The following is a 69,569-nucleotide window of genomic DNA, read 5'->3' on the forward strand; positions in this document are numbered from 1 at the left end:
AGCCAACCGTCGTTACCTTCCACATTAAAAAGTAAAATAAAGGAAACCAAGGGCTTGTAACCACCACGCGCGCCTGACTGATAAGTATCACCTCTTGCCCGGGCATGCGCAGATGTTTTAGGGACGAAGCTTCTTAAGATGTGGTCGTGCGTCCGCGATGTATGTAGTAATCGTCGTCGTCGTAGTAGTACTACTACTACTATATGTAACCACCTCCACGGCCAGACTAGAGGAGCGGCACGCGCACACCCTTTTGAATTGAGGAGGAAACCCGCGCACGTAAATCATAAATAAAAAGTTTGTTGTTTCCGATGAAAAAACCTACAGAGACGGGTATCGGTGAATTAATATCTAATAAAATTTGCCCTGAATTCGATCCTTACAAAAAAAACTTGTAACAGGATGACGCACTTTGAGCACTATGTGACCAGAAAATGTTGCCACCTCAACCACGCTGGGCGTAGCCTCCTTGATTTTAGCAAGCTTAGCGAGGGGCGTCTTTCCGTTTACCAGCACATCTTTTTTTAAACACAGGTTTAGCGAAGGTTGGGCCGCAGTGCCATAAACAATCGGCGTTGAAATGTGGGAACTAAACACGAAGCGCAGGCCGCAAGAGTGCGCGTGAGCCGCTCCTCCAGTGCGGCCGTGCCCCCTCTCGTTTAGTCCGTGTAATGTCCGCTGAATAGCGGTACTTCTATGTGATGAATATACGATGAAAAGATGCGAGATGGCGGTACTTGGAGTGTTCACTAGATGAATTGACGGAGGCATGGACAATCCGACAGATGCACGAACGGACGGGTGGACGCGCGGATGGACAGACTGACGAACGCTTCGCGCCACTCATCATCATGAACTCCGTAGATATGCTGTGATTTTTAAGTGTGAATACACTTTATAAGCGACCCCAAACCATCCACCGCCGTCGGCGGCGTCCGCAGTCTTCTCTCTATCTTTAAAAGAAAGAGGACTTGGCGGGCCGCAGCGCGACGCTCTACCGAATAAGCCACGGACGCGACGCTGATATCGGTGTCAGTAACGCGCCTTATACCCCCTCCCCCTTCGCCCGCTCCTCCGCTCTCCTCGCTCGCTGCAGCTGCGCGCGCACCCCTCTCTCTCGCGCGCCCGTCTTCTCTCTCAGACTCCCGTCGAGAGCGGGTCGTGAGGGGGAGTAAAGTCAAAATCCGTTGGGATTCGCCAGTGAGTTAACGTAAACTCCCCCGTGTGATCAAATTGCGATTCCCAGGAACCATTACACCATAAAGGCACCATAGTGTGATTAATAAATATAATAGTGCGAATTAATAAATACCCCTCATAGCATCACCCCGTGCATTCGCACTTAACCATGTTCACCCTCGGGGAAATGCTTGGGAATTTTTTGTGTCTACCCTCTTTTCCGCCGCTGTGCGTCCTTTTTCTATGTTTCAACCAGCGTTTGTTGCGACTTTTTTCTTGTGCCTGCGTTTGCACGTCCTGTGTCTTTAACGTGTTATATTACGTCGGTGCTCACCCCCGGCATAGCCAAGGGGGAGGGGCGGTTCAGTCGCCCTCCCTCGAAAACTTTAAATTTTGTATCTTTATATAGTATATATGTATACGCACGTAGGTGCACGAACACACACGAATATATGTAATGTGTTCTTGAGCATCTCATACTCGTGAATAATGAATTTTTAGGGGCGAAGCTCCTTGAACCGTGGGTCGTGCGTCCGCGATGTATGTAGTAGTAGTGGTAGTAGTAGTAGTAGTAGTAGAAGTAGTAGTAGTAGTAGTAGTAGTAGTCGCAGTAGTAGGTAGCCACTTCTCGTTTATTTCTTGAAATGCACGCGGCGGTATTTATGTGATGAATATGATGAAAAGATGCGATACGGCAGTACTTGGAGTGTTCACTATATATATATATATATATATATATATATATGGACGGGCGGACACATGCACGGACGGATGCACGGACGTACTGACGAATGCTTCGCCACACTCATCATCATTAAGTCTGTGAATATGCTGTGGTTCTTTCAGCAAGTTACGGATATACGGTAAGCACATACTGTAGAGCAGTACGGTAGCGCTCCTCTTTTCCCGCTCGCTGTGTATAGCCGCCCCCGTTCCAGTGACAGTGCATCCACCAAACGACACCATGCGCAGGCTGACAGGCAAAAATGAGGCATGACAATTCTACACTAATTGTTAGAAAAAAACTTGTGGTGTTGGGGCACGTTCACAGGCAAAAGCACGAGCGGGAAAGGAGCGCTACCGCAATGCGCAATGCACATTGCATACCGTATTTCCATAACTTGCTAGAAAGCTCAATGTCTAGTGCCTTCCGCTTCTGGCGTTTACTACAGTCTTTGCACAAAACGGCAGTTGAGACACTAAACGTAAAACCATAAATTCGTTACGTTTTGGAAAAAGTCATTTTCCTTCAGGTCTAACCACACGTGCGCGTTCCAGCGCGTCGACGTCACGAGCGCACTGCTAAGAGGGTGTGAGCTACTTGGCACTTCTCCAACACCTGCGGCGAGGCCAGCGGTGCGGATGGAGGGACATCATTACACAGGCTAGTGTAACGATGTCCCTCCATCCCTCCGATCATTACACAGGCTAGTCAAAGAGCTGCTTCGCATCTGATAAATCAGGGCGTCAGTGCATGGTTTTAGATGCGAAGCATTTCTTAGCGAACTTCGGCGACTTTGCGCGTATCTGGCCGCCTACGACATTTAGCTCTCCTGGCCGTTTCGATAATGACATCGATACCAAACTAGGTATGGCATAACATGACTGTATGAAGAACATATTTAACTAGTCATAACACAAAAATCTAGAAAAGAAAGCACTCCAGCGCGCGGATTTGAACGAGGGACCTCTGCGTCGTGAAAGCGAGGCGTTAACCACTGAGCCCACCCCGGAGAACGTGCGGTGGTCTCGTTCACATGGCATGTTGCAAAACTGGTATGATATGCCATACCCGTATGGCGAACACACGCGAGTTCAGCGACCACATTCCAGTGCTGTTCACCTTGAAGGCCCAGCTGGGAAGGCATTGCTCCAAGTTGTGGCGGATGGATTCATCAATTTTAAAATGATGAAGTTTCGGTATCTGAAATGCGCATGAATATCTATGCGTCTTTGGAAGACACGCCGTAAATTTCGCCGACAGCAGGGGATCTCTTGAAGGCCAGATGGCGTGTGATTGCGCAGGAGGCAGAGAAAATGCGCCATTCACGTCTAACATCACAAATGAATGAAACCTTGAGGCATATTCGAATCGTTGAGCGCACAGGTAATCTAATTGGCGCAATGCAAGAGTACATTGGGGTCAAAAGGCTAAATATGACATCTTGTTGAAGGCAAGGTCCGGGGCTTTTAAATTCGCAGAGGAACTGCACCTACCTGCGGATGAACTAGGTAGCTCGGCATACGCACAGCGAGTAGGGGTAAGGAAACACCAGCCCAGTATTATCGGTGCAGCACGGAAAGAGTGTGGGAGCATCGTGACAGATATCAAATGAATCCAGGAGGTCTTTAGGGCGCATTTTGAAAGGCTCTACTCTGCAGACCATCGCTCCGAAGAAAACAACAAGCATCAAAGAATCGCAGACTTTTGTGAAGGCTTGCCCATGCTGTGTCCTGAGGCGTCTGATTTGCTCTGCGCTGAGGCAACGAAAGATGTTTGGCAAGCTCTGAGGAAAATGAACACTACCACAGCTCGAGGTCGAGACGGAATACTGACGGGGTTTTATATAACTTTCTTCGACGTCCTAGGCGACGCACTTACTGACATGGTTAACGGGTTCATTGTTGATGGGCAAAAGCCGAAGTCTTTCAGTAAGAGCCATGTAGTCTTGCTGCCAAAGGAGGGCATGGATCCTGACGATCCACGGTCGTGGAGGCCGATTACCCTCCTTAACACGGACTACACACTTGTAGCCACGATCTTTGGCTTCAGGCTCAAACCTTTTCTGCCCGATATAGTGTCACCCACGCAAACGTGTGCAATGCCGGGTAGGTCAATTTTTCAAACACTTACTCTGAAAAGAGATTTGTTCTACTATGCCAACGCCAAAGAAGTTACCGGTGCTTTCGTGTCGCTGGATCGAGCTAAGGCCTTCGACAGGGTCGAACATAACTACCTATATTGTGTACTTAGAATGTTTGGTTTGCCTGAGCAGTACGTCCGCTATATAAAGCTTCTATGCACCAACATGACCAGCCGACTCCTCATCAACGGCGTAGGGACAACAAGCTTTCAAGTATTAAGAGGTGTTCGCCAGGGATGCCCAATCTCACCGGCGCTTTTTGTTCTTTCTATAGATCCTCTCCTTAGGAAAGTGGCAAAGTGCCCTAATATTCAGGGCTTTCCAATGACAGGTCTGGGGTCAGCATCACCGCTTATGCGGATGACATATCTGTGTTCGTGCGAAACCAAGCCAGTTACCGCGCATTCTTGGAGCTGTTCGAAGAGTATGCCAGTTCATCGGGTGCTTTCCTGAATGCGTAGAAAAGCAAAGCCCTTCGTTTCGGTGGCTTCCACGGCTCTTTGCCCGGTGGTATTCAATACTTGGATGCCGTAAAAGTTCTCGGTGTATACTTTCAAGACGGGGAAGTAGCCAAAAGAAACTGGGAGGACGCCGTATACATAGAGCCACGCAGGTCTTCGCGTTTGCCACTGACTTCAGTTTGTCACTTGACGCCAAAGTGACGGTGGTGAAAACCAAAGCATGCGCATATGCTTTTTATATCGGGCACATCGCACTCATACCCAAACTTTTTGCGAGCCGCCTTGCATCATTGGTTGGAGCCTTCTTATGGGATGGGAAGACACCGAAAGCTCAACAAAAGTTCCTGAAGCTCCCAAAAAGTTGTGGAGGACTCAGTCTGCCAAATGTTGCGACATTCACAAAGGCACTTGCAGCTAAAACACTTCACAAATTGTTTCAGGACAATGACTATCCTGGTCGTAGCTTATTGCTACATTGGACCGGAACTCTTGGAGCCGCATTCACGTCGGAAAGGTACCGGGGACCTCAAGCAGAACACCCACATGCCTTTTATAAAGCAGCAGAGGGCCTCAAGTGTTCGGTTGACGGCGACGCCGTCGAAGAATATTTTGCAAAGCTCGCACCCACACGCATTAGCGAAATGTTAATGAGTCGCTTGATTACTGACGAAGAAAAACAGCTGGAGGCCCAGCAAGTGGAAGAAATGGCGGAACAACCACGTACCGGATATAGTTAGAGAATTTGATTGGCTGCGGCGATGGGACGCGTTGCCCACACGTCAGAGACTGTCAAAGTGGGGCGTCGTTCCCAATGACCACTGCCCCAACTGCGGGAAAAGAGAAACGATCCGCCCCACGATGTTTGAACGCGTAGCGGCCAAAGGCGTGAGGCACGTCGTGCATCGTCAATTCGGAGTGTCGATTCCTTCGGGCCAACAGCGCAGAAAAGCTTATTTGAACAACTCGTACTGTGCGTCACAATGTTCGTCTTGTGGCGTCGCCACTGTATGGCCGAAGCACGGCGACGACCCCAACGAGCTGCATACCCAGCGTTACAGAAGATTAGAATGATCATAGTTCGGTACCTTACCGAACAGATTGGAACTCAGGGTAAAGAAGCATGCATCAGAAGGTGGCATACACGTTTTTTTGGAGTTCGGAATGGGAATACTGAATTTCCTTTACTGCCGTTTTAACTCGGGAAAAGGGAAAAAATTGCTTCTTGTCCCACGTAACGTGTGAATCTGTTTCAAATTTGTGCTTTTTGCGTTTCTTTTTCTCTTTGTTTTTTTTTAGTGACTCGTGATTCGTAAGAATATTGAAGTGCTGTGTGTTACATCCTGTCTATGTCCTCTTGTTTGTACAAGCCACTGAAGTGATTTTAGTGACTGGTGCAAACATGATAATCATGAGATGCATGTCATGTAATAATATGACTACATGCCACGCTCAGATGCGCTGGCGGCCGCTTCACTAGCTTCACTTATACTAAATTTGGTATTACGGGACGTGAATGGATGACGAAGGCGTGATACTTGTGCAAACGTGATAAACATGAGATGCGTGTCATGTAACAACATGACTACATGTCACACTGATGATGCGCTCGCGGCTGTTTTGCTAGCTTTACATATGCCCAATTTGCTATGACGCGACTTCAATGGATCACGAAGGTATGTGACTGGTGCAAACATAATAATCATGAGATGCGTGTGATGTGAGAACATTACTACATGCCACAGACAAGGCGCCAATACATTCCGAAGTGACGCGGTGCACGTGCTCACCGGCATTCATTTCGTCGGGTCACGCGTTGACACGCCACGCACCGGTCCTGCCATATATTCGCAGGCGCGCGCCGCGCTGCGTTGCTTTGACGCATGCGCGTTTCAGCGCGTCCGGCGTCCCTCCGTCATGAAAAGAAAGAGACGCAGTGTTGTCTGGGTAACACATCGGCGCGAAATGCAGCATGTCGCATATCGCGCCGGTTGCCGTCGGGCCGCGCCGGTCGCGCCTGGCGTCAGGCTATGGAGTAATCGCATTTTGCTAACGTAGTGTCGCTGTGCCGAGCGTGTGCGCGCGTCAACGCTACGTTGGAGTATATTGAGCCCTTCATAATGTGCTCGCGGCCGTTTTGCTAGCGTCACATATACCAACAAACCAGTGGCACTGGCCCAGCGCCATACCTGATTATTGGACCAATGTCCCGTGTGGCGCTGACACTGGGACAGTGCCACGCTGCACGAGGCACGCTGGCGCTGCACACTGGGACACCCATTATCGGACAAAATCTGGCTTTTAAATTGTGTTTAGAATATGTGGTCATGCGCACATCGTGATTAAGGCTGAAACACGCACGCAGTGAAAAAAGAAAAAAAAAAACTGAGAAAGCCACTGTCGAACTCTTCATCTTAAAAGTAATTCAGGTATCCAATATTTTGAACTTGTCGTTTACATACCAGATTTTCGTCTCTTCGTGCTCGCACCAAACTTGCGATTGTTAGCTCATTCTTTGCGGGTTGCCTTGAATCACATCCATCTGGCACGTTTTGCCGCAAAGCTTGTTAGCGCAGCTGCAGATGTGTTACGGCAATCGTAGTGATTCGCTATGCAGTTAGTCATATCTGTGTATAAAACATCGTTCATCTGAACTGCTCACTGAACACTGTAGATTTCACGCCTCGATAGTTTGGAAGTATTTTCTGTACTCCTCGTTTACGTTCCACGAACGGCAGCCGCAGCAGTTCAATCTAGCCGAAACGACCACTAGGCTTAGGGCCGTAATTCTTGTGCCACGATTGCTGTGAAGATCGTAGATATTCAGTTAGTAAGAGTCTAGTATTTGTTACAATGTAGTTTTGATCATAACTGGCCCATTAATGGTCATATTTTCACCTTCGATTACACAAATCGGAAGCTAAAAACACCAAGATCGGGCATTGCAGTGGATAAATGCTGCCGGGGACATACGGCTTTCTACGGTACAAGCCGCAACGACTTGAGTAGGTTGGTCTTGATTTTCAGGCCGATACTACTGTCATTTTGTGTGGCGAATTCTCAGTTCTGTCGATGCCGTTTACGAAATACATTTACGAATCTCAATCAAACTTCAAAGAAAGCGCACCCGCGCCAAGGGGGACATCCACGGGTGGGCTAGAACCTTTATCCCCGAAATTCTTGCATGCCCTCCCTTTGCCCCCCACCTCTAGGAGCAAGCATAGGTAAAATAAGACGCATAAGTTCTGTGCTCCCTGCCCCCCTGCAGGAACAAAGTTGTCGTTTGTCCCCCCCAAGAAATATCCTGACAGCGCCTCTGACCCGCGCGATCAACATATGAATGCTATGCCCCGCCGCGGTGGTCTAGTGGCTAAGGTACTCGGCTGCTGACCCGCAGGTCGCGGGTTCAAATCCCGGCTGCGGCGGCTGCATTTCCGATGGAGACGGAAATGTTGTAGGCCCGTGTGCTCAGATTTGGGTGCACGTTAAAGAACCCCTGCAGGTGGTCGAAATTCCGGAGCCTCCACTACGGCGTCTCTTATAATCATATGGTGGTTTTGGTACGTTAAACCACACATGTCAATCAAACATATGAATGCTTTAGCGTACTCGCATGCATTGCCTAAGAAAACTGAAGTATGTGTAGCACATAGATGGGAATACCATCATATTCGGTAAACTTGACGCTCGACATGTCGCGATTCAATATGAAGTCTTACAGAAAGTGCGCCGATCACGCCTAGTTTCTGCCAACGTGCCGCAAAGATTATCAGTGTTCAGTAGAGACTGTACAGCGTGACCAGTGCCTCCCAGGGCGCTTTAAGACACTGGCCTACGCTGTACAGTGCGGCCCAGTGCGTTTCAGCGCACTGGGCGTCACTGGCCACGCTGTACAGTGTGTCCCAGAGCCTCCCAGCGCGCTTTAAGACACTGGCCACGCTGTACAGTGTGTCCCAGTGCCTCGCAGCGCGCTGTAGTACACTGGGACACACTGTACAGCGTTTCCAGCGTCACTCAGCACGTTGAAACGCAGTGGGCGATACTGGAAACGCTGTTTTTTTTTTTCGATAGGGTGATGTCAACGAACGACCAAAGTATATGGCTGGTGCAAACATGATAATCCTAATACGCGCGTCATGCAAGAACATGACCACATACCGCGCTCATAGCATGCTCGCGGTCGTTTCGCTAGCTCCACATATACTAAATTAGGTATCCCATGACGTGAATAGATGAAGGAGGTAAATAACACAATAAAACATGATAATCATGACACGGAAGCAGTGCACGGCATCATTTACCTCCACCTCGTTGATTTGATTGATAGGTGGGGTTTAATGTCCCCAAAGCACCATATGATTATGAGAGACGCCGTAATGGTGGCTCCGGAAATTTCGACCCACTGAGATTCTTCAACGTGCACCCAAATCTGAGCACACGGGCCAACAGCATTTCCGCTTCCATCGGAAATGCAGCCGCCGCAGGCGGGATTCGATCCCGCAACCTACGGGTAAGCACCCAAGTACCTTAGCCACTAGACCACCGCGGCGGGCCTACCTCGTAACATTGTGCTCATTTAAAGTAGTATATCGACCTTTCTCATTCGTGCTTCACATATGATCGATGCCCACTGAATGTGAGATCTGTCAATTTTTTTTTCTAATTTAATGTAACTTACACTCATGTATATTAATTGAGTTAAAAGGATCGTCGTTACTACCTAAAGCGTTGCAAAAGGCTGATCACCAATGTCAGAATAAACGGCATAATATACCAGGATGCTTAATTTCCTGACCCAATACCAGCGACACAAGCGTGTATCTGTATAGAGAAATTAAGTATTGAACGCTTGTGGCAGCTGTGGTACAAATTTAACCATCATGCATATGTGTCATTTGAAGCTTTTCTACAGTAGAGTACGAAGTGCTTTAAATTGTTAACCACTTCTTCTAGACACACATTGAGGCCCACGGCAGTCCACGGGACGGCTTTAAGCTCTGCCATAGCAGAGTACCCTGTACTCAAAATCGTTACCCACTTTTTCTACCCCCCTCCCCTCCTAGGTTCTAGCGGGACGGCTCAGGGCTCCCCCATAGTCGAGTATGAAGTACTTTAAATCGTTAAACACTTTTTTATAAACACACTAATTCACCTATGGATAGACAGCGTGCCAATATCACCGCGGCACGGCTTTAAGCTCTCTCATAGTAGAGTAGCTATAGTACTTTAAAGCGTTACTTCCTTTTAGATGCAGAGCATCTAATACTCGAGGCTTGTAGTGCGGCGCCGTCCGCAAGCTTCCTCCTCCTTCTTCCACCATCTGTGCATCCCTTCCTCCTCTACACACCGCGCGCGCTTCACTCCTCCACCATCTGTGCACCCTTCCTCCTCTACACACCGCGTGCGCTTCTCCTCTTCACGAACATTCGCTAGCTGTATAATGTAGCGCGCATGCGCCGTCACGCTTCGAGAACATCGGCAGCTGACGCGCGCGCATGCGCCGTCGCGCTTCGAGAACATCGGCAGCTGACGCGCGCGCATGCGCCGTTGCGCTTCTCCCCCTTCTCGAACATTCGACAGCTGACAGTGCATGCGCCGTCGCGCTGTATATATACTCAAGGTCGGCACTCGCTCGCTCAGTTGCCGCTCGTCGGTTGGTTTGTACGGCGCGTCGACGTCCAAGGTCGCGGTGAAATGAATTCCAACGAATCCACAAACACAATGATCGACGTCCCTTCGACCAGCGCCGCCCTTTCGCATACGTGTGTACGTGTTCACTCATTTAACACCCCCTCCTACAACCACGTTAACCAATTCAGCCATCGACCCAAGTAAGTCGCAATTTAACACCCCATTTCACAACCACGTTAACCAATTTAGCCATCGACCCAAGTAAGTCGCACTTTAACACCCCGTTAAACAATTATATGCTCCGCATCCTCCTCAGTGTTCCCCCGAGGGAAGCTGCGGGCAATTTTTTTAAATGCGAAGCATTTCGTTCACATGGCATGTCTGAAAACTATGCATAATGGCATGATTGCATGGCGAACAGAAGCGACAGACCCTAACATGAAAATCATGACATGCATGTCATGTAACAACATGACTACATGCCTAGCTTATGATGCGCTCGCGGCCGTTTTGCTAGCGTCACATATACCGAATTTGGTATTACAGTATGTGAATAGATGACGAAGGTATGCGACTGGCACAAACATGAGACGCGTTTCGTGTAACATGACTACATGCTACGCTCATGATGCGCTCGCGGCCGTTTAGCTATAACTTCAGATTTACCAAACTCGGTATTACCCTACGCGAACGGAAGACATAGGTAAATGACACATCGAAACATGATAATCACTACATGCATGTGATGTAACATGACTCCATGCCACAATGATGATGCGCTCGCTGCCATATACTCACAGGCGTGCGCCGCACTGCATTGCTTTGGCGCATGCACGTTTCAGGGCATCCGGCGTCCCCCCGACACGACAAGAGGGAGACTCAGTGTTTGGGTAACGCAGCGGTGTGAAATGCAGCATGTTGCATTTCGCGCTGGTTGCCGTCGGGTCACGCCGACGGACACTGGTCGCGCCTGGCGTCAGACTATAGAGTGCTCGCGTTTCGCTAACGTAGCGTCGCTGTGGCCAGCGTGCGCGCACGTCAACGCTACGTTGGGGTGTACTGGGCCCTTCATGATGCACTCGCGGCTGTTTTGCTAGCTCCACATATACCAAATTTGGTGTTACGTGACGCCAATGGATGGCGAAATATATGACTGGAGCAAACATGATAATCCTGACACGTGTCATGTAAGAACATGACACCATACCACACTTATAGCGTGCTCACGGCTGTTTCGCTAGCTCCACATATACTAAGTTTGGTATCACGTGACGTGAATGGATGACGAAGGTAAACGACACATCCAAACATGATAATCATGACACGAAAGTGATGTACGACATCATTTACCTCCACCTCGTAACGTTGTGCCGATTTTAAAGTGACATATCAACATTTCTCATTTGTGCTTCGCATATCATAGATTCCCACTGTACGTGGATTCTGCCTATTTTAAGCGTACGACACCTCCGATACGAAAACTTGTAGCTTATAACAAGGTCCGCTTCAAACTGCATTGTTGGAAATCAAGCCTTATTTTTCTCCTCTTTGGTGCAACATGACCATTGGTCCTCTCTACAGTACCAAGAAAGTCGCATATTTTCGCACTGCTCCGGGGTACAGATGGACCGAAGGATTGGTGAGAGGCGAGAGAAGTAGGCAGCGGTATAGTGAGCCGGGTATATTTTAAGATTGAATCGCGGGGTTTAACGTCGCAAAAACACCATATGATTGTGAGATACGCCGTAGTGGGGGGCTTCGGAAATTCGGACCCACTGAGATTCTTCAACGTGCACCCAAATCTGAGCACACGGGCCAACAGCATTTCCCCCTCCATAGAAAATGCAGCCGCCGCAGCCGAAATTCGATACCGCGACCTGCGGGTCAGCAGCTGAGTATCTTAGCCACTAGACCACCGCGGATCTGCAGTTGAACTGAGACAGTCTCCTCTCTTACGAAGGGCACTCGTCACTGCAGTTAACTACAGTCGGATACAACTCTGGTAGAACTCTGAGGCAGTTTCTCGTCAAAGGCGGATGCACACAAGTCTGTACCAATAGGCGCGCACTCTAGGGTGACTTCAAAAGCTGCATTGCCGGTGGCCCTGCCTTTGCAGAACATCGCTCAGTGCATGAGCGGGACTATTCATAGTCGCGGAGGCGATCAGATGCCGCACTTCGGTGTTCTGGGCGAAGCCTTTTCAGATTTCTTAAAAAGATAACATATTTTATTATTCTCAGCATAGAAGTCGATGTTCTTGCAGACCAGGTAACAGCAGCTCCCTTCACACATTTTTTTCTTTTCCTTTATCTTGTTATTGTTAGGTAAAATTTTCTTTTATTATCTGTGAATGCCTGAAAAGGGGTACTGACACAAGATTTCTCAGAAGATATGGTGAATATGTGTATATGATCGGCAAAACATTGACATTGGTAGCAAAGATACAAGGACACCCGAGTACTCGGACATAGATGCATGGTAAATAGGCCCGAGTGATAAGTGAAAAACAAGCCAGAGATTTAACGCAGGGTGCAGTTACGTTTGTACTCCCAACCGCACTCTAGTACAATGCAAAGGAACGCAAGGGCATGTGTACGCAAGAAGCTTAGGGCCCGGGTACTAAAGCTTTATACCCACATTTTGACACATACAACACCACTTAAAGAAGAAAATAAATCTTTGTTTCATATGCCCTGATAATCCGCTTCACTTTAAAGGGGTGGTGCCACCAAATTTGTGGCATGTGTGTTTTTTGCTGTAAGCATTTCCTTCGGTTCCAAGAATCATGACACATGCACCAAAATTCGAGTATTTTCGCTAAATAATTTAATATTGCTCTACTTATGTGGACGATTTTCAGTTTCAGTTTTGCGGCGACGACTTGGGGAGCGACGTCGATGCATAGGTGGCTCGGTCACATGACCACACAAGGCTGTGACGCACATCGTGCTGAGTTTCGTCTGCTCTCACACACACGTGCCACACAAGTGCAGGCCAAACAGACGTGCTGACTGTCGCCATGGGTAGCTGCAGCAGCATCCAGGCAGTGGCAAAGCAAAAAGCAGCCAGAAGGAAACAAAGCGTTTATATTTACAATATATGTACAGAAGGTAGACCAAGAAGCCGCCCCACACTATATGCGCCAGCCTTTTATAGGCGCCAAGACGCTGAAAAAGAAGGGGCAGCCCCGCTGTTGGACGCACATAGCGTCTCTGAATGCCTTTGTTGTCTGTGAATGACGCGGTGAGTGTCTCTTTGAAAGCACCTAGTGTCCTTGACGGATGCACACAGTGTCTCTGCAAGGGACGCTAGCGCACTCGTAACAGCAGGCATGAGAGTTCCCTCCTTGTTCACATGTGTACCCATCCGTTTACAACACAGCTCTTCAACAAAAGGATCATAGCAAAGTATTTGGCAAAGAACAAAGTCTGTCCAGGTGTTTCTTTGTTGTTCGTCTTGGGGAAACTTGTGAAAACTCACTGGATCACAGAATCTGCTCGGGCAGAAATCTAACACACAAAAAATGCTCGCAACTCCCATAACAGCGTTTTGCACGTGAAAACCCAGCGTTAGAAGAATTTTTTTTTTTCTTACACCATGCAGCCAATAGCGCCGTTTAAGGTTGCTAGGGACGCGCATGCCCATGGCTGCTCCTATGGGAGAGGGTGGTGGACAGATCCCGAGGGACGCCTGACATAGCCCGACCAAGAAATGCATTCGCATTTAACAGTACACAGGCATGGTCACTATGCGGGCAACCCACCGGATGCCTTCGGCACTTCAGCACGCTGAATGCCTTTGCAGGTTATCAAGAAAAAGGTACACAAACTTCACCTAAAATACATGGCGGGTATAGGGCTTACCCCGTTTCCTCAAGTTATCATACTGGTTACATATAACATCGGTTTACTCAAATGATAAGGGCAAGTCAACTGTTAGCTTAATTACTGAAAGTTAGTTCAATCAGTTCAATGAAATAACAGGTGGTTTTCTCCTGAGCATCTGGGATGATCGTGGCACCTGGCGGAACAGATCTCAATCATGTGCTTTTTATACGTGGCCTCAGAGATGATCCTCTTTGGCAGCGCAACAAGACACAAAGTCAACACTAGGAATACACCAACGCACGTCAACGCAATGATACGAAAAAGGTGGGATTGCCACTATCAGACCCCTAAGTCAGGAAATAAAATCAACTCCCTTCCCTTTTTTTTTTATCAGTCGAGTTATTTCTTAGCATAGACTTGAAGGAATAGGAAGCTGTGCAAAACCTAAAATTAAAACAGATTCGTGGTTTCCAGTTCAAAACCTTCATCGTGAACACTTTTTTTATTAAGCAAATGAAGGCATTTATAAAGCTTATAAGAAATAGCAATGCACAAGATGGAAAACAGCATCAACTGGAGCTCAATATCCAACTGCACAACCAAACACAGAGCAGTGGGGCACTTACTGCAGTTTCAAGATTAGTGGAGACAAACCAATACGAATATATTTAGCACAGAGGTCTTGATGCCCCCTATAATCTGCAAACTGAACCTTGATGTGTACTTGATATGCCGCTTCCAGTGTTCAACAGTTCTGCTTAGTTCACGAATGTGAAATCAAATTGCCTGTATGACCACAAGGTATAAAAATGAAGCAGTATTGCAGAATTACCTATAGCATAGATAATATGAGTTTTTAAAGAGCTGTGTCAAGTGTAATGAAAGGCCAAGTGCAATGAGATTTCTGGATTAAAACTGCAAACGTCAGCACCTGTAGTAACATTCATTATAAGTTTTTAGCCATTCCCCTGACCTCCTAGCAGTCCCATCTATATTTGCAAGTATTACTAAATGTGTGTGTTGAGCATTGGCATGTCGACTTTAAAAAAAAACTATATTTGCAAGACGCTGGCATCCCCGAAAAGTGTGCAAAAAAGATGAGCGGTAACAAACCTTCAGCTCTGGTTAAACCTGCTAAGATAGTGCTTGATGCACAAGTTCTCAAGCTGAGGAGCTCGTCCTCACGCATGCTATAATGACTAAAGAAATTCTGCGTCTGACCCGGAGGTCGCTGGATCGAGTCTCGGCCATAGTAGCCACATTGATGGAGACAAAATGCTAAAGACTCATGCACTTAAATTTAAGAGAACGTAAAAGAACCCCACATGGTCACAATTTACAGGGCCCTCATATATAGCACATCTCATCAGCATATTGTGGTAAAACCCCATTCACTCAGTAAAACCCCAATAACTATCACGAAATGCAGTGCCCTCGCCAATAGTGGGCCAATCCAATAGAAATAGCTCGACATCTACTCAAAACAAATTGATCTGTATAAAATGAAACACCATTACAAAATGGCTTCAAGTTTAGTCTGGCACAATGACCTTCCAGTTTGTGCAAACTTGTGCACACACACGCACACACAAAAAAAAATATGCGGTGAGTGAACTTCCTAGACTGCACTTAATAGTCACATGCATTTGTGGTTCAAGCTTTGCTTCATCCTTCACAAATAGATAGCAGTGGACGTTTCATTATGTAACATGTCCATGAGATACAGTGTGCTTCGGTGAATTCTCAGCCTAATCAATTTCACCTTAATTAAGCATTACGAACGCCTTGGCTGGAGAACTGTACTAGTAGAAACCTACGTTTCAAATTCGAATACTCCTTACTCATCAGAGTACTCCTTACTCCTTCTAAAGGTTACGAGTGTGTTATTACTAAATTATGAACCAGTTTGATAAGCAGTTTTCTGCACAACAAAATTAGGAATATAAACACAAGGCCTTCTGCAACAGCAGTGCAAGTACTTTGTCCCCACAGAAAATGGTGTGCTGCATTTCAAGGCTGTAGTCAAAATAACTATAGTATTAGGTACATACCTGGCTAAAACAACAACCTCATCATGCTAACTTCATACTGTTTCAGTTTATTCTGTGCAAACTGACAAGCCCTTTCTGCTTTATCGGTGCAGAGAACAAGAAAGAGAAAGTAAGAGATTTTTCACAGTTTCATAGCCCAATGACCACAAACAACAGTTTAAAAATTCTCATAGGTTATCCAGAATAGTATGCGAACATAGACACTTGGCCGAACACAAAAATCCCTCAACGTAGCAAAGTGAAAATACATCTAGCAATTCATGGCAAACTTGTCAGGACAGATATGTCCAGCCCATTTTCTAGCTTACAATCTAAATACCTTCAAACACATCAGTATATACCATGTCTATGCTTCTGTCTGGCCAGTTTCCATGGAGCTCCAAACTTGCCTATGCTCATCTGCATATATCTGCATAACAGAGCAGCTGCATATTATTTCTAACTGTGTTATGCTGATCTGCATGTATAAGAATCTGCATAACAGAGCAGCTGGATATGATTTATTTTGCTGGTTTCAAACACTTTGACGGCACCATTTCACATATTCAGCTGTGGTGCATTGCTTTATCAAGCTATGTGAATCGTCCAGGGCAAAGTTATGTAACGAGTTAAACGTTAAAAATGTCAAGTTGAAAGACATGTTCAACCAAGTTTCTGAACCACAATACTATGGATTAAATTTAGTACTCCAACATCACTTTTCATTATTGTGTTTCCTGCACAGCCTGCTGTAATGCAGTAAAAGAAATTGCAATAAAGATGCAGAGATCCTTTATGCATAACAAGTATAGGGGTGGTGGATCTCCTAGCTATTGAAATATCAAGAAAGTACAAGTGCCTGAGCAAATTATTCCATGATCATACTTTCCTAGCTTTATTAAAAATCCTGAAAGCATAGTTTCACAACTCTAACACAGTTCTTTTCAAATAAAGCCAAACGTGATACGCATTTCCTCAATCAAACCTGCGATATGAGCATGTTGGTGTTCATTCAGATATTGACACAGAAAAGCAGGACAAAAATTGCTCTTGTGCGTTCTTTTTTTCCTGGTTTCTCACAGTGCTGTTGTACATCAGAGAGGTGATTCCAGTCAACTTACCTAAATACATGCAGTTAGTTAAATTATGGTTAATTTTAGCCTGCACTAAATGCGTACTCTCACAACATGCTTGGCAAAATAAACAGAAAGAGACAACGGAGCATAGTCAACAAAATATACCATTAACAAACGTACAAACCAATCAACAAGTATGAGGGCACATGGGATTAAACACTGCTTCCCAAGAAAAGGAAGCACAACAGCACAAGGTTGGGCAGTGATCTAAAAGGCAAGATAGCAGGCTGCCGGCAAGGCTTGTTAGGCCAGTATGAAGGTATCAGCATGAGAAAAAGCTAGTTCGCAATGTTACTGTGTAAAATAGATATAAGTCTGTAACCAAATGGAAAAGCTTGTTGTGATGCCAGCAGGACCTGTGCCAATTATAAAATAAGAAGCCAATTGTTTGTGATAATAACAGAAAGCCTGAACTGTACATTAAAAAAAAATGTAAAAGTGTTTAATTGATGCAAAGGCCAAGCATATCTTAGCTCTACTCTTGGGGTGAGCCTAAGACCACCAGAGAGTGATTGCGCAATTATAGCAGCCTAAGTGAGTTTGGCAACTTGTGGCTGTAAAATATTAGTTTCATCTTTAAAAAGATGAAATATGAGAAAATAAATGGGAATCAAAGCGAAACTTCTTTTTATCAACTTTATCATGAATAACCAAGCACTCCTTTGTTTTGCAAAAAACAAAACAAAACAAAAAGACTTTTTTATTCAAAACAACAACTTTCCTGCTACACCCTTCCCCTGCAATTTCTGGAAATGTTGACAGTTTTGTAGCTGTACTCGGGCTCCTGATAACAACAGCACTAAATGTGCGAGTTGAGGCACATGTAAAAAAAATGTTTTAAACATAAAAAGCGCCACCTCCATTCTCATGTTTTAACGAGTGCATGAAGTCCTTTTCCAAATGTTTCTGTAATTTTCTTCCCTAAGCCTTAAATGTACAGTGCAGTACGCTCCTAAAGATAATGTGCACGCAGAGCTCTGCATTTTTTTCACACTGGTACGTATAGAAGTATACCAGCTTTGCGTACCCCTAAGGGGCACGGACTCCATCCAATGTCTTCCAAGGGCAAGACAACGTTGACATTGTTTCGGCCTCTCCTTGGAGCACACTTGGACAGTGAGCAATGCATTTGTCTACCTGTTCAACAAGGGGCCACGCTGTACACATATTAGCCTTCCAAATAAAAAGTGAGACACCACCAAAATATTACTGCCATTCGCAGGAGTTGCTCATTGCTCCCTTGCGTTCTAGACCACTGCATTGTGGCTGGATGGTCTATAACAGCACCAGAGTTTCCGGCGTGTCTCAGTAGTCTGTTCCGCGACTGATGACCTCCTTGCATGTTGGGCGCAGCAAGATAGTGTGCTCAAACTGGGCCGTGTAGCAGCCCTTGGTGTCGCACAGGGGAGGGTAGGGATCTACGATGCTCTTGTCGCAGAGATCCTTGAGAGCCATGAGATATTTGGTCTGCCCCAGCCTGTCTAGCCAGCGGCGGCAGAAGGCCAGCGTGCCAAAGTTCTGGTTGATGACGCCCAGCAGCTGCTTGGAACGGGGCAGTCTGCCAAGAGACAACAGGCTCAGTGTCACAAATACGTTACAATGAATAACAGCTAACCCTCAGCATAATGCAACCTGGGATGTAATAAACTATTCTGATTTCAGAACATCATCATCATTAGCCTGACTACCCCCACTGCAGGGCAAAGGCCTCTCCTATGATCCACCAATCAACCCGGTCTTGTGCTTTCCGTTGCCAGGTTATACCTGAAAACTTCTTACCCCCGAATGCAGAGATGTTACTTGACTCGTACTTCACTCGTTCTTGACTCAAGACAGTCTTGCCGGTCGCCATAAATCGTTCTCGAACTTGTGAACGACTTGAAGGCGACTTGGCTCGGTCGAAGTCAGGACAAGTTTCAAGTCAGCTGCGGGGCTAGCTTGAAAGCGACTTCATGTGTTATTCCAACATGGCCACCTCTCGAATGGACGTTGTGCGGAGGGTGGCCGCTTTTCAGTTTACTTTCCTCGCCACTAGCGTAGCATTTTCTGAGGAGCACTGCCTGCCGAAGATTATTGGACCCGCTTTACGTGACCGAGGAAATCCGATGGAGTTGTACGACGAGCAACAAATTCCACGCTCGGTGCAGATTCACGAAGAACGCCGTGGGGCAGCTGCCGGTTATGTTGCCGCTCCATGAAAGTGGCAACAACCGAAGACAGCCTGTGCCTCCAGTGTTACAGCTACGTATGGCTCTCGGGTTTTACGGCGCTGGCACACTCTAACCAGTCACCGGAAATCTCGTCCGCATTCCGTAGTTGACAGTGTGCAGTGCAGTCGGAAAAGTTACGCTACTCATCGCAAAGCACCTGTACGCGATGCTGGTGCGCTTTCCGCAGCCGGCGGCACTTTCTATAGTTATGCGGGACTTTTATGAAGTGGCCGAGTTCCCTGGAGTTACAGGTTGTGTCGACTACACACAAGTGCGTATGAATAGCCCCGGTGTCGACGACGCCAAGTGTTCCGTAACCGCAAAGGCTATTTCTGTTTTTCTATAACATGACGACATTTCCCGTCTCTTTCGAAAAAAAATTGACTCGGTGCTGTGTCTGTGTGCCTCGTCTATCCTTTCCTCCCGTCTAGGGCGCTGTTTCTCGCTCAGAAAGGCATGGCTTGTAGCACAACGCTACGTAAAATTACACACACATAAAAAAGAGGTGCCCCTATCACGAGTTTTTTTATCCTCTTCACCATCATGCAGCTAGACATTGCTGCACCCTGCGAGACAGAATTCTGCTGAGGGCAATGTCCTGACCCGCGCTTTTTCTCTTGTTTGCCAAGCTGAACAAAACGATACGAATCACATTTGTTCCCAGAACTTTGTTTTTTTTTTTTTTTTTTTCATAATAACTGCGACCTAGCCCACTACAGGCATGCACACAGGCGAACAGAAAGGCAAATACCGTGAAAATCGCGTGACCTCGTGAGACAAGTCAGCACAAATACATGCCATGGCGTTCGATTGAAAAAAAAAAAACGACGAAAGAACCCAACGCGATGCTTGTTTCGCTTTCAAACAAGCAACCATGGAGAAACGTGCCGCATTTTGGTGGCCTATAATACCAGCTGGCAACGAACGCTTTACAGAAGCAACACTGCGCATCGCTGTGGTGGCAGGCACCATGTGCCGCTCGTTAGTCGTAAAATAGCAAGAATATGCTTGTGGCCCTTCGTTTTTATAGTTATTTTAAAATGTGTGGTCTTTTTTTGCTGTAATGCATGCCTTACACAAACCACTTCATTATTACCCTCGTTAGCAGGCGAGCAGTGTGTTCCTGCTTTGAAGCTCGTTCTTGACTTGACCAAGCAAGACAGCCTGAGCATCTATGAAACGCGAAGGCTGACTTCGGCGTTTTGAAGTCCGTTGCGTGCTTCACGCCGACTTGCTCAAGTTAAGTTGAAGTCACGAGCCAAGTAACATCTCTGCATTCGGGGGTTAATATATCGACCCATCTAACTTTCTGTCTCCCTTCGGACAAATCTTGCTCTTGTCTGTGGAGAATGGTGTTATGTTTATATAGCGTATATGCGTTCCTTTGGCAACTGAATTTTTTAATGCATATCGTCAATTTCGTTGCATCAAGATTTAACTGTATATTTCAGGCAATCACACTCCACCTTCTCAGTAGAAAACCACAAAATGACTTGATGCATGCTTGGTGAAATGATATCTTTGACCAAGCGTAGCACTATGTAGCCGGTTTCGCTTCTTAGCAGGGATGTTAGGAGCAGCAATCACATCCCTGCACTCACATGAAATGCTAAGGAGGTGCTCCTCATAAGAAAACCTGATACTTTCCAGTGTTTTCAACATGAAGAAACAATGCAATTACATGTGGAGATGTTACGTTGCACAAAGAATGCACCCCTAACTTCAGACCAGCACTTGGAATGAATTCACAAAAAGAGCTTATTATCTGATGAATTCAACACAGCAAAACTTTTAAGAATCCGTTTAGTACGAATGAAGTTAGAAAGATTTGCCGCGATCTGCTATAGCGTTCTCTCCTCTCGCCCCGACGAAAGCGCTGGAAGCAAAGCAGGGAGGAATGGCAGGGGCAAAGAAAATACGTCACTGCAGCTCGCGACTTTGAGCACTTTTTTCTTCTTTTTTTTTTTTCTTAGAATACGTGGCCTTTCCAGAGTGATCGCATGTGCTGTGCACGTGTGGACAAGTCGCGGCCTCTTGCGGCGATCCCTGTAACTACAGAGCGCAACATCTTCAAATCAGCCAATGGCTGATAGATGGCCTTCTACGAGTGGTTTTTCAACACCTTCCGTCATTTGCCGAGAGAAGAGAGCAATTTTTAGCTGACTGAAGATTTATTGTAAATTCCAGGCCCCGTGCTGCGCTATAATAATGGCTTGCATGTTCTAAGTACCCTCAACCACCGATCGGCAGCGTTTTCTGGCCATGCTCAAAATGTTTTGCAGGGCCCCTTATAATGTAAAATCAGGCCTCACTGTAAAGCAGATTTTTCCTGGATAGGTGCTTTCACGGCATAGCACCCTCTCCTGCAGTAAAACAGCCTTTACAAGCGGCTAGATGCGGAGTAATATACACCTATTCCTTCACTGCGAAGACTTTGAAATTTTCAACAATTTAAATTCAAATCGAAGCAAGTTTAAATACTCCACTCTTTTTTCGAATATTCTAAGCATTGTAATATTGGAACAAGCCCAATTATGTCTATGGGGACTTTGCCAAGACCCAACCAGTCGGTTGTAAAAAGCGGGTTGTCGCGAAACCGGGCGACGTATAATCAAAGTTCCACTGAATATACACGTTTGTTTTTGCCTGAAGCCCTTAAGCAAAATAAGCATAAAAAGGCAACTCATTTGGTAAGAGGCAACTGCCATGAGTTTACATTAGCAGACAAGTAAAATGTACTAGGTTTCTGCGATAAAAATTCCGTGCTTGCCCGGTTAACCTCGGCCTTGCCAGATGGCACCACCTACCCAGCCTTTCACTTTACGGCAACAGTATTCGCTATGATGTTAACCCAAGGCCTCCCAAGAGTTTCATTAAAACAAGAGCGAACGAAGCAGTCCAATTACACACCAAATGTGGGGGCATCGTCCCTGTTGTCAAAACGCATCAGAGTCCTTGGAATGATTATCGAATCCAGCGGGGTGAATGATGAGACTGTAATCAAGCTCTCTAACAAGGTCACCAATGCCGTCAGACTTATCAAGCGAGTTTCAAATAGAAGAGGTGGACTGAAGGAGGCCAACCTTATTAGGCTGGCACACTGCTTTCTCACATGCCACGTCGCATAAGTAGCGTCAATGCACAACTGGTATAAAGGCAAAAAGAACAAGATTAATATCATCATCCGCAAGGCATACAAAGTCACCCTTGGCCCACCGGAATCAACCAGCACTGAGAGGTTACTCCAACTGGGGATTCATAACACTTTCGATGAAATAGCGGAAGCACAGCGAATCTCACACCTGGAAAGGCTTACTCTCACCAACACGGAAAGACATATATTACAAGAGTAGGGCATTCCATATCACTGATAGCATGGTGACAAGGTGGACATACCTAAGCAAATTAGATAGAAAATACACATTGCCCCGATTCCAAGAGAAATGAACCCGATTTACAACCCAGGACGCAGAAAAGCCACAGTTACACTTCTACCGAAAACATATTGCAACGATAAAAACACGAGTTTCACTGACGCCGCGTGCTATCCGGACGGGCGGTGGTTCGCTATTATCGTGATTAACACCGACAAAACGACAACGCTGCAGCTAGTGTCAAGACCCGACACCCGGTGATAGCTGAAGAAATGACCATTGCTCAGGCTATAACTGACCCTTAAACTCAAACTGTGCTTAGTGACTCACGCTCAGCAGTACGAAATTTCGATAAGTGTCAGATTTCGACTGAAGCCCTTAACGTACTTGTGCATGCCAGCCAGATTTCCCAGGCTACGCTGAAGTGGATCCCCGCCCATATGGGCGAAGTCTGCCCGCTCTTCCCCAACTTTAACGAGGCAGCATACTGCGCCGCACGCGATGCAACAAACCGTGCAGGAGGCGATGGCCTTGTTGAAGAGTATGCGGACTAGGATCGACTTACGGGATACAATGAACTGACCAAAGTATTCTATTTGGCCTGCCGGTGGTATTCTCCACCTCATGACAATTTATGCAGAGCCCAAGCAGTTACCTGGCGACAGTTGCAAATGAGCACTTACCCTAATCTACTGATATGTCAGCGCTTATATATCGAGATCTATAGCACCAACATCTGTAAGGTCTGCCAGACAGACACAGCTACTGACACACAATTTTTTGTTCTAATGCAAAGCGTATGCATCGTTGGTTTAAACTGTCCTGTGTGTAATTTGATTTTGACATTCTTGTTGCCACAGTTGCCATGGGGATATGGGGCTTTGTCAAGCTGTTTTATACAGCTTTTTTCCTCTGTACCAGGCACTTACTGTACAACTCTACGTGGTAAATAAACTAAACTCAAACATGCTCTGGGAATGCGAGGCTAAAGCAAAGCGTATTATTCCTGATGTTTTTTTGGCGAGGTGGGAAGCCGCTCTGCGGAGCTCCAAGCTCGCCGACCAACTCTGGGCAGTCCAGCAGGCCCGTGAAGCGGCGGAGAAGCAAGGCCTTGACGTCCCGACATGGAAGACCTGAGCCCGGGCCACTAATTTGCCGGACAATAATAAAGTTTTTCCACCACCCACACCAGGTTTTATCAACTCTGTTCACACTTTTGACAACAATGTTAGAAGTTGCATTTTAAAACATCTCATGGCATCATAAAACACATTACACCATCAGCTCAACAGTCCTGAATGAGGAACCCAATGGAAACTGACATTACTTGCTTTGAAGTGTTGGTAAGTACAGTGGAACACGGTTATATCGAACTTACATATATAGAAATTTTGGGTATATCGAACTCGCAAGTTATCCCCTTGAAAGTCCTTTGTAAAAGCATAGGAATTCGCACGTTTATATTGAACGGTATTTTTAACCATCTCTGGATATATCGAACGCCGCGTGAGCTGGAAGGTGCGCTTTGGGACTTGCCCTCGCACCCCACCTCGCGATATCGGCGGCAGAGCGGCTACGCGCGCGAGTTGAAAGGGGGGCATTTTTGGCACTCCCAGCAGCACCCAGCGACCTCCACGCGGCACCACGCCTCTGCCAAGACTCGAAAAGCTCAAAAAAAAAAAAAAGTAAGGGCGAGAGGGCTCGGACTGCACAATCTCCAACTTGTGGAACGACTTTTTGTTCTCCGTTTTCTCTCTCTCACACCTTCTCAGTGGAGCCGTCCGCTCAGAGAACAAAGACAAAGGAGCCGACGTCCTCCTCCTTTCGCCTTTTCTTTTATTTTTTGTAGCTGTTTTGCGAGGTTTGATCAGCTAATCACAGCTCGCGCCTTTTACTGTTGCCTTCGCAGGTAGCCATCGCCTCGCGAGCGCTTTGTTGCTCTTGAGCTATCGCGTCGCCTACGTACCACCGCATGTGCAGCATTTCTCATTTGCATGCGTGGCGTGGAAAGCCACTGCGGACTCCTTCAATTGTCCACTTCTTGTGTAGCTATGGCCAGCGTCAAGAAGCGCAAGACCCTTGACTTTGCGACAAAGTTGAAGGCTATTCAGCGTGTTGAGGCGGGCGAGAAATGTTCGACCGTCGCGGACAACTTCGGGATACCACGGAGCACTCCGAGTACCTTGTTGAAAAACAAGGCAGATATCAAGGCAAAGGCAGCGGAGCAGCAAACGTCAGGAGTCTGTCATGTGCGCGCTTCTGCCCACGGGAATGTAGAAAAGGCACTCTATGCCTGGTTTTTAGATGTGTGCGCGAAGAACATTCCGGTGAATGGCCCGATGCCGATCGCCAAGGCCAAATGGTTTGCCGCTGTACTCGGTGAAACAACTCTGCCGACAACAGCGGGTGGCTTCACCGATTTAAGCAGCGCTACAACATCGTTGGCAAAACCATTTCTGGCGAAACCAAAGCTGTCAGCAGCCAGGCCATCCAGCAGTGGATGACGAAGGAGTGGCCAGAAATGTCCGCGAAGTTTTCTCCTGAAGAGATCTTCAATCCCTGGCAATACGTTAAGACGGACACAGTGGTCAACTACTTCCGCAAGGCAAGAGATGGCGGAACTTGCGGAAGCCGGTGAAGACGATCACGAGCACACAGACGACGCATTTCGCAAGTTGTGATAAGATCGAGACTAGCGCCTTCAACATTTCAAAAACAAAGAAGCAGGCCAAGGTTTGCAACTTTTTTAATGCAATGAAATCATTTTGCTGTGACGTGTGTGTAGAATTAGTTGTCATTCTTGAATGCACCAAATGTAGGTGATGATTCGCTACAGGTAAGCTCTCGGGTCTTCTTTTTATATAGAATTTTTCATATATCAAACCAATTTGCGATCCCCTCAGAGTTCGATATATCCATGTTCGACTGTATATGCGCAGTATATACTGAACAGTAACATTCAGCCTCCTTTATTTGGGGCCTGTCTACATCAAGCATTTTTTTTCAGACAGTCGTGATACTGTGACCTAATGTCATTTCTGTGACACATAAAGCTCAGCAACCAGACAAAAACCCGGGATTGTGTCATAATCTATGCACGACACATTTCCCACTTACCTCAGCGGCACACGACCGGCGTCAAAGTTCTTCATGTAATGCGACACCTCCATGTCATCGTGCACATAGCCTTTGCCTGTGCTGCCAAAGGTTTCAATGGCATACACTTCACCTTCCTGAAATGCAGAGAAAATGTATCGAGGGCTGATAATTCATTCAGCATAACGTCCAGAATGGAACAACATAATATTTAGGCCTAGTTTACACTTGAGCTCAAAGCAGGCGAAAGCAGCAAAACGCACAAAAATCCACTTGCTTCGCCACCTCAGTAGATAGAAGACCAAAGGCGAGCCTGATCAGTCTTGGAGCAATTTTTTCACCAAGCAGATAATAGAATTTTTAAGGATGTTTCTTAACTCTCGAGCCCATAAACCATGCGATTCATATCCACTCACAAATTAAAAATTGCAGACAATGAGTCGGCAGTATTTTTCATTGATTCAGTTGTAAGCCAGTTGTGCACAACAGAACTTGCAGCCTCTACTGAGACTCGCTTTTCAAAAATCCGATTTGGACAAAAATAGCTGAGGAGACGGGAATTGGAAGAAGGTGCAGCAGCCGTGCAGTGGTGTGCTCTAAAATATCTCGCTCTTGCACAGCCAGGCGAATATATTCCAGCTGCTGGAATGTCAGCTTATGTGGCTTTTACTACTGCATCTGCTTAACAGAGCAACTTTAAAAATTAATTTCTGCACCCTTGATCTGCATGCATAGGTAAGATTTGGTACAAAGTAATAAGTAAGGCTATGCTAATACTTGAATTTAAAAAATATTTTTTGAATAGCGTATGCTATCTACTTTGATTTGCATTGGAATTTAAAAATTCAGGTACTATTCGAACTTCCAGAAAATAAGTACTGTATTTACTCGCATAATCCTTGCACTTTTTTTTTTTTTTGGCGGAAAGCCGATGTAAAGTTGGGGGGCGCGAGAATCGCACAGAAAAAACTTTCCACGAAAATGTACAGAGCGAAAAAGAAAACGAAGGGGCCACAAATCTGGATTCTCACACCAGCAACTAACAGCAAGCTTTGAGAAGTACTAATTAAAACTCACCTCAACATTAGAATCACAGATTCAACACAAAGATTTATTTGAGACACAATAAGTGCAAGCAAATAGTTAAGAATTAGAATACAAAACGCAAAGCTTGTGGGCATAGCGGTAGCGTTCGTGGGTCAACAGGAGCCCTCAAAAAAAGTAAGCGTAGGACGTCAGTATTGGGCTGATGGCTATTTAACAGAATCATCCGCAGTTTCTTTTTCTGAAGAAGTAAAGTTTACCATCAATCCCCGTTTTAGGCACATGGCAGGCCCAACGCGTCTTGGTGGCTTTCGGCTGCCATCAACAGTAACGAACACAAAACTCGTAGACTCCGAAAGGCCTACCGGCGGCCCTGTTGCCGTTGTAGCCATTGTAGCTGCTGTCGTTGACTTTCAACTTGAAAGCAGCCGTGTAGCTTCAGTATCGCCCCATAACGTGAAAATATTACCGACACAGCATACAAAACACGACGCAATGCACATTTGTAACTTTGGCTTGCCTCAGATTAGATTGAATCTCCGTGCAACAATAGTACGCTTGATGCTTAAGAGATGGCGCCAGATGGTGCGTGCTATCATCATTAGTGGCTGGAACGAGCAGACGACATTATTGCGGCAGTTCTTGGGGGCGTGATAATTACTTGAGGAAGAAAATAAATCTTATTTTTGTTGGGCGTTGTGGGGGGTGCTAGAATTATGCAAGTGCGAGGATTAAGCGAGTAAATATGGTACAACCATAATAAATTGGTGTGCAGCAAACTTGGTCTTGCATGACGTGCTAGGCCGAAAGTTGTATTGCTGACGCGCAAAATCTTTAGCCGTGGCTTCGAGGAGCCAGCGGGCGATGCAATTCATTGCCTTTGACAAAACTCATTGAGGCTCCTTCACTTTCCCATGTTCACTATCGCCATCTGTTCACTGCAAAGTTCGAATTCCTTGCACACAAACACAATGAACAGCGTCAGGCCTAGCCACGAGTCCAAGCAGTAGGCTCGGTCATGGTGTACGTGGTCGCTTTGCTCAATGTTTCAAAGTATGTCAAGCACAATCACGAGTACGAATAGTTGCACTGCGATTGTCTTTGTCACAAGATCAGATGTATTGATAAGAAGAACCTTTTACCGCAGTCCGACAAGCCAGCGAGACACGAGTTTCAAATGTTCACGACGAGAGCATCAGCCTATCATAATATTGTTACGTAAAAATGACACGAGGTGTGTCTATCTAAAATCTATATTCAAAATGATGCGTATGGCGTCGACTAAGATGGAAGCAGCACGCGCAACCGACAGAGCACTTCCTCGTTGTCGTCTTTTCACCGCTGATACGTCAGCTACGTAGCATTACCCCCCCGGCGGTAAAAGCGCCGTCTCGGTGCACATTAACTACGGTCTTCAGTAGGCAGGTGGTAAGGTTTTAGCCTGCTGACGTGCACAACATCACTGGGTGTGGTTGCAGGCAGGCTTGTGGTCTCAGATGCAGGAATGATCTCATAGGTGACGTCGGTTACCTGGCGGATGATACGGTAAGGACCCATGTAGCGAGACAATAACTTCTCTGATAAGCCAACTCGACGAACTGGGCACCACAGGAGAACAAGAGAGCCGGGTGAGAAGTGAACGTCAGCATGCCGGCTGTCGTAGATGGCTTTCTGGGTGGCTTGCGAAGCCGAAAGTCTAGAGCGGGCGATCTGACGTGCGTGGTCGGCACGAGCAATAGCGTCGCGTGCATATTCGGTTGACGGCGTTGTAGTGGTTGGAAGTAAGGTGTCGAGTGGTAACGTCGGATCACGGCCATAAAGCAAATAAAAGGGTGAATAACCAGTGGTGTCGTGGCGCGAAGAATTGTACGCGAAGGTCACGTGAGGTAGCGCCAGGTCCCAGTCATGGTGGTCGGAGGACACATACATCGCGAGCATGTCCGTTAGAGTCCGATTTAGCCGTTCGGTAAGGCCATTTGTTTGGGGATGGTAGGAAGTGGTCAGCTTGTGGTGCGTCGAGGAAGAGCGCAGAAGATCGTCGATCACACGGGACAAAAATGCGCGGCCACGATGTGTGAGTAATTGGCGAGGAGCGCCATGCTGTAGGATGACGTCGTGGAGCAAAAAGTCCGCAACGTCAGTAGCGGTGCTGGTGGGGAGCGCTCGAGTGATGGCATACCTAGTCGCGTAGTCTATAGCAACAGCGACCCACTTGTTGCCCGATTTTGACTCGGGAAAAGGACCGAGAAGATCTATACCAACACAGAAGAAAGGTTCGGTTGGGATGGAGATCGGTTGAAGAAGTCCAGCCGGGGGCGCAGTAGGTCGCTTCCTACGTTGGCATTTATCGCAGGAGGACACGTAACGGCGAACGGACCGGGCGAGACCGCGCCAAAAGAAGCGGCGACGCACGCGGTCGTACGTCCGAGATACACCCAGATGACCAGCAGTTGGTTCATCGTGAAGCTCGTGCAGCACGGTTGAACGCAAATTTTTCGTCACGACAAGAAGGAGCTCAGGGCCATCTGGCTGGAGGCTACGACGGTACAGCGTGCCATTAAGGAGGACGTACATGGGAAGTGACGTGTCGTTCGGAGCAGATTCGAAACGGTCAATAAGTTGTCGCAGAGAAGCATCACGACGTTGTTCATCACCAATCTGAAGAAACTGGGACATTGACATGACGCTGAGGCTAGGCTCGATGTCTGGTTCGTCGGGCTGATCAACAGGGTAGCGGAATAAGCAATCGGCGTCCAGATGGAGACGCCCAGACTTACAAGCAACCGAGTAGGAATACTCTTGTAGGCGTAATGCCCAACGACCAAGTCGTCCAGTGGGGTCCTTCAGAGAAGAAAGCCAACACAGCGCGTGGTGATCTGTGATGACACGGAAAGGGCGGCCATACAAGTAAGGACGGAATTTCGAAACCGGCCAAACAAGAGCGAGACATTCCCGTTCTGTTATAGAATAATTGCGTTCAGACTTAGAAAGCAGACGGCTCGCGTACACGATTACACGGTCGTTGCCCCGCTGAATTTGCGCCAAAACTGCACCAATTCCGTGACCACTCGCGTCTGTTCGCACTTCTGTGGGAGCATCGGGGTCGAAATGTGCAAGAATAGGAGGTGTCGTTAGAGCGGTGATTAGCTGAGAGAAGGCGTCAGCTTGAGGAGGGCCCCAAGAAAATGGGACGCCTTGTTTCAGAAGGTCGGTGAGTGGCCGTGCGAGTGCCGCAAAGTTTTTCACGAACCGGCGAAAGTAGGAGCAGAGGCCCACAAAACTGCGAACATCATGAACAGAGCGTGGGACTGAGAAGTTTGTTACAGCGCGTACTTTCGCCGGGTCTGGCCGTACGCCGGCAGCGTCAACAAGGTGACCCAATACGGTAATCTGACGAAGACCGAAGTGGCACTTGGAGGAATTGAGCTGCAGGCCGGCCCGTCGAAATATGGATAGAATGGTCAAAAGACGTTCAAGGTGGATTGCAAAGGTAGGTGAGAAAATGATCACGTCGTCCAGGTAACACAAACATGTCGACCATTTAAATCCTTGTAGGAGCGTGTCCATCATTCTCTCGAAGGTCGCTGGAGCGTTGCAGAGCCCGAACGGCATGACCTTGAATTGGTAAAGGCCGTCAGAGGTAACGAAGGCTGTCTTTTCTCGGTCCATGTCATCTACAGCAATTTGCCAGCAGCCAGATCGGAGGTCGAGAGATGAAAAGAAGGTGGCGCCATGGAGGCAATCAAGGGCATCGTCAATGCGTGGTAGAGGGTACACGTCTTTTTTTTGGTAATTTTGTTGAGGTGGCGATAATCAACGCAGAAACGCCACGAGCCGTCTTTCTTTTTTACTAATACCACGGGAGATGCCCAAGGGCTCGTTGATGGTTCGATTACGTTTTTCGTAAGCATTTTGGCCACTTCTTTCTGAATCACTTCTCGCTCAGATGCTGACACGCGGTACGGCCGACGGTGAATGGGCGCAGAGTCACCAGTGTTGATTCGGTGAGTGACAATTTTAGTCTGGCCCAAGGGACGATCGTCGGTGTTGAAAATGTCACTGTATGAGGCCAAAACTTGGCAGAGAGCGTCGGCCTGGTGAGGCGACAGCTCCGATCCAATCATGTTTCGAAACATACCATCGTCTGAGCTGGGTGACCGTGAGACTGCGCTTCGATCAGGAGCAGATACAGCGACAACACTGACATCGTCCTCTGTTATGGCAGTTAGCTGGGCTAGAGACATCTGGCAGGGCAACACTTGAGGGGTGAAACCAAAGTTAAGGAGCGGAAGTAACACACAGTTATCCGCTATGGTCGCGATGGTATAGGGCACAGTAACACTGCGCGTCAGCCGAACGTCAGTAATTGGCGTAACGATATAATCACCGTCAGGAATGGGAGGGGTCGATGACAAAGACACGTACGTGACGGCTCGAGGTGGCAGGCGAACGAAAGTGGTTGGGCTCAAGCGGCTGGTGGGCTTTGCAGAGTAGTCGGCAAAGATTGGTAGATCAAGGCTGAGGGTACCAGACGAACAATCAATTAAGGCCGAGTGTGCCGAAAGGAAATCAAGGCCAAGTATGAGGTCATGAGGGCAGCAGGCTAGCACGGCAAAAAGGACCACGGCGCGACGACCGGCAATGCTGACACGAGCAGTGCACATTCCGATTACTGGTACAGTACCGCCATCGGCAACACGTATTGCCTGCGTCGTAGATGGCGTCATAATCTTTTGTAAGCGGCAGCGTAGAGAAGCGCTCATAATAGACAGGTGCGCACCTGTGTCAATGAGGGCGGTCACAGGAACATGGTCGACTTGTACTTCAAGCAGGCTATGGTGCGTGGGAAGCGTCAGTAGAGGATTTTCGATCGTCATTGGTATTGCAGCTTCACCTCTATAAGCTGCAATATCTAGTTTTCCTGCTGCGGTCGTCCAGAGAAGCTCAGCGAGGAAAAGCGCCGAGATGGCGGAGAGCGGGATTGGCGACGTAGCGGCGACGGGGACCGAGAGCTGCGGCGGCCGGACGAAGGGGCGCCAGGGTAGCGGCGACCGGGCAAAGGGGCGTCAATGGAAGGCTCGTAAGATGACGACGAATAGAAATTGAAGGGTGTGGCGTCTGAACGTCGAGGGCTCGTCGGATGCATGAGCGCCGAGGTAGAGAAAGTCTGACGTGGTTGGTTTGACCAACGGCGGCGGCAATAGCGAGAAACGTGCCCAGGCTGGTGGCAGGAAAAACAAATAGGTCGGTCATCGGGTGTTCGCCATTACGAAGGGTTACGGAAGGGCATTGTTGGAGGTGAACGGCGAGCGTGTCCTCAAGAGTAGGACGGGACTTCAGGGCGAGTCAGGGGACATGCTGAAGGAAGTCCGAGGTTCGCAAACTCCTGCCTCACCACAGCTTGTATTAACGCCACTGACGGCTGTTGTTGGTCAGAGGCAGGCGTTGCGAAAACGGGTGGCTGAAGAGGAGCCGGACAGGCGGCTTCGATTTCCCGACGAACAATACATGTGACGTTGTCATACGTGGGGGACTGACGGGCGGCTTCACACGATGAGGTCGCGGCCGTGTTGGGCAGCCGGGTGAATCGCTGAGTAATACGGCGGCTCTTGGCTTCTTCGAAGCGCCGGCACTCTTTAATGATGGCGTCGACGGTGGCAACGTTGTTGTAAACTAGTAGATTAAATGCGTCGTCTGCTATGCCTTTCAGCACATGGGCCACTTTCTCCGACTCACTCATGTGCTCGTCAATCTGGCGGCATAGGGCGATGACGTCGTGAATGTGCACGACGTACGACTCCGTCGACGTCTGTGCACGGGCCGCCAGTTGATTCCGCGCTGCGATCTGCCGCCCAATGGTGTCGCCAAAAAGGTCGCGGATCTTTTCTTTAAAGGAGTCCCAGCTCGTAATCTCCGCTTCGTGCGTCTCGAGCCACACGCGCGGTGGGCCATCGAGGTAAAAAAGCACATTGGCAAGCATAAGAGTCGGGTCCCACCTATAGCTTGCGCTGACCCGTTCGTACCGGTTGATCCATTTGTAGACGTCAACGCCATCCTGACCGGAAAATACACCGGGATCACGAGCAGGAGGTAGAACGACGTATGTAGAAGCCACGGTAGGGGCAGGTGGCGAAGACGATGGTTGTTCAACCTGTGACATGGTTGGACCTATGATGATGCGGCCGTTGCGGAGCTTCGTGATGAAGACGGGGAAGTACCCAGCACTTCCACCACAAAGATGTTACGTAAAAATGACACGAGGCGTGTCTATTTAAAATCTATATTCAAACTAATGCGTATGGCGTCGACTAAGATGGAGGACAGCACGCACAACCGACAGACCACTTCCTCGTTGTCTTTTCACCGCTGACACGTCAGCTACGTAGCAATATGATCATTGAGCTTCTGCTTGTTGCTGCCAAACTAAAACATAATTATATTCTAAATGATCGTCGAACTAATAACGGAGAACGAAAGTGAATGCGACACTAATTAGCACGATTTTAGAAAGATGTGAGCCCGCGAAGAGCTAGTAGCAGACGACGCTCACCCGGAGTGACAATCTGACCAATGGCCAGGTGTGCTGAAGCAACATGGCAGATACAACAATCGAAGACCTCGAAACTATTGCTTTTTGTAACACCTGCATCACACGCGCGCACAAAAGGTCTTTTACCTAAGCAGTCTTTTACAAAGGTGAGAAGACTTTCAACAAAGAGGGGTTGCGGTGCAGACGCACGGCACCAAGGATCTCCTTTTGATGTTTTCTTTCGAAGACATTACCGAAAGCATGGCGCGAGCAGTTAAAGAAGAAGCAATGAAAATAAAGCGATGCATCTCGATATACCGATTCAAGACTTGCTGAGTGGCTCGTGCCTCCAAATAAATTGACGAATAACAGATGAATAAGCCCTAATGTGAAGGTTTATTGCACTAGTTAAGGAAGCGCTTATCTTCCCACGGTCTGATTAAATCAAACTTCAGGTGTCCACCTCCGACCACTGCAGACGATGCCTTTTCCATGTGCCGCTTGGTTGCTTGGTCCCCAGGTATGGCCAAAGACCTTCAGACTACTGAAATGGTGAGTACACACACCAGTGCCAAGCACGCTTTTCCTGTTTGTGCGAAATGATGTGGTGCAAATCCAAGCGTCACGACATGATACTTCCGATGCATTCTATAACTATGTCTCAGAAGTTCCATTCAGCACTGTGAAGGCTACAGAGACCCTTAGTCTAAATTACATGCGATGAGACCCTCCACATGTTTTCAACCGTGTTGCACTGCCTGCAAAGCGTCCCCCTGGTGTCTGCACGCACACGTACGGCGAGCAGATATGGCAGCGTCTGAAAAAATGAGACATGGCTGCACCCATCGATCCTGGTGCCCTCCGCTACAAGTCATGTTGATGCTGTGCGCTCTATGGGCTATAAGTTCCCGAGTGACCCCTATATTTGCTTTAGATTTATGTCTCGGAGCTTTGGCAGCAATTTATTCGTAACTACACTACAATATTTCTATGAACCACTATCGAATTCTCGGTGCTTAATTAGAACGCATGGTCAAACACGCAGCTCATCCCGCCAGTAACAAAAGAGCCTACCTGATATTTTGTCCTGATCTTAAGTCGCACAAAGCGATAGTTAATTAGACAATTCATTTGTTTCTGTGACCGCTTTGGGTGAGCGTTAAGGGCAAGTTTAGATTGAAGCCAGCGGTCAAGTATTCATGGGCGCTGCCATGTTGGAAATCGCTGGCACCCACAGGTTTCAAGGCTACTCTTTTACCGCCGTAGAAGAGTTCATCGAATGCTGTTTCCAGAAAAGACAACTTCTGAAATAGAGATCGCTATCTGGGTCGTGTGTCTGAGCGTGATACTCTTTTTCGGAGAAAGACTTTTTGCTTAAAAGACATTTAGTGCCCCTGTGACATGGGTATGAGCTTGTTTCGGAATGAAGGAGCCAGCAGAAGCAGGAAATTCGAAGATGGAGAAATTCTCTTTCTGACAAGCCAAGAATGATGACGTCTGGCAGGGTCGTTGCGGAGCTATAATTTTTTTTAAATACTTTTCCAGCAATTTCCGTAATTATTCTCCCCAATATTTTACCGCACTTGGTTTTCTCTGAAGGTATCTTGGGATCGGTAAAAGAGCTACAACAAAATTGGCCTTCGTGCTTTCTCATTTTTTTTGGAGTCAGCTAGGAAACACGACTTAGCAGCTCCTACCATTGCTTTATCAGCCTAGCAAAACGTTAGTGAATCTAGGCCAAATATAATGGGGCTATAATGGGGCTATAATGGGGCTAATAACCCCGTTGGTACAAATAAGGTCATTACAAGGAAGTTACAATAAGTAATTAAAAAAGTTACAACAAATAAGTTACATTGCAAGGCTGACTTAGCCAAATTTACCAAGCTGTAGACGCAACTTTTTACAGGGTGGAACAAATGAGATGATATACCAAGAAATGAAGAAACACAGCCATACCAACTATGAACACTATGAAACAGCCAACTCCCACCAGAACACTGCTAAATCAAGACGCAGAGTGCGCTCACCTCCATTCTCACAGCTTCTCCTCCCTTCACAATAGGCACTGTCTTCCCAGCGTGGATCCGGTATGGACCAATTGAGTGACCATTAAGGTTGCGAATGGCCTTCACTGCAGATTAAAAAAAACAAGAACACTCAGTGCTCAAACATGCAAAACATTTCACTTCTATAATGCGGCTGCACTCTCTGCACAAAGGAAGAGAATAACAGAGGGATACCATCCGAAGCGCTGCCTGCTACAGACATCATGATACAAAGGTTGTCCGGGTACTTGGGGCTCTTCATCATTCAAAACAGATGGTCAGACTAGAGTCTGATCGTCTGTAGAAGCGTGAGATTCGTTTTCACTGGTAAACGGCTACTAGTGAAAATGTCGCAATAACTGTCTAGCTTCGACATGCAGCAATTCGAGGAAACAGAAGTACAAATGCTATTGCACGTCTTACTTGCTTAGAAAAAAGAACGCAAACATGTGTTTCAGGAGCAGTAGCCGGAGCACACGCTGGAAACGTCAACAGATTACATCATCATCAACGTCATCAGATTACATTACACTCTTTACTCAAAAATAATCCTCGCAAATTCTGGACATCAGTTCTGCCTAGTAGCTGCTCTTCCTCCTCATTCTTGATTGACGGTGGAACTATTACTGATGACCAGAAAATATCCCATGCGTTTAATACTTACTTCCACTCTGTATTTTCCGTCGATAATCATGTTGCCCCTGCCTTTAACTCCCCTTCCGATATAGGCTCAATTACTGATGTAACTATCAGTCATGCTGGTGTGTTGAATCTTATTCTGAATCTAGACGCAAAAAAGGGAGACGGTCCCGATGGTATTCCAAACTCTTTTTTAATTCTGTATGCGTTATGGACATCTCGTTACCTTACCATCGTATTTCAGAAATGTTTATCCTCGGGTGTTTTTCCTAGTGCCTAGAAACTGGCCAAGGTTCGGCCGATTTATAAGTCTGGTGATAAGCAGCTTTTGCCAAACTATCGTCCCATCTCGCTGACACCACATTCCGGCAAGCTGTTGGAGCACATCATTTATAAACATATAATCGACTTTCTTGAGACTAACAACGTCTTATCTAATCTGCAGCATGGCTTTCGTAGGGGATTCAGCACTTTAACCCAATTGACAGAATTTACCCATGACATTTCTGCAAATCTTGACTGCAGCCACCAGGTCGACGTAATATTCATTGATTTTGCAAAAGCTTTTGACACTGTTTCGCATTCTAAGTTGCTCAAAAAACTCGGTGCCATCCTAAAAAATTCCAGTCTAGTAAACCTAATTGCCAATTTTCTGTTTAATCGCTCCCAATACGTTAGCTTTAACTCTGGCAATTCATCTCAAATCAAAGTCACATCAGGGGTACCACAAGGGTCCGTTCTTGGTCCTTTATTATTTTTGATTTTTATTAATGACTTACCACAATCTATTACCTGTAAATTACGTCTCTACGCCAATGACTGCGTTCTATATAACACCATTAACTCCGTTCAAGATCACTATCTTCTCAATGATTCGTTTAGTGCCTTCTGCTCTTGGTGTGACACATGGCAAATGAATATCAATTTCCGTAAAACTGTCTCGATGTCGTTTACTACCAAAACGCAGACTTCCGTTTTCAAATACTCTTTCAATGACCTAATGCTCCAAAGGGTTTCAGATTATAAATAACTTGGTGTGATTTTCACCACCAACCTCTCCTGGTCTAAACATATCAATTCAGTCTGCACCAAATCTCTTAAAAAACTAGGCTACCTAAGACGTACCCTCAGAACTTCTCCATATGAAACTAAATTACTAATGTACAAAACACTAATTCGTCCAGTTCTTGACTATGCCTGTATCGTTTGGTGTCCGTACAAAAAAGAGAAATAAAACAAATTGAATCTGTGCAAAAAAAGCAATCCGTTTCATTTGTCGACGTTATCACCACCATTTTTCGCCTACATCCGCCGTTACTACTTTAAATCTAACCTCACTCTCTACTCGACGAGATATTGAGTCGCTCAAATTCTTGCATGCCATCGTTCACTCAGTTAACCGTCTCTCCGATAACAGCTATCTTACGTATGCTATGCCAACCGTTACTCGAAATAATCATGCCCTAAACCTCGCCCCTTTTCACGCACACACCAATCTATTCAAATTTAGCTTTTTTCCTAGAACGATAGAACAATGGAATTTACTGCCGGGTGAGATTAGGAGTGCATCGATAAATCAATTCCTGCCTTCTCTTAGAAGTCGTATCTAACCAATAGTTTCTTGCTTTGTTCTGTTAATATGTACGCCCCGCAGTGCCCATTCATTGGATGTTTATTTTTGTACTGAATGGAATTGCCATGTATATTGTATTTTGTTTGTGTGTTATATTGTAGTGTGTTCCCGGAAGTGGTACTTTTGTAATTCACTGCTGTTTTTTTTCACCCACTCCTGCTATAGCCCTTAATGGGCTGCAGTATGTGAATAAATAAATAAAATAAAAGATTGAAAAAATAACAAGGGGCTCATCTTTCATCCTTCAGAATTCCGAGCTCCTCTCTGTGCAGCAAGGGACGCAGCAATACGTTGGCATTGCGATTATTGGCCAATACATGCCTCACGTCGCTATACCTTACGAATACGTAAACACGCGCGGACTGTGCGGACTGCCCCGCGCTCGAGCCTCGAACAAGGCAGTATGCACACAATGGCCAAAAGATGGCAGCAATTTTGCACAAGGTGTATAACCCTATCCCCAACCCAACCTAGGAGGAATGGGAGGCTACCCTGCTATGATGTTCTGACCTTTGGGCCCAAAGAGCATTGGTTCAACGGGCCAAGGCAGTAGCCGGCATCAATAGGGTTCCGCACTAGGGATTCCCACCCAACTAGTTGTGGGTGCCATTCTCATTCCTCACTGTCCTTCTGCCGCTGCAGAAATGTCTGAAATGTAAGCAACCTCACTCTGCAGTGAGCGTACGACGCTTGTCATCTAGGCTGCCTTCGCGACGAGTAAGATAGCAGGGAAAGCATGTGCGAGCACCTTTCTCATGCTTTAGAAAACCCGTTTTAGCTGTTTTTTAGCTTTGTATGCACCACATTTTTATCGTAACCGTGCCTGAAGCGTTCAATGTAACAGTAGGTGGTCTTGAAAAATGTTCGCTACACAGCTAAACCTGCATATAACAAAATTTATGAATTCCCAAAAACTTTTTTATAAATAGGATTTTGTTATATAGAGGTATGGCGCGATAATTCAAAAAATAAATGTACAAATTAAAGAGAAAGGAGCCTGTATGCAGAGTTAACCCAAAACTCTTATTTAGCAGAAAAAAACTGTGTTACCATTGCAACAGGAGGAGGAAGGAGGAGGAAGAAAGTTTAAGCGGCAAGACAGGGAGGTTAGCCAGTTCTTAGACCGGCTGGCTACCCTGTGCTGGGGAAAGGGGTGAGGGGAATGAAAGATGTTAAAAGGAAATGTTGCGAAGAGAGAGAGAAATTACAAAAAAAATTGCGACAGAGGAAAGAGGAAAGGCAACAGCAATTATATGAAAACACTTGGCGGGTTTTTGCCGTTGCTGCCATGTTCTGTAACAAGTCCAAATTGATAACATGCCCCGGCGCATCGTAACTTTCACGAGTGGGTAAAAGCGCGCAAGCGCTGCTGAAGCAGAGATCAAATGAGTCGGCCCATTTCTATAATCTGGAAGGCGCACAAGGTAACATCCCCCGCGTGTTTTAACTGCTGTCGAATGCACAAACAGAAAGGAAACCACCGTCTTGAACGAGCATGAAAAAAACCCGGGGTGGGGAGGTTTGCTCAGCAAACAATAAACTACGATTATAAAGGCGGTCGCAATCGCTGGCACCCTTGCTATTTCCGCAAGTATCAGTGCGCTTTCAACACGAAGGGAGTGTGCGAAAAGAGACCACTCCCTGGAGCGGCCGTCTTTGCTGACACCAGCGTTTTGTAGGAGTTCCGCGATATGATTTTTGCTATCAGGCTCACTGCATTGTATTCAATGCACCTTCGTGTTGTTGCCAGAACTAACCGGCTAATCGCAAAAGCTACGAGCCTGCGAACTGTCAGCGCGGCACAAGATGGAAGCGCGTGACGAGCCAACCTCTGAAGATCGGTCGGCACCGTGGTCTCGCAGGGTTACCATCAGCGCCTAACCTGACATCCCCTCGGTGGTGATGACACGGTTGCCCGCATAAAAAAAATTTAGAAAAAACAAAAGCAATGCTGGACATTTTTGACGGCCGCAAATTGCGTGCGCAGTGAAACCATGCACGCGCGCACGGCTTCAATATCAAAGAGTAAACAACAACAGGAACAGAGAGACAGATACAGCAGAGAACTATTCAGTAAACCACCCTCCATATGCAGGGCGGTTCTACATATGAGATTCTAACTAAAAGCGAGGCATTGCAAACTTAGAAGTAGTTTTCTTTTTTTTTTTTTTTTTTTTTGGTTTGGAGGGATAAGGGGCACATGGGCACATGAGTTCGCAGGGGCAAAAATGGCTGCAACACCACCTCATGGGGCACAAGCCGCCTGCCCGTTCACTCGCACGCAATCAGGAGTGCTCGCTCTCGTCTGCTGCGCCGTGTGCACCGCAGCTGCTTCGCACTTGGTCGGCAGCGGGGCACCCATGGAAGATGCATGCTCGTACCGAAATCCAAGGCAAAATTTCTAGGTTGTCCGTGCCGAAAATTCCTTATTCATAAATTCCTTATTTAAAATTTTAAAATTCCTTCGTTATATCAAGGTTGTCTCCCTCTGTTACTTTGTTACATAGAGGTCACAAATACATGTGCTTCTATGGAGTGATGATGGCGAATAAAAAAACTTTGTTATATCGAGGAATCCCTTATATGGAGGTTTATTATAAGCATGTTTAACTGTATGTGGACGCAGTTTCAAAAGATAGCATATAAGAATTTTAAGTGCACCAAAATGTGGCTGTTATAACCGATAGATCATTATATCTGGGATCGCTATGAGTCGATTCAATTGTATTACTAATCCGACCACAGCCTTCATTTATGCCCATGCAAAGGCGAAAACGGAAGAGCTACTTTTGCTCCGACTCTTCACCAACACTATGCTATGCCGGCAGCACTCAAACACTTCGATCCCACTTTTTCCGACAGTTGCTCACACTGTGGGGAAATGTCTCGGGACATCTACCACATGGTGTGAACCTGCCCCTACAAGCCTGCTATACCCTATATCCCCAACCCAACCCGGGAGGAGTGAGAGGCTACCCTGCCTAGCTGTTCTGACATTCGGGCCCAGAAGGTCTTGGTTCAATGAGCCCAAGTAGCAGCCAACACCAATGGGGTCCCATGCTAGGGATCCCCATCTATTCGTGTGGGTGCCATCCTGTTCTGAGGCAGCCCCTGCATACGTCTTTTGTTTGTAATAACTGTTTTTTAAGATTATATTTGTAAGGTTCTTGCACTCCCTGTTACTTTTGGATGTACTCGAGCTAAGAGATATGTATGAACTGTTTTTCATGGAAAAGCTATGCTCTCACCCTGGTATGTCTTGCCATCAAGTTCCACTTCATAAGATTCCATAACCTCCTGGATAGCCTCGCCAATGTCACAAAGCCTTACATCTATCCCGGCTGTCTGCAATGCAAAAGAAAAAGTAAAGAACATTGTTTCTCGGTAGTTTGGAAGGACGCATACGCTCCTGTACTGCCAATCTTGAACAAAAGGAAGAATACAAAACTGTTGACCAAAAATATACAGTTCGTCAGTGCTAAACCACGACTGGAATTTCACTGCTTGTTTGTGATTACAATCAACGACCGATGATTTGCACTCTACAAAGAACGTAAATTAGTCCGTATCATCGAATGCCTGAAAAAAAAAAGAACAAATGCGTCAGGAAAAAAAAACCTTTTTGACATTTCAGCGACCTGGTGGCCAGAAAAAGCGGTCAATGCGTTGCTGCATGTACTTCCGATTACGTGCGACCAAGTCCACCTGTATTTCTGCCAGCGTGGTATGCTCGCTGCACGATGGCTAAAGAACAGCGAGGGCCCCAGACAGGTCCACATGCGTCAGCTTCAGAGCATGCAAAGCGTCGTCATCATCAGAGTCAGAATGACTGTTTGAATGTTGCAGAACCAGCTCAATTATGACGCGATTGTTCAATTCGGCCCACGACGAACAGCACTGTCAATGTCTGCAAAGTCTTCAAAGGTAACTGGGTCAGGAATCGGCACACCTCAACCTCACAGGTCGTTAACAACGTACACACTTGAGCTCATGCTGGGCGGCGGCTCTTCAGTTGCATCGTCGGGTCATTCAGCTGCAGTGTCGGGCTCACTATGTAACGTGAATCCAGCATGCTGGAAACAATTGCTGATCGTGGCTGCCAACACTGCCTTCCCGGCATTAGCAAGCAGGGTCATGGCTGACATCAAGTCACCGATGTATTTCATCTGGCTTTCTCAAGCACAGCAACACATGCGGCAGCATGCGTGAACAATACAGCACCTTCAAATTCTTGATTTGAGTGTCACTGTTAGTGCAATTTAACGCATCTCTTTTGGGACAGCAGAGTGCAACATAAAGCAGGTCTTCACACAAAACTGAATGTGCACAGAATTAAGCAGAACGTAATATCGCAGACACATCCGACAGAATGGTGGGGATAGCAGTAAAGAGCCATAACTGCGCTGGAATTCCAGAACTCGAATCTAAGATGTTCGTGACGTTGACATGACCTCCCACAGTTGAACAGTGCCGCCAAGATCAGCCTTTCCTGTTATAAAGCTTTGAGGCAATCGAAATAAAGCCTCACAGATCAGCAATTCACTTTCGTTTTTTTATTTCTGAGGCCATACTTTGTATGCTATGGGTACCGGAGGAGATAATGGCCGGCGATTCAGCGTGCAGTCCATATTATCGTATGCAGATCTGGCAGCTGTCCAAAATATCAGTCGTCTTAACACACTACTTCTATAAGGCCATCGGTGGTGCCGCACAGCTGTCTGAATTATTGAGTAAGTTCTAATAGTCGGTGTCCTATCTATCGGTCGGCGACTGTACAAACAGAACCTGAAGGAACTAAGACATGTTCTATTCAACAGTAGTCTATTGAAGCATGAATTGGGTTGCATCATTCAGGTACGAAACCAATCATAGTAGAGGAAGTTCCATTTGAGGAATCATTTGGGTTTTGGTAAAGCTTTGGCAAATCGTACGACAATGTACTTACCCTTATTCCAGTATTAGTGGCATCTCGCACCGCTTCAAGCAGTTTGTCATACTTGTTGTTAAATGTCAGCGTGAAGGCACAGTCAATAATATTGCCTGAAAAGATAGAAAAAAATTAGAAAAAAAAAGATAGAAAAAACTAATACAAAGAACATGACAGTAAGGCGAGGACATGTTTATGAAAGAACACCTAAATATTTCACATACTGAAACAATGTATTTATTAGTTATCAAGACGGAATTGAAGCTTAGAACTTAGACATCACGGAACTCAACAGAGTACAGAACTTAATGTTTGAACTCGTGCTGAAAAAAAGTTTCGAGCTTGGTGGATGCATCTAGCTTGCCAACTAAAACACTAAATGATACGAAAACTAAGCTGCTTCAAACTAACAAGAGAAAACCATGCAGCATGCCATGAATTGATCACAAACTTATGAAGGAATAACAAAAAGTACTCAACAAAATACAGAAGAAACATGGCTTCGTGGGAGTTGCCTAATCGTCCATTGAATGAAACAAATCTAAATCATTTGGTCATAACTCTGGGTAATATAAAAAAAAAACAAAAAAAACTAACTGGCTAACTGGCAATAAATATTTCTTCCTTGCAGTCGGAATAAATCAAGGGGTAACATTACAACACACCAATAAGTTAAATTGGGAGTCCAAGCCCCATGTTGCTATTCGGAAACGAATCGTGACTTGAAATTCATGTGAAAGGCATCGCCTTCGAAGAAGTAAATCACGCTTAAATTGCTTAAGCCCCTTGAACATTACTATGCTCAGCTAAATGCAATTAACTGGTGCCCCTCATCATTGTCATTGTGAAGAAATCTAGCTATTGCATTTACTAATTAATTTGTGTGTAGGCACACAAGTGTTTTTACAATTGAGCAGCATAAGAATTCAGCCATTACAATTGAGATCGAACCCGTGGCTTCAAACTTGGAAGTGCAACACTAAGCTACCAAAGCGAGCTGAAGTAACTTCCCGGCAGATTTCCCACTTCTCGTGGTACGCTCATTGAAGCAGCAGAGCAGTCATTCGAAATCCCACTCATTTACGATTCCGCAGTCGAGGTTAGGAAGTGCAAACATGTGCATGGCTATGTACAAGTTAGCAAGACAATAACCCAAGCTCGCAATACAATCGGCTCATTACAATTGTGCTGCAGCTCTGATCGCAATAACGCGATGCCAGCTCTTGTTCAAAGCCTGAGGAGAGCATGTTTGAGATGCCCGCATAGCCACTCTCCTGATTTAACGGGAGGCTGAAAGAGGTAAAACATCAGCGAGTGTTCTAATGTAAACGAACAAGGCACACAGGTGCCGAAGTCTTGTCATGCATGCTACCAAAACTGATGTATCGCCAAATCAAGCTAGCTGCAAGCACCGCCCGAGTGAAGCTCTGCCGAATCGTAGCTGCTGTAGCGAAGCCTCCGAACTATGAAATGGGTCGAACTCTTGAGTACCTTCTAGTGGGGCTACCCAACAAGGACGCCGCTCGCACTGAGAGCCCGTGCTTGACTGTTACTGTCGCCATTGTGCTTGCTCGCTGTGGACCGGCTATTAAACGCCTTAACATTTTGGTGGAGAGTGCTGTGCCCTTCAAACATCTTCGGTTCACATTCGATGCCCTTGGAGCTTAGATCCCGTACCGTGCCTTCAACCATGCAACAAGACGCCGCCCAGCAAACGCTTCCTCCTGCGCCGACGCCATGTTCCGGTGTCCCCCGCATCCGCGACCCACCTGTCTTCACCGGCGCGGATGGCACCGACGTCGAGGACTGGCTCGTCATGTACGAACGCGTCAGCGTCCCCAATCATTGGGACGAGGCAGGTAAACTCGGCAACCTGGTTTTCTACCTCGCGGGTGTGGCCGGCATGTGGTATAACAACCACGCGTCTGATTTCGCAACCTGGCCCGATTTTAAGACCGCTATCACCAACGTTTTTGGCCGCCCTGCCGTTCGTAAGCTGCAAGCCGAGCAGCGCTTACGCGAACGCGCTCAGCAGGCCGGTGAATCATTCACCAGCTACATTGAAGACGTCTTGGACCTATGCAAGAAATGCAACGACAGCATGTCCGAATCAGACAAGATCCGGAACGTCATGAAGGGCATTGCCGATGATGCCTTCACGATGCTGCTGGCCAAAAACCCAGGCACAGTAGCTGAGGTCATCACGCTGTGCCAGAGCTACGAGGAGCTCCGCCGGCAGCGTTCGATGACCCGTCGCTCAACACCACGAGATGCAGGGCTTGCAGGCTTGGAGGCGAGCTGTGACCAGGTGGCACTGCTGGCAGACCTCAAGTCCTTCATACGTGAGGAAATCGCACGGCAGTTCTCTCTCCTGCCCTTCGCCCACCCACCGGCTGCTCAACAATCGGCCACTACCATTTCCCCCCCCATCCGCCGAGCGATTGAGCAGGAAATAGCGGAGGTTATGCCTGCGTACCACCCACAACAGCTTCCGGCTCCTGTACCCCCAAGTTACGCCCCAGTGGTCCCCAGGCCGCCTCCAGTCGTTCAAGCGCCCGCCCCACTGACTTACGCCGAAGCTGCCGCACGACCTCCATCCTTTGCAGCGGGTATGCCGGCTACGTATGTTGACGTGACCTCTCAGACTCAGCTCCAGCACCCCCTGCAGCCTTTCCAGCCACCGTTCCGTCCATCGGCTCTTGCGTCATGGACAAGACCTACCCCGGCGAACCGATGGCGCACATCCGACAACCGGCCCATTTGCTTTGCCTGCGGTTACGCCGGCCACGTAGCACGTTACTGCACTCGCGTACAGACGCCCCATATCTCGTCGCCTGTTGCTGGCCAGATTAGGCGTACCTATCACGAGGAAACGCCGTCTATGCCACCGCCAACTCGCCTAGCTTCATCTTCTCGTAGGTCACCGTCTCCACGACGTCGTTCCCCGTCCCCCATGCGGCCAAGTTCAGCTGCTCACGAGCGGGAAAACTAGTCGTCGCAGTCCCCGAGGCAAGGACTGCGATGCTATCGCATTGTGAAAGCCCTCAGAGCCGCCCATCTAATGTCATTGACGTGCTTGTGGACGGTGTTCACGCATCTGCTCTTATTGACACAGGAGCTGCAGTATCTGTTATGGACGAAAAATTTTGCCGCTTGCTTCGTAAAGTGACGACGCCAATTTCTGGATTGTCCCTTCGTACCGCCGGTTTGCATCGTATCCATCCTACAGCAGGGTGCACAGCTCGCGTTGTCGTTCAGGACGTTCTGTATGTCGCCCAATTCATCATCATTCCCGCATGCTCTCATGACGTCATCCTGGGGTGGGATTTTCTATCCCGCAACGACGCCGTCATCCATTGTGCCGCCGCCGAAATTGAACTCTCCCCCTTCTCACATTTGACGCCGGAAGACAGTTCTTCGAAAGTGAGCAAGATTCTCGTGAAAGACGATACCATAGTGCCTCCAAGCTCCACGATGGGTGTATCTGTCTACTGCGCTGGACTCTCCGACACAATTGCACTCGTTTCGCCATCCGACCGTGCTTGCCGAAGGAAAGGGTTGCTAGTACCTTTCGCGACCGTGCAAATCACCCAGGGCAACGCCTCTATTTTCGTGACCAACCCATCCCCGTACACTGTTACCTTGGTTCGAGGGGAATGTCTCGGCAGAGTAGAACCAGTGGATAACGCACAAGTCCTGGACGTACCTGATGACTCGCGTTGTCCCAATTTGCGTACCATCAGTGCTGTTTCCACTTCTGATTCGTCATCTCCTGATGTATTTGGCCCTAGCATTGATGACAACCTCACGTCGGTACAGCGTTCCCAGCTTCTGAACCTGTTGCGAGAATATCGTTCTTCTTTCGATGTCGGGCGAAGTTCTCTCGGTCGTGCGTCCGCTGTTACGCATCGTATTGACACTGGTGCCCATCTACCATTACGGCAACGTCCCTACCGCGTGTCGCCTGCTGAACGTCGGGAAATTAACGAGCAGGTTGATGATATGCTCAGACGCGACGTTATTCGGCCCTCGGACAGTCCATGGGCGTCTCCTGTTGTTCTTGTTGCGAAGAAAGATGGTTCTGCGCGGTTCTGTGTAGACTACAGACGGCTCAATAAGATCACTCGCAAGGATGTTTACCCACTGCCGCGCATCGATGACGCAATTGACAGCCTTCACGGAGCCGAATTTTTTTCTTCTCTCGATCTGCGCTCGGGGTACTGGCAAGTACCCATGGCTGATGACGCTCGACCGAAGACTGCGTTCATCACACCCGACGGCTTGTACGAATTCAACGTCATGCCGTTTGGTCTATGTAATGCACCTGCGACCTTTGAGCGCATGATGGACACCGTTCTGCGCAACTTGAAATGGCACACGTGCTTGTGTTACCTCGATGACGTTGTGGTGTTCGCTCCAGATTTCTCTACGCACCTCCAACGTCTGAAAGAAGTTTTTGCACGTGTCAGCAATGCCGGCTTGCAACTAAATCTGAAGAAGTGCCGCTTTGCAGCACGGCAACTCACCATCCTTGGGTACGTCGTGTCCAAGGATGGCATTCTTCCTGACCCAGCCAAGCTTCGGGCCGTGGCCGAATTCCCCAAACCTGCGTCCGTCAAAGAACTGCGTAGTTTCGTGGGCCTGTGCTCGTACTTCCGACGCTTCATACGAAACTTTGCCACGATCATATCACCGCTGACGAAGCTCCTTGGAAGTAACGGGTCCCTCAATTCGTGGTCGTCTGAGTGCGACGACGCGTTCGCGAAGCTCCGCCATGTGTTGACATCTCCTCCCATTCTACGCCACTACGACCCTACGGCCCCGACGGAGGTGCACACAGACGCCAGCGGTGTAGGCCTCGGCGCTGTCCTGGCGCAGCGCAAACCCGGATTCCCTGAATATGTCGTAGCATATGCAAGCCGTACGCTCACGAGAGCTGAGACAAACTACACCGTCACGGAGAAAGAGTGCCTGGCGATCGTCTGGGCTCTTACAAAGTTTCGACCGTATTTGTATGGTCGCCCATTCGATGTCGTCACCGACCATCATGCACTATGCTGGCTTTCATCATTGAAGGATCCCTCAGGCCGTCTCGCCCGTTGGGCTCTCCGTTTACAAGACTACGACATCCGCGTGCTGTACCGCAATGGACGCCAGCATGCTGATGCCGACGCCCTCTCGCGCTCCCCTCTGCCTGAAGGTGATGTGCTCTGCTCAGTATCCTCGGCTGCTGTTTCTGCCATTGACGTTGACATAATCGCTACCGAACAGCGAAAGGATAATTGGATCGGCCCGCTGATCGACTTGCTCTCTGATCCATCCGCAACGCCATCCACGCGTGCATTGCGTCGTCAAGCTCGCCATTTCGCCATTCGTGACGGCCTTCTACACCGACGCAATTACGACGCCGACGGCCGGCAGTGGTTACTCGTGATACCCCGCAGTCTGCGGTCAGACATATGTGAATCCTTCCATTCTGATCCGCAATGCGCGCACTCTGGGGTATTCAAAACCTACCATCGCATTCGACAACGCTACTTCTGGCGCGGGATGTACCGCTATGTGCAGCAGTTCGTTCGCTCTTGCCTCACTTGCCAACGCCGTAAACCGTCAGCTCACATGTCGCACACCAGTCTACAACCGTTACCTTGCCCTGACCGTCCCTTTGGGCGCGTAGGTATCGATTTGTATGGACCACTTCCTCTGACGTCGGCTGGTAACCGCTGGGCCATCGTTGCCGTTGACCATTTAACGCGATACGCCGAAACCGCCGCTCTCCCTGCGGCTGCTGCGCGCGATGTTGCGTCCTTCCTGCTGCATCGATTTATACTGCGCCACGGACCACCCCAAGAGCTTCTCAGCGATCGAGGCCGTGTCTTCTTGTCGGAAGTCGTCGAAGCCATTCTGACGGAGTGCCATTCTGTCCACCGCAAAACTACTGCTTACCACCCACAGACGAATGGCCTCACCGAACGCTTTAACCGCACCCTCGGCGACATGCTTTCTATGTACGTCGCTGCCAACCACACTAATTGGGATAATATACTGCCCTTCGTCACCTACGCCTACAACACCGCCCCTCAGAGCACGACTGGTTTTTCACCTTTCTACTTGCTGTACGGAAGGCACCCGTCGCACACCATGGACACGATACTCCCGTACACGCCGGATCCATCTGAGTGTACACCTATTTCCGAGACAGCCAGGCTTGCTGAAGAGTGTCGCGAGCTTGCCAAGACTTTTACGACGCAAGAGCAAGAGCGGCAGAAGAGTATCCGTGATGCCAGCACCACTTCTGAGCCCACGTTCCTTCCTGGTGCGCTTGTATGGCTCTCGATCCCGACCTCTGCCGCTGGCCTCTCTTCCAAACTACGTCCCAAATACGAAGGCCCCTACCGTGTCATCGAGCGCACCTCACCCGTCAACTATCTGATCGAACCCGTTGAACAATCTTCGGACATGCGCCGCCGTGGGCGAGACATCGTCAACGTGGAGCGCCTGAAGGCTTATTATGACCCGCTCATAATAACAAGCTGTTAGGTCGCCAGGCGGCTCCCTCTTCGACCCCGGGGTAATTGTAGCGAAGCCTCCGAACTATGAAATGGGTCGAACTCTTGAGTACCTTCTAGTGGGGCTACCCAACAAGGACGCCGCTCGCACTGAGAGCCCGTGCTTGACTGTTACTGTCGCCATTGTGCTTGCTCGCTGTGGACCGGCTATTAAACGCCTTAACACTGCAATAAGAGGCCGAAGGTGCGAGCGCCTTGGTGCGCTGAGAGCTGTAACACAGTGCTCTGAAAATACCAGCTGAATGTGTTCAGAGTGCTCAATTTCCGCAAAATGGGTGTTCACGAGCGTCACCAGATCATACGGAAACAAGCCGAATGTACCGTGGAAAAGAAAGAAAGAAAGAGCAACAAGACAGAAGATGCCTTCTCAATGAGGGCCACCAACTGTGATCTGCTTGCCATTGATGTGTGTGCCAAAGTCAATCTTGCACACATCGTCGTAGCCCAGCACCGTCGGGTCGCCCGCGTTCGGAGTGTAGTGCGCGGCACAGTGATTGAGCGAGCAGCCCGTGGGAAAGGCCAGCCCAGCATTCAGTCCATTCTCCTTGATGAGCGTGCGAGCTGTAGACTCTAACAATTCACTGCAGCGACAAGAAAAAAAAAACAAACAAGTTCAAGTGCAATTAAGAAGGTCAGCTCTAAAGGTATGGACCTGAAAGATATTAAGACACAATGACAAAACAAGTGGCCAACAGCCCAACCAAACTGCATTTTACATAGGACAACTTAGACGTAAAAAGTTCCTTTAAATATCACATTTTTTCAACTCATAGCCTACCTCTGCACTTATATCATGCTCCCAATTACCACAACATTGGCAAAGAAGGTGGAAAAACCACACAACCTATGCAATCACACCACATCCAAGTTTTCATAAAAGCAACCAGGCAAAAATGACATCAAAAAAGAAACACCAAGAGGCAGCCTCGTAACATAGCAAAAAAAATTATTATTGCAATAATATTCCGCTGAACCTCATCATTATGAACTCTCAATGCAACAAAACTCGCAATTAATGAAGTACTGGTACTTATCCTCAAAACTGGAACTTTTTACAAGTTTCACGTCCATAGAGCATCATGTAAAAACCTCAATGTATACAACAAACTGATTTTATGATTTCAACACAATGTATATATGAAATTTTGTGGCTGTTACAAAATAAGACTTACCTAAACAATCTACTGAGGCTAATGCAGAAATCCGATGGTTGAATTATGTGTGGTTGTTTACTAATGCTACTTCACCCAATGGGCCATAAGGCAAGACAATTATGTGCCAGAGGAAAACGGTACGTTCACTTGCAGATGCGGAATACACGGGCCAAATTTCCAATATGAGCCACCATATCTGAGGACAGCATAAGCTGGTGAGTGCAACGCTACGGAAGTATCCAGGGGTACACGTCCATTATATTGCACACCGAACTCAGCATTGTTCTGCATTCGGCAGGTCCCACACACTAGCACTCAATTTTACATTTCCATTGTAAAGATAAAAAGAAAATGACAAGTACAAACAGCTGCAGAGGCAGCAGCACTGAGTGCAACAATGATAAAAGGGGAGTTATCACTTGTTTTGGGATACTAAGGAGCCTGCTTTTTGGCATCCAAATCTTGTAGCCAAAAGAATCTTTTTTGTTGAGAGAGAGAGAGAGCCCCAGCAAGAGCAAATAAAACAGACAAACTTACCACAAATAAATGTGCTCTCTGTCAGCCTACTGCTCTTGCAACAAGGTTTAGGCTCCAGCAGCTAATAGGTTTTTTTTCTGGAACACTTTCGATTGATATGATTGATATGTGGGGTTTAACGTCCCAAAACCACCATATGATTATGAGAGACGCCGTAGTAGAGGACTGCAGAAATTTCGACCACCTGGGGTTCTTTAACATGCACTCAAATCTGAGCACACGGGCCTACAACATTTCCGCCTCCATAGGAAATGCAGCCACCACAGCCGGGATTCGAAACCTCGACTTGCGGGTCAGCAGCCAAGTACCTTAGCCACTAGACCACTGCGACGGGGCCTGGAGCACTTTCAGCTGCCTGCCGCATCATTACCGAGCGCACCATAAGATCACGAAGGTTCTGTGACGAAACCAGCCGACGAGCCTTTTTTTGAAGCTATCAGTAACGATTAAATTTTTGACAGCATATTAAATACAGTCAACTGCCGATTTTTCGGAGCCTCTAGGGAGCGAAAAACCGTCTGAAAATTCGGGCAGTCCGAAAAAATGAATGCAAGCAAAAAAAAAAGCATTATTTTACTGATAATTTTCAATTCAAGCAAAAAAAAACCGCACCATTTTGCTAATATTTCTCAATGCAAGCAAAAAACGCATCATTTCATTGATATTTCTCGGATCAAGAGGGTCAAGGTTGAAGTACCAGACTTCCAGAACTCTGCCAAAGCATCAGTGGGGTAGCTCTGAAAAGAGCCGTTAAAAAAATGCATGCAGCCGACAGCGGGTGCCGTCACGGCAGCCGGTGTTAGAGCTGCAGTGGCTTGAAAAACTTGTTGATTCTTGTTTGAACGGCGTTCCGCTTGCATGTGATCACATTCACCTCGATCTGAGCACGGGTCATGTTATCACTGTACACTGATGACAGCGTCATCAATGCTCGCATCAATTCGGCGGTCGTAGGTGGCGCAGGCGTCGGTTGCTCTTTTTCGACATCGGAGTCGTCTGAATCCGCCATAACCTGACTGACTATTGCATCGTCGGTTAGCTCTGTGCAGAAGTCGAGCTCGTTGTCAGCGTCTACGAACCTCAGCCTGCGCTCGGCCACTCTTCACTAACTTAATAATGGCGGCTTTTTTCTTCACCATTAACCGAAGGTACTGTTTTCCACGCTTCGATGCCATCGGCGAGGACGACAAAGGCGGAGTGGGGGCCATCGCAGGCAAGCGAAATCCTCCATCCTCCCGATGTGAACAAAGGAGTTTGCTGACGAGCGTCGAAGCACCTAGGCTTAGCGTTGCAGAGCACACTTCACACGATCGCACAACCACGCACTAGGCTAGCCAAACACCATGTGGGCTGCGTAAACAAAACCGCACGACGGCAGGCGACGGTGCCTTGGGTACTCCGGAGGTGGCGCTGGTAAACAATCAAGATAGCCAGCGTGGCCAGACCAAATTGGTGTGTGACGGTTAGTTCTAGTTTGAAATGGTGAAACACTTCGCGAAAGCGCTGCGCGGGAAGCCAGAGTGGCACACACGAAAACAAGCGCTAAAGCGAAAGGAACTTTATTGGCGCCAAAAAATTTCCGGGTGGATAGTTTCGATTGTCAGCGAAGCACCCTTGCGCGATAAACACGGCCAGTGTTAGGAATCTTGGAGGCCGTGTATGTTTCTTCGCTAACGATCAACGAGTCCAAGCAACAGATGCCGCCACAGTAGACCGGCGCGCTCATTTATGCGATCGTAACCGCGTTTGTCGCAGTTGTGGTGGTTTTCACGGGAGGTCAGTGATAGTTTCCGACCTTCCGTAGCGTCAAAAAGTCCGGAAAATTGGACTTCGGGGGGTTCGAGCGCCCGAAATTTCAGACTTCCTTATACATTGATTCTATGGGGCTCGTGGCGGTGCTGCGAAGATGTCCGAATTATCAGGCATGCCCGAAAATTCGGGTGTCCGAAAAATCGGCAGTTGACTGTAGTGCTCAATTCTTTTAAATTATATGCGTTCACAACAAAAAGTGTGGCCAGCTGCCATCAATTAGGTTGTTGCCTTCCCCCAACGCAATTTTAGAGTATTACGACGTTCGGTCGGTATTGGTGCACAGTTTATGAGCCACCGTTTTCAGCAAATGTTCAGTGAGCACAGCATTCGGTATCACTCTGCTATGGCTGACATGCAAATGTTCAGTGAGCACAGCATTCGGTATCACTCTGCTATGGATGACATTGTCATTTTGGCACATCAGAACGAGGTTGAAAACATCACCAACACTGATTACAGCAGGGTCTTAAAACTCAAGGGGAGCCCAAAATATTGTTTGAACCTTCAGGACCTCCTGAAAGCTGATGTTTAATTCATAATTGAGAAAATTACTGTTTTTTATCAATGCCGTCATAAGACCCCACAGAACGGACATTTCTCTCAAAATCAACACTACTTTTACCGGCATGAATACTAAACACCGTAGTCACCTTAGATTACCAAATACGGCGGTAAAATTTGTGTATACATGCTGTTAAAATCTGCTTAAGATGTACTGACACAACAATCTTGGTGCTGTTTTTTTTTTCTGCAATATGTGGTTGAGAGCTATGAGTAATATCCCAGTGCATTGCTTGTGCGGCAGAACACTACAGATAATTAACTACAGCCTGAGGTACATCAACCTAAATTGATTCTTTGTGCCACTTTAGTGTCTTCTGCATAACTTTAGTGTCTTTACTGCATAACTTTTCATACTCTTACAAGACCCTCGATGTCCCCAACCTTTGTAGATTTTTTACAAGGCTGAGGTACCTAAGATAGTTGGATAAAGATGTTTGCACTCGTTAAAGAAAGAGCCCTTGCCAAACTTACCATATTTCAATCATGGTCATTCCAGGCTTGATAACTTTTAGCATATACTGCCTTGTCTAAAAGCAAAGTAAGTGACAATAAGCACAAGGATGATGCAACAGGGTGTTTTCTGAATAAAAAAAGCACTTTCCATGACTAGACTGTTTATAATGCCCTCATGACATTAATCACTAAAGAATTCTTCAAATCAAAATTTTCTGATGGGTGGCTTACAAGCTCACATACAGCGGAAATTTCTGTTTTAAGGAGACCCTAAATACAAATATAATAAGTTGATGATTGTTGAAATAGCGGTCCAGAAACCACGTAGTGCTAGTTTTATGCCAAGGAAATGATTATTCTGAAATAAAATCACGTTTTAATGGTACACATTGCATTAGCGCACTTAAGATCACCCGCACGTGTAAGCAGGCAAATAGACATCACTGTTTACATGCCCAATATTGCCCGCATTTACTAAGCAGCCGCCGACACCAGTAGCCGCAGAGCAAAAGTAGGACAAGCCACAGCAGCAGCAACGTCCCCAGAACAACTTTCTGCAATATCAGAGGCCATGATTCTGCTTGCTTGGTTTAACTGAGCCCCGCTAAACGGCGTCACCTATCCAGCCAAAGGCACTGGGTTCAGGCTAGTTGGTACTGATTCACAACTTTTGTAACACCTAAGAGCACGTACGTCAGACATCTTACGTACGTGCCTTTAGCACTTGCAAAAATTATGAACCAGCCAGAAACTGAACATTTTTTGTACGACTTGCATCTATCCCCATAGTAATGCCAGGCGGTTCTTTTTTCTATATATGAAACAGAAACGGACAAGCAGCATCTTATTACGTTTATTGATGTATGGAAAGTTATTTTTTAATTCCGGCTAGTTTGATTACTAGTGATTCACGGTAGGCAGACACTCTCACGTGATCAGGATAATTTCACAAATGTCCCACTCGTAACGCGCAATGTGCGATACATTTATCTTAATTTCTTGGTAAGTAAGACACTGCTGTTGATAATAGTGCCGTTTTAGACATTGCAATACGTCCTAATTATAGGAACTGAAAAAAAAAAAGCACCATGCTTAGAACGGGAGACAGTACACACCATCGTGCAACCAGCAAAATGAAATTTACTAAAGCAGCACCAACACAAAAATCTCATTGTGGCAGTTGTTTTGCTGCACTATATTGCCGTAAGCCTGTGAGTCTTAACACAGCACATTTCTAGCGGTAGTGTATCACAGATAATTAAATACATTTTGTTTATTTCAAACCAGTCTCAGTTTTGGGTTCGAAAAGCTACGCGAATGACAAGCTGCCATGTTCAGCTAACGACATCTAGCAAGTGAAACGGGACACAGAACTAAACCGCACTTTCGCACTGCCACGTGGTCTTGAGCATGTGGAAGTTTTCGGGTCCCCTTCAAGCCACTTTGCGTGCCACAAGATGCAGCGTATAGTGCTAGACCAGGCGCACAAGCTTTAAAATTAATACAGATGACCTTCCCAGCTGTATTCGCTACTGAGGTTTGATAAATGATATGCAGATATTCCCGAGAATCGATCCCACAGGCTATATAAGCTATGAAATAATGTGTCATCCCCCCTTTTAACAACTTTTACATAAAGACAAGTTCCCTAGCCGATTTAAACAATTATGTAAGTGGTAGCATACGAGATCAGCCAATACAACACACAGAAAACATGACAAAAAAAAGACGGCACCACCCATATAATGTACCGCAAATGAATTGTCACTGATGTTCAACTCAGTGCGAGGACCCACAAAATCAAGCCGTGGCACTACACCGATAGAACCTCCCAGGAGCCAACCATCACCAACCATGCCAAGCCATCGAAGAGCAAAACAACTCTACCACAAGCGCCCAAATAACCTCACTCAACCAAGCGGCACTGCTGGCACCACCTTGCTAAGGCAGCACGTGAGCACAGCGCCCCCTCTGACATGGCAGCACTTACGCTAACTACCGTATTTGCTTGCATAATAAGTGTACTTGTTTTCAAGAAAATCCAGCTCCAAGTTCTGAGTGCACCTATTACACGGGGCAAAATTTCCAAAAATTGTATTTCAGACTACAGCATAGACCGCTAATAACACATACGTCATAATCACGAACATTCACACTACAGCAAAAACAACCTTATATTAGCACAAAACGTGTTGAGCATGCAGTCTTGTGTGTCCGAGAATCAAAACAGGCGTTGCAGGGTGCATTAAAATTTCTAAAAATTAACATACACCCGGGTTGCCATCGAAATGATCATGAAAAAGAAAAAGTACGAAAAGGAAGCGCCATTGCAGAAACTTGCTGATTTTGTTTTAGGCCACTTAGATTATGTGCATTATCACGACAGAAATTGGGTGCGCTGAACAGTACCGGTAGTCAGATTTTATGGGCGAACCTTGTATCCAAGATGCAATTGAATGGCGAACGACCATTTGAGTGTTACAAGTGCCACCCAAGCCCCCTTTACTTCAAGTAGAGCCACCAAAAAGAGTTAAGTTGATTTTATACGAAACTACAACTCAGATAGCCCGGGACTGCCGCAGAAAAGCACCAACAGTGATTAGGCCGAGCCTATGGTTCGGCATGTTGTCGTAATCAGCCCCTGTGCTAAAGCAAGCAAAGTTTATAGCCGTGATAACAGGGTCACCAGCTATTATTAACACAAACAACCATGCAAAATATTTCTGTGAGTGCTCCTCTACAACAGGTACAAGCACTCACCTGGCGGTGTGCTTCAGCTGCCTGCCTTATCTCCCTGTACTGATCTTGCGACATGGACTCCAAAGCTTTCTTCTCCGGATCAGTCATGCGGTTCTTTCCTGTACGGCTGCACGAGTGAAAGTTCGTCTCAATCACACGGAACTCGTACCTCGTTGTTACTACACAGCACAGTGTATTGACATTCGCCAGGACTGTATGGCAAAAAGTTTTTGTAGGTTAACATCAACTGATACTTGTGAGACTAGAGGATGAGAATGAAGGTGCTTATCGTATGCATTCCTGGACAATCAAAAAAAAAAACCTGGAGTGTATATCAATCATATCAATACCTGTCATTTGGAATGGGATGTTCTACTTCCTCCCCAACCGGAAAATTGCCATCAGGGAACAGATCACAGATGGGAATCGACGGTGGATCAGTTTGCTGTTTTGAACCTGTTAGTTGTGAGAGAAATCAAGTTAACCAATTCCATTCGCTGAACCAAGAAGTCACACTGCACTTTTCAAAGCCAATTTACTTGGCTGTCTTGAATGTTCGCACATCTTTGCTGCATGAGGCAGTTAGCATTTTTTTTTTATTGTCCATGGCTGTGATCAAAATTTTCAGTGGCTCTGTTGACTTTTTCATATCTGGATGCAATCATAAATGCTGCAAACTATGCTAGTTTCGTACTGTAGCACTGCAACATTTCTTCATTAAATCTGATTTTGAAGTAGGTGCAACCTTAGACTTGTTCTCTTTTAAATGCAAATAAATGCCACTGTAGAGAGGAAGAAGAATATGTGCCGCAGTAGGTCACGCCTTTAGCAGGAGGAGCCAAGCCCGAGCGTTTGCCCCGATTGCTGTGATTCCTGAGTCCGTTGCTGCCGCCCGCTTTCCGCATCAATAGACCTACTGTGCAAGTGCTACTTGTGCCAATAAACCGCGTTTCACCACCAATGTATTGAGGCACTGAATGCTGAACCAGCACACTTCTCATCAATGAACCTCTCAGCCTTTTCAGCACCCTTCAAGGTGAATCGCAAGCAGGGTGACAACAGGTACATGAACATTAATATTATTTGTGATGCAATCAGACTGAACTGTAAGTGTAAACTGTGCAGTGCAAGTATTGAGCTAACCGTGAATTGCGTCACACAGTTTTTGCTGTCTTCGTTAAGGCTTCACTCTTTGCACAGTGCATGGGTTGTAGTTCTTTCGTTTAGTGATGGCACTATCACACAAGCCGAAATTCTGAAATAAGGATTTAAGGGTGGCGAAAATAAAATTGAATCGCTGAAAAAAGTTGACTGCAAACAATACACTGCGGGTGGAGGTTCACAACAGCTCACAAAAAAAACCAAAACAATCAAGACAAGATGTTCCACTGCAAAAAAATTGAAAAAAATAGTAGAGTGGTGTTCGTGGAAAACCATGTTTGCTGTTCAGCTGTTTTATGACATTGAACTATTTTCTCAAAACAACGTTTTTCATTACTTAGGCACCATTATTTGTGATTAATTTCAAGATAACCAGCTGATTATCTTTTCATGTATTCTGTATAAATATATACAGCTACTGAAGCAGAACTTAGGCTATGCACTTTACTGTTGGAATGGAATGAAAAAACTTTATTTTACTTTACAGTTCTGTGTTACAAAATTTCAAGGATGCATATTGACTTAAAATTTAGGTTCTAATCGTTCAAAATTGACCATAATTCTAATATTAGTCCAATCTCAATAAATATACTTCAGGTAAAGGGTCAGTAAACAACTAAGACGTCAAAAAACAGTTATAAAAGATATGTGCACTTTTGATTTGTGAACATGCTGCCGCAAGTACATTACAAATACATGCTACATTAAGGAAGTTACAGGGGTTAGAACATTCGTTTCAGCTGGTTTAAAATTTTCGCATGATCTCACCCCCCTTCTCTCTCCAATGGAGGGGAAGGTGTAGCATGTCATCGTGACTGGTTTAAACTAATTGATGAGCTGCGTGTTACGTCAAGTCGTCGATCAGCACTGCGATATTCGGAAAACGTAATTGCCGCGATGTACTCTTGAAATTGTCGAGCTTCTTTGGGGGGTGTAAAAAAAAGTCAACGCCTGTTGGCTGGTCGTTTAAAGTAGTGTTGCATGGCCCCTTTAACCATGGCACTTTGATATCTGTGTTCAGAAGAATTCTGAGCCGCCGTGCTACCATGTATGCTTCAAAGCAAAGTTAGAAGGATGCCATAGTAACTACCTTTAGGTTTCTTCTTTTTCTTCTTCTTTGCTTCCTCACCATCACCTAAAACAAAATGTATGCAATAAAGGTTATTTTAGACAATAAGGTCAATATATGTAACACTTCAAGAACACACTGAACTAGCTATCTCAGAATATGCTGAATAAAATAACAAGAAAACTATAACATTCCACATTTCTCTGCATCTTTTTTTTTTCCCGTGCACATTTAGCAGACATGGGAACTGCAGACACATCGACTACAACTACAAAAAACACAAATGCTTTCCTTCGAAGCCGGCTTGTAAACAAGTACATCAAAAGTCTAATCTATCAAACGTCACAAAAATTGCACACTGAACTAGCTATCTCAGAATATGCTGAATAAAATAACAAGAAAACAATAATAACATTCCACATTTCTCTGCATCTTTTTTTTCCCGTGCACATTTAGCAGACATGGGAACTGGAGACACATCGACTACAACTACAAAAAACACAAATGCTTTCCTTCGAAGCCGGCTTGTAAACAAGTACATCAAAAGTCTAATCTATCAAACATCACAAAAATTGCACACTGAACTAGCTATCTCAGAATATGCTGAATAAAATAACAAGAAAACTATAATAACATTTCACATTTCTCTGCATCTTTTTTTTCCCGTGCACATTTAGCAGACATGGGAACTGCAGACACATCGACTACAACTACAAAAAACACAAATGCTTTCCTTCGAAGCCGGCTTGTAAACAAGTACATCAAAAGTCTAATCTATCAAACGTCACAAAAATTGCACACTGAACTAGCTATCTCAGAATATGCTGAATAAAATAACAAGAAAACTATAATAACATTCCACATTTCTCTGCATCTTTTTTTTCCCGTGCACATTTAGCAGACATGGGAACTGGAGACACATCGACTACAACTACAAAAAACACAAATGCTTTCCTTCGAAGCCGGCTTGTAAACAAGTACATCAAAAGCCTAATCCATCAAACGTCACAAAAATTGCTAAATTATTCACTTAAAGAAAACCACAGACGTATGGGTTTTTATTTGCCTGAGCAATACATCATACGTTTCCTACCATTTGCTAAGTTTACTCGCTGGCATAACAACAGCCAGCAGCTTGCAAACAAATGGGCTCCAAAGAGCGAAAAGGATAGAATTACCTTTTTCCTCAGTCTTGTCACCTGTACCATCGATGTGCTGGTTTTCGAGCCCGGCTGTTACTTCTGAAACTTGCGTTGACCCTGGCTCTAGTCCGTTGGCTTCTTGAGGACCTAAAGGCGAGTACGGACCAGGTGACAAACAATACAAACCCAGGCCAAACGTGCGCGGCGCAAGCCTATCTCCGCTTCGACACGAAGTGTACGCCACACTTAACGACAGCTGCCTGTGTCAGCAAGAAGAAAAGAGAATCCGCCTGCATTTCAGGGTTCTCCCTCTACGTCGTATTTTTAGCCGTCGCGGGCCCCCAAACACACACGGGCGAGGGAGCAAGCGCAAGCAAACTGGGCGCTGGCGAATTATCTGATTAACATGCTTTCTGTTAAAGTTCAGTAGGCCGCAGGTGTAGAATTCAAGCGTTTATTAAAATGTGCCCTTGCACGTTAAGGAAAAAAATAAGGCAGCGGCAAGTAACAACACAACCAAGCCATGTGGGACGGCCGCAATACGGGGTTGGCGGTCTTCGTTACTCTCACCTTTCTTTTTCTTCTTCTTTCGTTTCTTTTTCTTCTTAGCGGCGTCCTGAGGTCCGACGTCGTCCTCGGCGTCGTCCTCCTCATCACCGTCTTCTATTATTTTCTCCTTTTCGTCCACATGTTTGCTACCGTGATCTTGCACCACAGCCGCCATACTTGTTTTAGTGCGTTGGATCTACGCGGCGTGGCGCCTCAGTCGGCGCGAGACGCGAAACAAGAACTGAATGCCTCATTATGCCACAACTATGAACTGAAGCGGCAGTCAAGGAGGTTATACTAAATCTACTGGAGTGGCGGTCCCGCATACCCGCCCATGTCTCGAAGTGAAGCCGCGGCGGCCATATTGCTCAGGGCAGAAGGAGGCGGCGCCTGTTTTGAAGCGCCGTGATGCTTGCCGTGCGTTTCGTTATTGCTACAAAAGCACCTGTTTAATATTTTTAGTAGGCGAACGAACGTGGAAAAGACTTTAATGCACATCTACTTTAATTTTTCTTGAACACTTGGCGCTTCAAGCGTGTAAAAAAAAAAGAACACGCCAGACCTGCAAGGAACGCGCAAAACAGTCACAGCGAAAGCTGGGAGAGTGGCCTTTCAGAGCCTTCTCTAAAAACTCTTTGGGATGCTACAAGGGCACTGCTGGGTACCCACAGTGCCATAAATAATCATAAATTTTCTGTAGTAGGCCAGCATTCACTATGCTATCCTTCGCCATTCTTTGGAGAATCGTACGCGGTATTCGCTACACACTTCTTTGAAGTTTAGTGCATCATTTTATGCAGTGGCTGATGACGATGAAGAGAGAGAGAGAGAGATAAAGATACAAGGAAAAGCAGAGAGGTTAACCAGACGCACATCCGGTTTGCTACCCTGCACTGGGGAAGGAATAAAGGGGAGAAAAGGGGTTGCAGAAAGATGAGAAGGTACACACAATCACGAGCACACTCGGGGAGCACACACAGTTTACAGGCGGTCGCTCAGGTTTGTTGACTTAAGGTAAAGTAGCAGTGCTTTAGTTGCTTTCTGCGCAACTGAGGCAGATGCCCAAGGTCCTAGTATCTTCTGCACACAAAATGGTCCGGGGTCAAGTCGATTCAAAACCATCCGTAGCTGGCATCGCTGTGTGTCGTAGCAAGCGCAGCTGCACAGGACGTGTTCGATGGTCTCTTCAGCTCCGCAGTAGTCGCATGTAGGAGTGTCTGCCATACCAATGCGAAAGGAATACACCTTTGTAAATGCAACACCCAACCAAAGGCGGCATAACAGTGTCGCATCGGAGCGGGAAAGTTGTGATGGTAGCTTTAGCTGGTAGACGGGAAAGTTGTGATGGAAGCTGGTAGACGACCAGAACGTGCGTGTGAGATCTCGAGCCAGCAGGTAAAGTTGTCTTGCTGCATCATTCCTTGCTAGATGAATCGGGACTACACGGGTTTCTTCATGGGCTGAGTGGGCTGCATCATCGGCTAATTGATTTCCGGTAATACCGATATGTCCAGGCAGCCATTGATATATAATATCATGCCCTCGTGCTAGAGCTTCATGATGGCAATGTCTTATTTCTTGTACCAGTTGGTCATGGCTCCTCCTACGCATGGCAGACTGCAAACTCTAAAGCGCTGCCTTCGAATCACAGAATATGACCCATTTTACTGGACGTTCTTGAACGAGATATTGTAAAGCAGCCCTTATAGCAGCAAGCTCTGATGCCGTAGATGTAGTCATATGCGACAACTTGATTGTCATTTCTGCAGCCGGAACTACAGCGGCACCTGATGAGCTGCTGGATGAGACGGACCCATCAGTGAATATCTGCGTTCGGTCTAAGTACAACTCATGTAATAATAGCAGTGTTGCTTGCTTCAATGCTACTCTGGAGTGACTGCTTTTCTTTTTGATTCCCGGAATTTCTAGACGTACTTGCGGCTGGTCGAGGCACCACAAAGGTCATGCCGTTCTCGCAGCTGGCGTATATCCTGATGGAATGCTGTTTAGGTGCTTGGCTATGACGTCTGAAAACGTAGCACGTGGTCTTCCGGAAGGTAGAAGGGCCAAGTGGTGGTCGCGGACACGGCTAGCATGTCGAATGTGCGCTCTGAGGCAATCCACAATTATATATGTCTTGACCGGATGGTCTTTGGCAAGCATGATTGTGGCATAAGTAGAAGCGCATCGGGGCAGTCCTAGGCAGATACGCAGTGCCTGACCCTGCAAACTCTCCAATGAATGAGTATTCATGAAGAAATATGCGTGAAGTGGTTATGCACCACAGTTAATAGGTGATCAAGAACAAGTTTTTTTAATGGATGAAAGCGTTGGACGACCAAGTCGTCACGAAATTCGCATTGTGTGACGCCTCGCTGTTCCTTGATGGTCTAATATGCTTTATTACTCATATTAATGCGACTCGTTTCCAGACATTAAGCCTGCCTAAAACCAGTTTAGAAACAAGTTCCAAGCGCTGGCGCGGCTCAGTGGTGGAATGCTGGGTTGGCAGGCAGCGGACCCGGGTTGGACTCTCATTGTGTCATTGATATTCTTAACTTACCGAGTTTTTTTTTTTGTTCGATACTAATTACGAGTGGCGGCGGCGGACACGGCTCTACGCATGACCCGTGTTCTGATCTCGTAACACCTTTCACTATAAAAAGAAAAAAAAACGTACTCAGGGATATCGCACACACACACACACACACACACACACACACACACACACACACACACACACACACACACACACACACACACACACACACACACATATATATATATATATATATATATATATATATATATATATATATATATATATATATATATATATATATATATATATATATATATATATATATATATATATATATATATATATATATATATATATATATATATCCTACAAAAACATAGACCCTGCAAAAAATTATTCTTAGCGTCATTGTGCCCCCGGACGCCAAAAGAAAATCTATGAATGCAGTCGCATAGTCACTAAAATATGGAAGAATAAGCGAATGAGCGAAGCATGCATACTTAAACATCGAAAGCTGAGCCCAGTCCGCTTCACACGATTCGCGCAGCCAAATACTACCCAAGAGCCCAACATCGTCGCCTCAAAATGTGATCCCAGACATGTTCAGAAGCGTCTTGTTCAATTAGAGGCATGATACGCAACATTACTAGCACTAAATCAACACGAAAGCCACGCACGCTAATATGCGCCTATCCGTTTTCTGCCCTGATCAATATGGCGGTGTCGGCTTCAGCCGCGGAGCCTCTCCGCCACTCTAGAAGCTTTAATATAACCTCCTTGGCGGCAGTAGACGCGATTGTGGGGCTTTAGGTTCAAGCAAACTGATTTATTTTATTGAAAAAAATAGAACAATAGCTCATAACGGCTAAACTTATAAAGTGTGCTAGTTTCGAGAAAAGGAACATTTGTTGTCAGAATAATAGCGACTTGTCACTAGAAAAAATATTCCGCACATGTTGATTTGGTTATGAGATTCATCTTCCAAAAAAACAATGAATATAACTTGAATTCCTTTCTATTTTACTTTGTGCTGTCGTAGTATCTGTAAAACCAGTTTGCAAGAGTTCTCTAGAGGCTAAGCAGCTCTTTGACTAGCTTTTGTAACGCTGTCCCTCCTTACGAACGCACTGCGGGCGGCAGGTGTTGGCACGGTGCCAAGTAGGTCACGCCTGGGCTTCGCGTGGTGGTGGTAGTGGTTAGAATATGAGAAAAGGCACCTAATTTCTGCAACCTGGTCGGAAGAATAGCGCAGTGCCTAAAGGGCTGCGCGTTGACGTAAAGCTCCCCTCGCAGTGCGTGCTGACGTCACTCTCTCCCTCGCCTGCTACGCACTCGCCACGGCGCCCACAGCTACCACTTTGTCCGTTCGCCCGCAACACCTACCTCGACCGCCGCTCGCTACACCACTGATTCGTCGGTTCATGCGCAATAAACATGATGTGCGCCTCTCGTACGCGTTGAAACATGTCTGTACGTGTCACCTACAAGACTTACGCCAGCCATCGCTTCAAACGAATCTTCTAGCGCTCACCGCAGCACCCGCCTTAGCGGCGTTCAACCCGTGACGCCACCCGTGAGCAACGCTGCTGCTTAGCCTGACGATAGTTATAGCGCGAGAACAAAACGGCGGCACAGAGAGAAGAAGGACACGAGCGCTAACTTTATATATAGTTTATCGCGCAGAGCACGAAACTATCCTCTATATAGTTTCGTGCTCTATCCTCTATATAGCTTATCGCGCAGAGCACGAAAATATATAGAGGAGACCGTAACCATGTGACAAAAGCCATATGGCACAAAAAGCAAAACATGAGGAAGAGAAAAACAAAAGCAAAAAAAAAACAAAAACAAACAACAAAGGCGCAGAAAAAGGCAAAGAAAAGTCTATAAGGAAACGAAACAGAAAAGTAAAGATAATATAACTACTTGCGCGCACCGAAACCTTCGAGGAACCTTAGTTCCTTCTCGGACAGAGACACGGAGGGCTTGCTAATGCAGGACACCTGTTCGCGTGCCATCTGCGCGGTCTCGACAATGACTCGGGTGCGCTCATATTTGTGCTTGTACAGCATCGCTGTGTCCTTGAAAAGGGGCACACAGTTGCACTCAGTGCAGTGCTGAGCAAGAAAACCATTTTTTTCTGTCATTTTGCCTTCTTTGTCCCTTAGTGCATACATCCGATTTTTGCCTATCCCAAGTTTCTTCTTCACTGCTTTGATGTTTCCTCCGTTCTTCAGAGCGTGTTCAATTCTCTCCATGTTATACCTTCTTATATCGCATACCTTACGCCTATTAATCAACTTTGAAAGCTCTGCCAGTTCTATTTTGTGTGTTGTACTTGAGACTTTCATGATTTGACGCTTCTTAATGAGATTCTTCGTTTCCTGGGAGAGCTTGCCAGTGTCCTGTATAACTACCCTGCCTCCAACTTCCACTGCACACTCCGTAATGATACTCGTCAGATTATCATTCAATGTATCTACGCTAAGGTTGGTTTCCTCACTAAGAGCCGAGTACCTGTTCTGAAGCGACACTCTGAATTCCTGTACTTTCCCTCTCAGTGCTAGCTCATTGATTGGCTTCTTGCGTATCAGTTTCTGTCGTTCCTTCTTCAAGTCTAGGCGAATTCGAGACCGTACCATTCTGTGGTCACTGCATCGTATTTCGCCAACCACTTCCACATCCTGCGCGATGCCTGGATGTGCACTCATTATAAAGTTTATTTCGTTCTTATTTTCGCCATTAGGGCTCCTCCATGTCCACTTGCGGTTTTCTCGTTTTCGGTAGAAGGTATTCAAAATCCGTAAATTATTGCGTTCTGCGAATTCTACTAGTAGCTCTCCTCTGGCGTTTCTAGTACCGATTACATAATCTCCTACTGCCTGGTATCCAGCCTGCTTCTTCCCTACCTTTGCATTAAAGTCCCCCATCAGTATAGTATACTGTGTTTTTACCTTACTCATTGCCGATTCTACGTCTTCATAGAAGCTTTCAACTGAAGCGTCATCATGGCTGGATGTAGGCGCGTAAGCCTGTACCACCTTCATCTTGTATCTTTTATTCTGTTTAATTACAATACCTACCACCCTTTCATTAATGCTACAGTATTCCTCTATGTTGCCAGCTATCTTTCTGTGAATTAGGAACCCCACTCCCAGTTCTCTTCTGTCTGCCAAGCCCCGATAGCAAAGGACGGGCCCATTCTGTAGCACCGTATAGGCCTCATCTGTCCTCCTAACCTCACTGAGCCCTATTATATCCCATTTAACACCCTCTAGCTCCTCGAATAGTACAGCTAGACTTCCCTCACTAGATAAGGTTTTAGCGTTAAACGTTTCCAAGTTCAGGTTCCAATGGTGGCCTGTCTGGATCCATGGTTACGGTCTCCTCTATATATTTTCGTGCTCTGCGCAATAAACTCAGTTGGAAGTTGGCGATCATGTTCTTCTTGTCTCTGTGTCATCGTTTTGTTCTCGCGCTAAAACTATCGTCCTGCCATGCCAACTAGCCCAAGCTCCACACTTCTATGCTGCTTAGCATTCCATCAGGGGGAGAAGTATTTTTTTTTTGTTCCTACCATCTCGAAATTTAGGCTTAAGTTTCAAATTGGCTCTGCGATACGTTTTGAAAATGGTACGAGAAAGTGAGGACAAATCCCTGAAACTTCGCTCGCACTTGAAGGACACGAAAAGCTTTTGCGCCAATTAATTCGAGTGGCGACAGTCTCCTATATGAGTTCATCCGATGATTACTTAGAAAGGTGTTGCAGGACAAGACCTATCGACGACGCTTACGAAAGCGTTACATGACTGTCCGATTGACTACAAAAATATTATAACTTGTGAAGCGATTGTAGTAGTTTTGAATTTCGCGGTGAATGCAGCTCCACTACTCTGAAGCTTGAAAACGTGCGTAGCATGGGCACCCAGCAATTCCTATTCGTATAGTTTTCACAGCTTCGTTTACCAAACATCCCATTACGTCACTGTTTGAAGTAGGCGTGCAGTGTTTTCCTGGCACGAGTAGAGTCCTGTTAGGGAGATTCGCAAACCCGAACGTGTGCGACATACGCGCTAATTTTTGCTGAGCTTTGCCGACTTTTTGCTAGTAAGGGCAGTTGAGGAACGGGAAAATTCTGTCGGGTTGCTTTCCCCCTTCAAATGCAGTGACGAAGCCCCGCAGAACCTTAAGTGAAAGAAGCACTAGTGCACTTGGCGATGAGGTGGCGCCCTCTATCGCGCGGCGCGGGAAATACCCACATATTTTCGAAGCGTTTTTGGCAATATTAAGTTAATTATTGGAATGCCTTGTAGGTTATTTGTGTTAATTATGTCATTTTAGACGTTTTAAATTCAGTTGAATCTGCTTTTAAGCTTCAATTATTGCTAACCTTTTTTTTTGGTCAAATAACTGAATTTTGAGCGTGATCACGCCACATGAGATCTACGGGTGGATCACAAGCCGGGCCCCCAAAGCGCTTCATGCTTAAAAGTCATTCAGCGAAACTTCTCAGAATCGGTCTTTTGCACACTCAAGGTGGGCCTGTATTGGACACGTGTCTACAGTAATGACAACTGAGTTACATATATGTTGCTTCCAAAGAGCGAGTTCGGTTAAAACTGAAGTATTCGTTAAATCAAATCTACTAAGTATATTTTATATGCAAGCCACAAAATATTGGTTGCAATGCACTCCCTTTGAAAAACTTTACTTTCGAAATTTCCACAGTTAGTTTGTGTCCTGCATAACCATGTATCTCCGAGAAGTGATCGTGGTCATGTCTTGCGAGTGCGTGTGCAAAACAAGTAACTTTTGTGAACATTACTTTTTGGTGTGATTTTCAGAAGTCTAAGGGGTTATATTTAATTTCTAAGCTAGGGGTTGTATTTTCCCCTCAAGTACCACTGCTGTAGTACCACGTATACGTTAGCCCATCGCATATACGTATATGCGATGGGCTTAACCAACAGACGTGCGCTGTGTAAGGGAGCCTAGCTTAGCACTTTCAGCCGTGCATACGAAGTCTCACACGTGGGAGTGAGAGCTCGTCTGCGATAGGAGAGCATAACGAAACTTCAGTAAAAACTTTGGGAGTATATCGATGGCGCAAGGTAGCCTGGCGTCACAGACACCTCAAATGCCCAATGTAGACGTTTTCGCAGAAGGCTCGTAGGCGCCGCCATAATCCACTCTGGGCTGTGTTGTGATGAATAGGCGTGAGCCCCTGAAAATGCATTGCTGAGGCAGTGGCGTCAGCTTTTCGTGTGCAGGCAGAAATTATTGTCGATGGGGAAACCCATGGTGTAGCCAGGGGTTCGCACACCGGACCGATGACTACAACACTCCCTCCCCATTTTTAATTTGCCCCGCCACGGTGGTCTAGTGGCTAAGGTATTCGGCTGCTGACCATAGGTCACGGGATCAAATCCCGGCTAAGGCGGCTGCATTTCCGATGGAGGCGGGAACGTTGTAGGCACGTGTACTCAGATTTGGGTGCACGTTAAACAACCCCAGGTGGTCGAAATTTTCGGAGTCCTCCACTACGGCATCTCTCATAATCATATGGTGGTTTTGGTACGTTAAACCCCACAAATCAATCAGTCATTCTTAATTTTTTTCGCCATAGCATACAAAGCGAAAAATGATCAGTGAAATGAAAAAATGATCGTTGCAAAAAGGTCACCCTCCCCTCCCCCCCCCAAAAAAAATTCTGGCTACGTCCTTGAGTGCACCTTTTTATCTCAAGTTGCCCAAGCTCATGACGCGTGCTGATGAACAGACGTAGCTTGTTTTCATCTGGTCATGCCCTCTTCCTATTCTCTGTCTAGCTTTTTCAACGCGCTCTCTCGCATGAAAGGAGAGAGAGAGCTTGAAGAGCGAGACAAATCACGGAATAAGACAGACAGACAATCACCTTTATTATGATCCTCATGGGTGACTTGGAAAGATCCCATACAAGGGAGGAGACGCCTAGGGGTCTCTCAGGTTGGAACGTGCAGGCCGTTCTTGACCGCCGCGTCGTTGGCCCTCTGGACGGTCCGTAGCTTAGCGGCGAGGTCGGAGTTCTTGAGCGCCTCCTCCCCTTCCATGGTGAGACGATCGCTGCCCGCAAGGAGGGACAGCTTCAAAGAACGTGCTCTTAATGGCACAAGGGATCGCCACGACCCGAACGATCGGGCTCGTATGAGTTTGTGTACCTGTTGACTCTGGTTAGGCTGGGATAGGATCCAGTTTGCAACATGCGAAGCGTGGAAGATTGAGAACAGATTAAAAAAAATTGTGACAGTGAATTTGTAAGGCAATACATTCGTTTAATATAGCCAGTCTATTCCTATTTGGAAATTCTTACAGTGCCCTTTAAACATGATTCTAAGTATATGCGCACTAATGATTATAGAACCAGCTGTTGATGCCCACTTGAGTGTTTCAGCAAGTTCACTGTCGTCGAAATGCGGCTGCTTTGGTTGGAACTGAACTTTGTAGGTTCCGCGAAACCATGGCCATCGACTACCATCTGGGTGAAAGGCAAGAACACCAAAGGGGCTGTTTAGTAATAAACACGAATGAGAAAGCCGGACCAGGGGATAAAATAAATTTAAAATAGTCAAGCGTCCAGTCTTACGCCCCTTGCCGATTTGGTAGGTTGCGGCCGC

The 69,569-nt window shown here is 46.6% G+C and overlaps 1 protein-coding gene across 1 annotated transcript; it reads right to left on the minus strand.

Moving 5' to 3' along the window:
* Positions 1-17,987: 17,987 nt before the first annotated feature.
* On the minus strand, positions 17,988-60,568 carry und (methionyl aminopeptidase und). The gene is made up of 12 exons (XM_037425793.2): positions 60,396-60,568; positions 59,862-59,972; positions 58,705-58,749; positions 56,804-56,909; positions 56,475-56,580; positions 53,733-53,788; positions 49,594-49,775; positions 42,644-42,738; positions 40,947-41,043; positions 35,409-35,512; positions 25,827-25,942; positions 17,988-18,683 (listed from the first exon to the last, which is right to left on the minus strand). Exons 1-12 carry the CDS (start codon positions 60,547-60,549, stop codon positions 18,431-18,433), a joined length of 1,425 nt encoding a protein of 474 aa, XP_037281690.2. The 5' UTR covers positions 60,550-60,568; the 3' UTR covers positions 17,988-18,430.
* Positions 60,569-69,569: the final 9,001 nt, after the last annotated feature.

This window comes from Rhipicephalus microplus, chromosome 5 (genome assembly GCF_043290135.1).
Source record: "Rhipicephalus microplus isolate Deutch F79 chromosome 5, USDA_Rmic, whole genome shotgun sequence".
In the NCBI taxonomy this organism is placed as follows: Eukaryota; Metazoa; Arthropoda; class Arachnida; order Ixodida; family Ixodidae; genus Rhipicephalus; species Rhipicephalus microplus.

Excerpts from the sequence above, each read along its gene's own strand:
- und (XM_037425793.2), bottom strand. The coding sequence starts at position 60,549 with ATGGCGGCTGTGGTGCAAGATCACGGTAGCAAACATGTGGACGAAAAG. Across the intron at positions 58,750-59,861 it reads TGACAAGACTGAGGAAAAAG|GTGATGGTGAGGAAGCAAAG; the intron begins GTAATTCTATCC and ends ATTTTGTTTTAG. Across the intron at positions 56,581-56,803 it reads CATCCCATTCCAAATGACAG|CCGTACAGGAAAGAACCGCA; the intron begins GTATTGATATGA and ends TCACTCGTGCAG.